Source organism: Aplidium turbinatum, chromosome 1 (assembly GCF_918807975.1).
Source record: "Aplidium turbinatum chromosome 1, kaAplTurb1.1, whole genome shotgun sequence".
NCBI classification, from domain to species: Eukaryota; Metazoa; Chordata; class Ascidiacea; order Aplousobranchia; family Polyclinidae; genus Aplidium; species Aplidium turbinatum.
Window position 1 is genome coordinate 7121898 of NC_137472.1, and position 60948 is coordinate 7182845.

Below are 60948 nucleotides of genomic sequence, written 5' to 3' on the forward strand. Positions count from 1 at the left end.
ATGTTTTGCATGCAGATGCAAATATATCTTTGGAATTACTTGTGATTTATGCCCCAGACGCATACTGAAGATCTCAGAACCTTTCGGACATTCTTTGCTCCATATCTTGTACTGCTGTACTATCGTACAGTATCATTCGCTTTGCCTTGTTGCGTTTATTGACATTCGTCTATCGTTTCAATGCGCGCATATCATCCAGGAGTTGTTGCAGTTAATTTTCAATTTGAATTAAGTTCACCTGTGTTTTTGTATTTACATTTTGGATTATGGCCAGTGTTCGAACCCTTTGATCTTTAAGCATATCTTCAAGTGTCTCGCCAGGACACTGCAACGTGCATTAGACTTGCGTTGCATCAAGGCCTTGTTGGACCCACCGAATGACTTCATTAAAAAGCACAACAGCCAGACTGTCTGAGTCAAACAAAATTGCAAGGATCACTTTACTTCTTGAATACTGTGTTTGAATGCTTTACCCCAAACACCAAATATCAACATTAGATATAAAATATAAGAACATTAAAACAGAATATTAGATATAATGACATTCACAATTTACATCTTCGATGACACATCCATGTGAATTGAAACAATCAAAACATAATTATTGTCCCCTTTTCAAAAGCGATTAATTCCTCATGTAAAAATTTCCAACGTTGTACTGTAAGACAGAGAGACACCTTGCTTTTTAATGGATCCTCTCACTTTTTTCAATTCTGTTATGTCCCTACACAATTTACTTGGACGATAATTGTTTACTTCAGTATTGATGTTAATTCGTATCAAGTTCATCTAAGTGTGCCTTGATCACAGACACTACAGTTAAAGCTAGCGCCTGGTTTCGAACTTAAAACCTTTCGATTGTCAATCCAACAACATTCAACAAACGTTGAGTTGATCGTCATAAATATTTGTATTTCAAGTATTGACGCTTTGTAAACAACTTTTCAATGATTGATCATTGTTTAGCCATGAAGTTGCTTTAGCCCAGGGGTTCTTAAACTGGGTTCCGTGGACCCCTAAGGGGTACGCGGACTAATTTGAGGGGGTCGATGAAGGCCCAATGGAAATCTTAGTGTATAATTAAAAAAATGGGATAAATTTTTCAAAAGAAAAAAGATTGAGTTCAAACAACGCTGATCATTTCTAATTTGGCCTTTCCAGATAATTGTCATCGCATTGTAGGCTACTGTTTTTTGTTACATACGCTTTATACGTCACTTTCCGTATTGTTGTTTTTGCTGCTATTTGAACATTGCAAAATTGTATCAGTTGCAGCTAAGCTAGACGTCAGCTAGGCTAGGTTAAGATTGTGAAAGGTTTATGCATATCCTCTTTTGGTAAAGAGAGCCATGGCTGTTATAATCCCTTTTGCGACTACATATTTATGTGAGTCAGGATTTTCATCCTTGATAACTGTCAAAACAAAGAGTCGAAACCGGTTGGATGCAAAGGATGACATGCGTGTTGCCTTATCAAAGACGAAGCCAAAATTTCATGTTCTTGTTGAAGACAAACAGCAGCATCCTTCACATTAATCAAATTAAATCGAAGATATTGAAAAAGAAGGATACCCTAAAAGGAGGATCATTAGAAAGTCCTTATTCAAACAGAAATAAGTTTTGTTAACAATTCATTTTAATTTTATTGCGTCATGTCCAATTCATTCTGATCAAAAAAGTTTCTCGGACTAAGCCACAAGGGGGTCCACTCAAACCCAAATTCTTTTTTAAGGAGTCCGAGTTAAAAAAAAGTTTAAGAACCCCTGCTTTAGCTAAAAACTGTCTCATAAAATTGAGAAATGTTATTTAAAATTTGTTTATGACTGTAAAAAAATGTAGCAATAATAAATGCATAAAATATGAAAAACAAAATAAAAAATATAGTATATGTATTTTTGCAGCTGATATAATCCATGATTTGTTGCTGTTTTATATAATTCTTTGAGAATATTTGTGAATTCTCCTTGAGATTACTTATGATTGCTATGTGATGATTGATAACCATTGTTTATCCTCTAATAGCTTCGCAGTGCAATCCTGTGAACCAATAAGAACACGGGGTGGTAAAAGGATAAACCCTCTGCTCCGGAGTTTCCAATAACAAAGATTGATAAATTGTTCACTTCTTGTTAAATATTTGTATTTCAAGTATTGACGCTTTGTAAGCAACTTTTCAATGATTGATCATTGTTTGGCTATGAAGTTGCTAACCAAAAACTGTCTCATAAAATTGAGAAATGATGTTTAAAATTTGTTTATGACTGTAAAAAAATGTAACAATAGTAAATATATAAAGAATGAAAAACAAAATAAAAAAAATATATTATATGAATTTTTGCCGCTGTTACAATTCATGATTTCGGCGGTCGATTACTCAAGTGGCAAGAATACGGTGCGATACTGATGAGCCCAGCCTCATGGGCGAAACACGTGTCTATCGCTGTCTATTCGATGCTACAATCGGCTGCCAAAATAACTTAAATTCATGATTTGTTGCTGTTTTATATATTTCGTTGAGAATATTTGTGAATTCCCTTTGAGATTACTTATGATTGCTATGTGATGATTGATAAACATTGTTTGCCCTCTAATAGCTTCGCAGTGCAATCCTGTGAACCAATAAGAACACGGGGTGGTAAAAGGATAAACCCTCGGCCCCGAGTCTCTGACAACAAAGATTGATAAATTGTTCACTTCTTTTTCTCGTATCTGGACTTATGCCTTATGAAGATGATGACTTATGATGCCCTCCCGATAGCTCATGTGGTTAAATGCCTAACTCAAGATCTAGTAACGCTGGTTCGAATCTCGGGGTGTGCGCTGGAACAATGCATTTCAAACACTGCTCTCCATTCAACGACACCTAGTGGATAGAACAATTTTCGTGCAAAAACACTTCAACAACAATCGGAACTTTACTTGACAATCTCGGTGACCAATCCTGCGTCGGTGGTTCAAAGCCTCTACAAGTATGCAAAACTATCAGGAATACGTTCTCAAAGAAACTTTCACAGTCCGAAGATAAAGTTTCCAACAAACAATGTAAATTGCAGAGGATGTGTGAGAGAAGATAATATTTTCTCAACTTTATAATTTATATTTTTTTCGTTTATTTCCAACTAATATTGGTTTGAAATAGTGCATGAGCTGCTTCGAACAATTTTTCAATGTTGCTTTGAAATACTTACAGTACTACTTGTTTATTATTGCCATTTATTTATTGATTAATTTGGGTAGGCTAACCTAAATCATAAACAATTTCAAACCATTCTGCTTAATTATTTAAAAAAAATTTCTGCTTAATAGCCTATATTTGTATAGGCCTATATTGATGCAATGAGTAAACATTGCATTCACTGTATGTTTTAATGAAGTTTGTGAGTGATGAAATTTGTAAACTTTGTTGGTAATGTCTCGAAACGAAACTAACAATAATAGAGCGCGGTATAAAATTTGAAATGCGTGATAATAATGATAACTATAATGATAATGACGACTATGGTGTAAATTACAGAGTATGTATAAAAGAAGATAAAAATTTTTGAACTTTTTTATATTATTGTTTTTTTTTTTTTTCTGCACCTAATAATGTTATGGGTTTAGGGGAGACCGGGGCAAGTTGAGCAGGTTTTTTTTTTCATCTAATTTTTTTTTTTACCAATTTTTTTGAAGACTCAAGTATTGCATTTTAAAAACATGCTAATAAGCCAAGTTTTAAGACAAAAACTGGTTGGTTTTATTTATGATTTGCACTGTATTCAAGTTTACGTAACGATTGCGCAACTTGCCCCGGATTATTTTTCCGGGGCAAGTTGTGCAACACCATGGTGGGCAAGCTGTGTAGTACCATGGGGTAAGTTGAGCAACATTAGTGCCAGGGGCAAGTTGAGCAACATATTACGATCATATTATAGTTGCACAACTTGCCCCGTCATCAATTGCACAACTTGCCCCATTCACACTTTTTTAAAGAACAAAAAATTTCAAGAAAACTAACAAATGTACAAAAAAAATTTACCTGCAAAAATACAACTACATCACATGTTTACTGACCCCTACTGCTAAAGTTTGACAAGTTCTATTGTGCATCCAAAAAATCAAAATTTCGTTTGCATCCGAATTTAGATCCTAAGACCAAAACACCTTACCGTATATCGTTGATCAAGCCTAACCTGCCCAAAAAAATGATAACTGCAATTCACGTGCTTCACAGGCATTATAGGTAAAATATAATAATGGAGTCAAAGATTCATTACGCTTTTTATTTCCTTTCAAACGGGGACTTGCACAACTTGCCCCTTTGCACAACTTGCCCCGGTCTCCCCTATTTGTTGTCGCTTTACAACAGTTATGGTCTTTTAGCGACAATAACACATTATTACACAATAACACAATCGGTACCGTTTTTAAAGTCTTCGATATGACCCGAACTGGAAACGATCTCAAATCTACCAGCTCCAGAGCCCAAGGCGATACCACTGGGCCAAAGAGTTGGTTTTATCTGCAGCTAATATATGTTTGAAATGGCACACAGCTGCTTCATGAGCGATTATGTTGAAATACTTCCTGTCTATAAATTTATTGATGCTTTCAAAGTTTAAACTAATCAACTTTGGCAACTTGGTAATTAAATGTAATTTAACTTGCCGTTCGATGATTGGTCAATAATTTAGTTCACCAAAAGTATGAACAATATAAAATCATTCGATATAAAATATGAAATGTTTGAATCTTGCGCCTTGTTTTCATTGTTTGCTTATTGTTGCTCAGGAGTGCTCAAAACTGGAAAACTTTATTTAGATATAAATTTTTCTTTTAGTTTCGTTTCGAACCCAGTCAAATTTTGTTTCGTTCACATAATATTTGTTCATACAGTACTTTGATAATTGTGAACACCCAGGGCAGCACTCCGACGCATGAGTTGTATGTTGTACGCCTGTGGTCCATGGGCTGTATGTTGTACGCCTGTGGTCCATGAGTTGTATGTTGTACGCCTGTGGTCCAATAGCTGTATGTTGTACGCCTGTGGTCCATGAGTTGTATGTTGTACGCCTGTGGTCCATGAGTTGTATGTTGTACTCCTGTGGTCCATGAGTTGTATGTTGTGCGCCTGTGGTCCATGAGTTGTGTGTTGTACGCCTGTGGCCCATGAGTTGTATGTTGTACGCCTGTGGTCCATGAGTTGTATGTTGTACGCCTGTGGTCCATGAGTTGTATGTTGTACTCCTGTGGTCCATGAGTTGTATGTTGTGCGCCTGTGGTCCAATAGCTGTATGTTGTACGCCTGTGGTCCATGAGTTGTATGTTGTACGCCTGTGGTCCATGAGTTGTATGTTGTACTCCTGTGGTCCATGAGTTGTATGTTGTGCGCCTGTGGTCCATGAGTTGTGTGTTGTACGCCTGTGGCCCATGAGTTGTATGTTGTACGCCTGTGGTCCATGAGTTGTATGTTGTACGCCTGTGGTCCATGAGTTGTATGTTGTACTCCTGTGATCCATGAGTTGTATGTTGTGCGCCTGTGGTCCATGAGTTGTGTGTTGTACGCCTGTGGCCCATGAGTTGTATGTTGTACGCCTGTGGTCCATGAGCTGTATGTTGTACGCCTGTGGTCCATGAGTTGTATGTTGTACGCCTGTGGTCCATGAGTTGTATGTTGTACGCCTGTGGTCCATGAGCTGTATGTTGTACGCCTGTGGTCCATGAGTTGTATGTTGTACGCCTGTGGTCCATGAGTTGTATGTTGTAGGCCTGTGGCCCATGAGTTGTATGTTGTACGCCTGTGGTCCATGAGCTGTATGTTGTACGCCTGTGGTCCATGAGTTGTATGTTGTACGCCTGTGGTCCATGAGTTGTATGTTGTACTCCTGTGGTCCATGAGTTGTATGTTGTGCGCCTGTGGTCCATGAGTTGTGTGTTGTACGCCTGTGGCCCATGAGTTGTATGTTGTACGCCTGTGGCCCATGAGTTGTATGTTGTACGCCTGTGGTCCATGAGCTTGATGTTGTACGCCTGTGGTCCATCAGTTGTATGTTGTACGCCTGTGGTCCATCAGTTGTATGTTGTACGCCTGTGGTCCATCAGTTGTATGTTGTGCGCTTGTGGTCCATAAGCTGTAGGCTATGTTGTACGCCTGTGGCTCATAATAGGCTACATAGTTGATTGAATGGTCTAATGACTATAGCGTGGAAACTACACCGTTATTGTTAGCGAATTACCATTGCTCGCAGTACTAGTGCACACTCAATCTTGTGTTGATAACCAGGATGGAGGCTACTTTTCCATAATTTTTTTTTCATTTTTATTGCGCAGTAGCCTGTAGAGTTGGCGATGGGATGGTGCAACGGATAAGGCGTTGGCTTTCCAATTTTGCAAACCTGGTTTGACTCCCGGCTTCTGCTAGTTGTTGAAAATGCCGCTCACCTCTGCCCAGGATGTAATAAATTGGGTAAGAGTAGTTGCTGAAGTAAAGGCGGCCGAGAGAAAGGAACTGGAAAGGAACCATGCTCTCCTTAGCGCCGAAAGCTTAGTACAACGAGAACCTTATCTTCTCATACCCGACACTTGAATCAAGTATGGGACACCCTTTATCTTTTTTAACCTGTAGAGTACAGCCGATTCAGAGCAAAAAGTATACGAGCTAGTGATAAACTTAAAACCAAAATGTGTCTTCGGTTTTGGTGATAAAAATATAGCAAGCTAAGCCGGCTATTCGACTAACTGATCACTGCAGATATGCTTTATTGTAGTTAGCAGTCCTATATACACTAAAACCGTCTGGTTATTATTGAAAAGTAGGCGCTTTTTAAAATCTGTTTTCATTTCGTTTCGAAAAGCATTTCGTGACTCTCACCTTAAAAAGATCCTGCGTACGCCATTGAGCAGAAGTATCCCACATTTTCCTCAAAATACATGTTGAATTGATTATCAACGCTTGCATTTACTTAATACATGTTATATAAAACAAAATGCATACACAAGCGTAACAAGTACAGTACATAAGTTACAAGCAATTATCTGATCCAAAATCGACATTTGGTTACGTTACTTTGCAGTCAAAATGTACTGCACTTAATCACAAAAATATGGATATCCATGTGACAGCTTCAATGCTCCGTTGGGAGTACTTTCTGCAAATAAAGTAAAAAAGATAAAATATCAGAAGCTGGAACACAATTGCGTTCTTGAATACAGTAGTCCCCTCTTATTAACCCCACCTCAGAACCAGAGGATTTAGGGTTTGTTAAGTGAGCTGGCCTATTAAGCTGGGCATGATTCTCCTCCATTGCTATACACTCAGTAATGCTGGACCTGATCAAATTGAGCTTGAACAGCGGGTGGGTCTTCGTAAGCTTAGTGAGACTGAGAGGGGACTACTGTTTTACAAATTACACTTGACCACTTTCAGCAAATGGTTTGTCAAGAACAGGAAAGGAATATGGCTAGTATGAAAATTCCAGACAATATGTTCACTTTCCTTATTATTTCCTCATTTCCAAAGTTTGGAACAGTGAATGGAGAGAAGTTGCGAGATCAACCCAATTTACAATCCTTTCCAATACCAACACCCCACCTGGAGCAGAACTACCTCAGAAGGAATGGGTGAAGCTCAATCGTTTGTGGACTGGAGTGGGCCGTTTCAATAGCAACATGTTCCAATGGGGCCTCGCCTATTCACCATCTTGTGCATGTGGCTCAGATTCTCAGACTGCACACCAGTCACATTATCTACCAAAACTACCATTACCCTGTATATCGACACCAGGAGAGATATGTGGACCTCACAACGCTCGATGAACACACAATCCATTGGATGTAACAACGTGATCTGTGCCGGCCTCAAACGCAAGAAAGATACTATCTCACTATATTTTAACTTGTAACAAAGTCATACTGCACAGTGCACATTGTACATTGTAAAATGAAGTGTTTGATGATGAACTTAGAGTTAGAAAATGGTAGTTACATCTACATACTCACACTAGCGAAGCTTTAATGAGTTTCCTCATCACTGTGCATTTTGCTTGTTTCTATTCATCAGATAGATCCACCACTAAAATAGAAAAATATTAATATAGGCTAATCAGTAGCGTCGACAGAGGTCAAGAAATATTTTAAGACCCAGACGCACGTATATTTTTAGGATCCGGAAACCTTTCAAGAGGCTCTTGAACTTGAAGAAAATATTATATATTCTTTTACTGTAGGTTATAGTACCTTTGAATTGTTGTTCTATCCGTTTTATTTTAAAGATAACTTCTGCTCTTTGGCGACAACTGCCACTTTCCTGGATAATTTTAGAGGTAGGGGAGACTGGGGTTTGTTGGAACATGGGGTTTGTTAGAACATTGCTTTTGTTTGCACCCCGGAAATATTTTACAGGAATTTTTTTTTATTTTACCACTGGAAACACTGAAGTGCTGCTGCTGTGATTTTCTTTGGCCAAACCTTCCAGGAGTTCTCACTAGAAAAGTGTTTGTTTGTTTTTGATGTCTAAAAGTAAATTTGGGTACCGCCTAAAAAGTTTGCCTACCTGAAGGAAAAAGGAAGATAATAAAAAAAAGTTTTTGTTTGTGTTTCCTACAAAGGTGGAGCTGTTGCAAAGTACAAAAAAAGTTTGCTTAATTGTGACCAGATTTGCAAATTTATCTTATTTATTTCAGTTTAGCTTATGGGGTTTGTTAGAACATCTCTCATGGGGTTAGTTAGAACATGTTCTAATAACCTCAATTAAGTGAAATTTGTGTTTGTGCATAAACTTGTCTTTTTCAATGACCAATGATTTTAATAATACATATCTAACAACTTATTTATTACAATATTATACTTTTTAGTTGTCAACAATTATAGAAAATTTCTTTCTTAAATTGATAATCAGTATGCATACTTATAAGCGAAAAACACAATGTGCTACAATGCCAAGAGATGTTATGGAAAGGGCGATGATGGAAGCATTAATCCAAAAAAGACTATGTCGAACTGTTGCAAAACAGTATATGATATTCCTCGTGTGACATTAAGGAGGGAAAGCATCGACTGAAATTACCATCTGCAAATAGTAATCCGGATGAAGTAAATTTACCTCATTATGGATGTTTCAATAACAGAAATGTTTTTACTGCTGTTCAAGAAGTTGAGTTACGGTAATGAATTATATTTTAAAAGCATCAGCTTTATATTATGGCTTGTGAACTAAAGAAGTTAAAAAGCTGGCATATGATTATGCCAAGGAGCTTGGCCTGAAGTTTCCAGGCTCTTGGGAGCAAGGCAAGTCAGCTGGATGTGACTGGTTGCAAGGATTTATGAAGAGGCATCCAAATCTATTGTTGCAAACACCAGAAAGTACATCATTTAAGCCGTGCAACCAGCTTTCATCTACAAAATGTGACAACATTTTTTAATAACCTCTCCTCTGTAATAGACAGGGATTCTTTCACACCTTACAAAATATGGAACCTGGATGAAACAGGTTGCACTACTGTGCAAAAGCCCTGTAAGGTTGTGGCTCCATCTGGTGTAAAACAAGTAGGTGCTATTGTTTCTGCAGAACGAGGAAAGCTTGTCACATTGTGTTGTGCAATAAGTGCAATTGGAAATTCAATTCCACCTAGGTTTATCTTTCCAAGAGTAAACTATCTGACATTCAAGAAGGAGAATTTGTTCTTGTCAAATTCAACACTTCGAAGCGTTTACAGCACTTTGTTGGGAAAATTATTGATGTTTTTGATGATAGTGATGTGACTATTCGATTCTTACGATGCTGTGGGCAATCCAAAATGCTTTCTCCTCGTCATATGACACACAACCGATTATTATTGCATACTTTGTATTCTTTTCATGTTTGTGTTTGTGACAAATAAATAAATGAACTGAACTGATGAATGTCCTGCATTTGTTCCAAAAATAGTGACAATTCTGATTTCACTCATCACCTTTGTGACATTGTCTTTAAGTTACCGAAACCTTCCAATCTAAAAGGCACTAAGCGTCGCCAAGAAAAATTTGTGTTTTCTGTGGATTTAGCTAGATATAATCTCCAATAAATTTGTTAAATTCAGTGTTGTTTGTGGTTGTGTACTAATGCTTGTGATATCATTTTCTTAGACCATCATCATAAACAAGCAATATTATTTTTTTTATTTCAAACAGTTTGGACTAAAAAAAATTTTTTGTTTGCAAAAGCCATGGTAATCCATCATTTTACATATACTATTCTACCTTAAGTGAAAACATAATAAACCTTTCCACGTTTTTTATTCAAAATACAATAATATACTGCTTTTTGTGAAATATTTGTAAAGAAAAAGTAATGTTCCAACAAACCCTGTGTGATGTTCCAACAAACCCCAGCACCGGGGTTTGTTGGAACATTTGACTGCTGTTGGTAAAATTAAATTTATGAGAAATGTTTTAATGTGTGGTGAATTTTTCTTTATTACAGTGTTAGACAACAGGTTAGTCAAGGTTATTGAGAAAATTTTACTTTGAATTGCAAAGGGTTCTTTTGTTACGTGGACTTTTCTAGAAAATGTTCCAACAAACCCCAGTCTCCCCTACTATATTAGTAATTTTCCTCTCATGAGAGGCACCTTTTTTGAGATGTTTTGTTTTAAGTTACTATTACAAAGGCTCACAGATTGATACTGGGGCCAAAAATAAAGTTGATTGTAAAGCGACATCTATAAAAAAACTAATATCCTTCGCGTACAAGATCATTCCTGGTGAGCACTCAGATACGTGCCAACTGCCTGTAGAGAAAGTAAAAGTTTAATTTCGTTAGTTTTATAATAACAGAAGGCAAACAGAGCAGTAACCTACACTGTTTAGCAAATTGTCGACCATAAATCATTTTAGAACACCATGCATTGCAATAGTTGCATATTACAGGTGGTTATGGTAAGTTGGTTGTTTAAATTTTCTTATGAAAAGCAGAGATGTGGAGTTGTGCAAAAAATATACGACTATAACTCCGACTCCACCTTCGACTCTGTGTTCAGTGTTGTCAAATCATCAGAGTTGCCAGATTTTTCTGAATATTTGTTCTTTTTCATTTTTATTAAAATTAATTTCACTTAAAAAACTGACAAGTACAAATACTTCTATTTGATGGAAAAGGTTACGAGCGCATCATGCAGAACAAGAAACAATGTTTTGAAAAAAGTTTGCAAACAAAAATTTTCTTGTTCATCGGTTTGTATCAAGCCGGAGTCAAAGTCACTGTTTTGATTGTTCAAAAGTTGTGATTGAAAGAATATCACATCGTAGCCTGCACAGAAGCAAACCTGTGCAAAATATACAGCATGCTGTCGACAAAGCCTTTGTTTATCAAATAAGGTCCGTTGCTGGATATCAATGTGATATTTGCTCAGTCTGAAATGCCTTTGCTGAGTTTGAAGTCTGCGACTGAGTGCTTTCTTTGCCAGTGAGTTTGGTTTACAGAAAAAGTTTATTGTTTTGAGATATAAAACGTTGAGATGACAAACAATCCCAAAAGTGCTGGTGTCACAAAAGAAAATTAAAAGGAATTAAAAGTTAGGCCATCAAACAATGCTAAAACGTCAACATTAATTTACCATGGGGGCTTTCATGGCTCTCTTTCCCGCAGGGGAAAATCCTTGAGACCAGTGTTGGCGTTTGCTTTCATCCAGTGTGGAAGCAACATCCTCTCCTGCTGTGCTTTCCATCTTTTTCCGCAGCATCCAAGCAAGCAGGTCTCTATGAGGAACATCTGTTAGAAGAGGAACTTCAAGTCCATCCTGAAAAAAAGAATACAAATCTTCCACAGTCTTTTGAATCTCAGAGTTTTCCTTCATTTTGTTTGTATCAAAACTCGATTCTTTTATCTGAGCTTCAAGACAAGATGCAGCTGCTATAGCAACAAATAAAACGGTCCCTTTGAACAACTTCATTTATTTCCAATTTTGTTTTTTGATTTTCGTAAATAGCTTTTGCGAAACTTGCCAATTGCTTAGCCCAAGAATCTCACGTGTTTAAATCAGAGATTTTGTTTCATCTGATGATCAAAGCCGGTCCCTCATGGTATATATAGCCTATACTCTTGGTACATTGATCGTTCATGTCAAATTTTTTTCGAAGTTCAATAAAGTGTAATTTTATTGATTTGTTCGGATCCGATCTAACAATCTTCTTTAATATGGAATAGCCGACAGGTTGACAAAATACTGATTGTCTTTAATTTAACTTGTCATTAAACTTAATTATTAATCTGAAGAGACTTCTTGGGATGACTACAACAGGAATATTGTGCAGCAATACATAGCATCGCAGATGCATCGGGAATTGTGGAGATATATACAGTAGGCTATGCTGTAACATCAAATTTATCAAAAACGTCATAACTTCAAAGATTGTAAATCGATGAATAGAAATATAATTATTCACAGCTCAATGTTTCCAATTTAGAAATCAAAGAATGTAATATAATGGTTGTCAAAATTTATGATTGCATTTGATATCAGTTTGATGAATTTTTTTTTATCTATCTCTCTAGTGGCAGCATTTAATCACCGCTATCGCTTTTGTGTCCACTGACTTTAAAATCAAAGTTGGATTAATTTGAACCTGTTAAAATTTCGTTCTTTTTTTGCTTCGACTAGAACTGTCTGTCAACATACTTCACTACCTTTGACGTGGTTGAAACGATAATCGCTCCTGCTTCTTTAATCAATCAGGTGTCTGATGAACTCATTATTTCTGTGCAGAATTATTTGAACCTGACGATTAAGACTAATTTGTGAGATACATTTGAAGAAGGAATCTCAAGCTGATTTGTAAGCGAAGATCTTATAGCTCCAATAACACTCTCTTCTGTAGGATGGTTGGTTAAGAATCTTTATAGCCTACTCGGAATGACAAAGCCTTCATTGGTTATTCCTGGTAGTTTCGCATACTTGTAGTAGAGGCTTTTGACAAAGGGCCGGTTACCAAGATTAACAGAGTGAAGTTTCCGATTGTTGAAGTGTTGTTGCCGGGAATTATTCCATCTATTAGTGCCGCTGAATAAAGAGCAGTCTTTAGAATGCGTTGCTCAAGCGCATACCCCGAGACTCGAACCGTCGCCGCTTGACCTTGAAGCTTTTTTCTTTACGAAGTCACGCGCTGACCAACTGAGCTATCGGTGCGAGCTTGCATACAGCCCCCTAAACCAAACCTTTGAAAACCAATTTCAATTGAGCTTGGGAGAGCTGACGTAATTACAAAACAAAACTGCACAATTTATCATAAAGTTATCAAAGCTACAGTATCATTTATTTGAAAACTATTATTGCTCAAACTTTAGTTAGTTAGGACTAAAAGCCTTTTTGTATTAAAAACAAAAATTATGGATTTCTTTAGTGTCTGCTTTTTAATGTTTTGGTGAAAAAGTTCCAGTTTAATTATTAGTCAGGATACCAGCTATTGTCTGCATGGCCACTGTCATAGCAACACAAAATTGGACTTGAAAGAGTGTACCCTATGCTTTGGTTGGTTAGATGTCCCAAACCTTTTTCTCTCGCGGACCAGTTTTAAAATGAAAACAGCCTCACGGACCAGTAAAAGGAAGAACAAAGTTTTACGTCTACTTATAGATCTAATTATTTTCTATAACGGTTTAAACACACTTTACTCTGAGATGTCTGCTGATTACGTAGGTTTTTAGAAACATGAAAACAACAGGTGAATATGAAACTACTGCCAGAAAAGAAACACAATATTGTTACACATAGTAGAATGAAAAGAAAACATTCAAAGTCATTAGCATACTTCAAATGCGGTTGGATGTCAGACAAGGAGACACATAGGGTGTTGGTTAATGTACGTTCAGTCACGTTTGATGACCATTTTTATGGATGTTTACATTTTTAAATAGCTTCAAACACACGCTTGATTTGCACAGTGGCACCTATCATATCACATCAGTTATTTTAATATGATCTGAACAACCATTGAGCAATCCAATGTGCTTCTCAATTTTGATTTAGTTGATAACATTGCTAAAAAAACAGTTTCATTGAGATATGAAATTGGGAAAGGCAGTAAACGCTTTATTACTACTACAGCTCCAATCCTTTGTTTGAAAGGTATGTCTGATGATAGCCACCTTGCTTCAGCATGCAATAAGAAGCATTTGTGTCCTGCTTTCATGTCTTCACAGAATTGCTACAAAAGACAGAAATTAAAAGCGTTGCGTTTATGTAATTGGTTACTTCAACAGCGTCGTTTGATTACCAAAAAGTTCTGGTAACATTTTAAAGCAAAGCCTGTTGCTTGTATTCTTACAAGCAACTTAAACTTTATAATATATAGCCTAGATACTGCTAATAAAACTAAAATAGTGCAAGTAAATTACCACCTGCTGAGTGCTGACATCAGACATGTCTTTCTAAACCATAAAGCAGCATCTTTGTTACATTGCAGTTTCTTGATTAGTATTTATCAAATGTGTTTTTGCTTGTAAACTCCAAAAATAACTTTGGCAATTTTTGCAGTATTTCAGTGTTGGTGATATTGACAGATAGCCTTTGATAGATTTAGTTGTCTCCCAATTCGATGGCGACGTTTTTGTGGCGTGGGGACTGTGGGTTGAGTACCCCTGAATTAGATTGCTTTATAGCGTATTAGATTAGGATAAAACATTGATGTTTTTTTCAAAGAAACACATTTCAAAGCACTTTTCTTGTGAAGTCGCAACCAACTCATCCATTCCATCTCATTCATTCCATCACCCACCAGGACAAGAAACAATAACTTAAACTGGATAATGGATATCAAACCTCAATCGTCTTAGGCTACTGTATGATGTGCAGTCTGACCATAGAAAGAGCTCAACACCTGCTTTTCTGGGCCACATCGAAATGGGCTTTTGCCTGAGGATTGGTTTCTCTTATGTCCGGTTTTCTTTCTCCATCCTATTATTATTATGACTGCTCATCCACATCAATATTGGAACTGGCAAATTCAATCCACAACACTTTTCATTAGGCTGTCATTCATTACTACATGTGTGCTTCTCTCTGTTTTTGTTCTATTTTTTGCTATTTGTTTTTTGGGTTTTGTGGCCGTGCTAACTACTGATATATATATGATATAGCCTACTACATAATTTATCATTCAGGCACGTTTTAAACCTTTCAAGGTTTTGCCACCTTTTCCCGTTCATTAACGTGCTGGTAGGTCTATATCGATTTTTGTAGTTAGTATCTTTTTCGTCCCGGACGCGTTAATGACGAAAAATAAAATGATTGATTGATTGAACTATTTCAGTTCCAGTAATCTACTTCTGTTCTTCTTCTACAACAGATTGATCATGTTTGATCAGCGCCGTGATCTCCCTGATGAACTGATCTCCCTGACGAATTAAATTATCGGCAGCAGTGGTCGAGTGGTTAGCATGTTGGGCTCGCAGTCGAGAGCCTGCATGTTCGACTCCAGTCACCAGCACTTACTGTTGTTTCTCTGGGCATGAAACTTTATGATAATTGCTTATACCCAGTGATCGATTTCAAGTAATGGGTAATACCAAATTTAAGTCATAAGTAGAGTAGACAACCGGAAACAGACATTGCCGTCGGCTGCAGCGTGGGTCAGGTGTACGTCGGAAGGCGTACACTGATGCATAGCGCTCAAGTCCGCTTTCCCGCAATGCAGGATAAAGATAATAAAACAAACAAACAAAACTGCCTCTTTTTGTTCTGTCTTTTGTTTTTACTAGTGCTTCCGGCATGCTTTTTATTCCTGTAATTTGCTTGAAATTGTCAAAATGTTTCATTTTTTGTCGTCCTTTTGTTCGTTTGCCTTTCACCATCCCAGTTAACATTGAATTTTCCAACGAGTTGCTTCTTGCTATGTGTCCGAAATATCTTAATTTTCTGAGGTTAATGTTGTTAATCAGACTTCTGTTACATCAGTCATATTGCCACTGACAGCTGACATTAAGACAATAAAAGACCAAAGGCTATGGTCAACAAATCGTTTGTCAGTCTTTAGACCAGTGGTTCCTAAACGTTTTTGAGCACAATCTAAATTTGAGTTTAGTGAATAGCCTATCTAACAACCCAAAACACAGACAACTAGTGATACACAACTTCAACATTCTACAATATTTTTGCTCTATAGCTGCTGTAGACAAGACATAGACAATCAGTTGCCATGCTATTTGTAAGTTCTTAACGAACAATTTAAAGCGCTTATTGGATTTTTACTGCACTGGTCAATTTGTTGAAATATTCAGCTCCAAAATAGTCAATCAACTAATCTTAATGGCTTGTAAACTATCAATTACTTTGTCATGGTTTATTTAAGGAAATAACCTGACTCCTGGCAAAAGTGATTGTGATACAATAATTCAGTTGAAGAAGATAAAACTAAAAGCAAATAATTGTATATATACATATATATAATTGTGAGCTTTTAAACCGACGGCATCCAAAGTGGCTCTCTTGTGACCTTTGTGCATTTTCAGTTGTGTATTTTTTCGTTGTTTTGTTTTGGATATGGACAACTTTGTCTGACGCAAATAAAATAATGTTAATGTAATATATATGATATACAATGCAATAATTTGAAGAGCTTGAATAGAAGAAAAATATATTAATTAATTTACACCAATCCCATATTTAGTTGATTTAGACTCCTTATACCACCAATTTTTGAATCCTTCTATCTTGAAACTTTGAAAGATCTGCTCCACATAAAAGAAGGAAATTGTTTAATTTAAACAGCTGATAGTTTAAAGCAAAGTAAAAGTATCACAGTATCAACAAAATATTACGCAAATAATGAAAGATTGTAACACAAAAGTATGATTATTCTCTCCTGATAAGGAAAAATATATTTAAGATATACGACATAGATAACGTTGCTCTAATTGTATGCTTCTCACATTTTTATTGAAGAAATATCTCACGGCTTGTTTATGGCTTTATGGTTTAAAACAGGGGTGTGCAACGTGCGGCCTGCAGGCCAAATGCGGCCCGCAAAGAAAAATTGTGTGGCCCGCGAAGATGTGCCAATTTTGAATTGTGCTCGGCCCGCGAAACGTGTTTATAATTTAGTTTAGTCTGGTAGGCCTACGTGTGAACAATTCATTGTGGAGTGGATTATTGTACTGTAGATTTAGCACTTTCTGTTAAGCATTTTAGAAATCTCCCACCGGCCACCGCAAATCCATTGTATTTAATCATTTGGAACGTAAAAATGTATGGTCACATAAAAGGCTTTATGAACATTGAACAAATTACTACTTTGGAAAGCTCATATACAAACAGAAAATCTTTTCCACTTTCTAACTTTGAGAGACTATGGAATGCATCCTGAGAAGAAAACTGCATTTGCTGACCAACTTGAAAAATTGTTGCATGAATTTTTGGCTCGTTTCAAGGACTTCAAATCTCATGAACATTTGTTTGATATATTGATTCTCTTCGCCATGCAACGCAGATATTGACAAAGCACCAGCTGATATCCAACATTAACTGATTGATCTTCAAGAGAAAACGGATTTAAAATCAAATTATTTAGAAATGAATCTTGGCGATTTTTATCGAAAACATCTCAACCAAGATGACTTTCCACATTTGAAAAAAATCATGGCTTCAAAAATGGCTTTTTTTGGCTCAACGTATTTGTGCGAACAATTTTTTTCTAAAATGGGCGTCATGAAATCTCCCTATCGGTCGATGCTGACAGACGAACACTTGGAATATGGACTTCGCATTGCGAGCACTTCCATTAAAGTAAATTGGGAAAAAGCAGTCGGGAAAAGAAGCCAGCTGCAAATTTCTCACTGAACTCGTTTAAAGTCGGTGTGATAATTAATTTGAATAGCAGTTTTCTTCAGAAATTTATACGTCTTAACTTATTATTTCTGCACAGAGATAACCCCTAATAATGCCATAAAAATAACATGAATAACAAAAAAAAATACTTTTTTTGTGCCTGCAACTACTAGAAATCATATGTTAAATAAACGTACGGCCCGCGGTTTCACCCAATTATTTATATCTGGCCCTCCTGTAATAAAGGTTGCACACCCCTGGTTTAAAAGACAAGATCATAGTCATTCAGTTTGTGGAAATTAGTTTAGCCACATAAGTGTGACACGTGTAACATCATCTACAATTTGAATTTAGATACCTAATGAAAAATGGTTACGCTACCGACTACCGTATATACTTAGAGGTCAGAGGATTAGCAGAAAGATTAAAAGATTGAAATTACTCATATTAAATTAGCTATGATAACACCAGAAGATTGTTATACAGCTACTGCATGGCTGGTAGAGATGTTTGATCAATGTTCCAAAGGTTTTTCAGTTTAATGCCTATCTTGAAAACACAGGTGTGTCCAGGCAAGGCTCATAATGTCAGACTGAAGTAGAAGCAGATGATTTTTTTCTGCTTTACTCCTGTTGTTCCTTGCACCTGCTGCTTTGTTATGGCATTATGTACTATATTTTAATTCTATATAGCAGATTGCTGCTTTATTCAGTCATAATAAAAAATGTAATTGTTGTTTTTACTTCAAAGTAAGGTGATGGTAATGAAGTATATATATATGTTTTTAGACTGATTTAGTGGTTTTTAAATTAATAATTTTTTTCAAAATTAAAATGAAATCTAAAGGCGGAGGCCAAGAATGGTATTATCATGCACCGGCCCCTTCCAGGAAAGGTGAGAAAATGTTGGCTCCTGCTGCATCACAGATTCCTGGGTTATCAGCAGATGACAAGGAAGCAATGGAAAGAGAAACTGGAACAAAGTAGGCTAATAACTAATTGTGGAAATTTTTGTCCTCAAACTGAGACGGTTTCTTCTTTCAGAGCTTGATTCTGGCAGTTTCGTATACTTGTAGAGACTTTGAACCACTGACACAAGCTTGGTCACCGAGGTTGACAGAGTGAAGTTTTTGATTGTTGAAGTGATTGTGAATTATTGCCTTCACTAGATACCGATGAATGGAGAGCACTCTTTAAAATGCAATCCTCAAGTGCACACCTTGAGCTGCTGAAGCAGCCTCACTTGATCTAGTGGTTTATTTGTGCACAAACTCAGGCACTTCATCTATTGGCTCATCAAAGCTGAAGAATTTTTGCAAACTTACTACTCTGCCATTAGGTTAAGGTTAGGCTACTGTTTAAAACAGTTAACCTTGAACATAAAGTTTCGATGAGCGATAAACTTTATTAAGAAAGAAATTGCAACAATAAACTAATATGTAATCACTAAATTATAAAATACTAAATAGAAACTATGTCATTTCCTGGTCAATAATTTCTTCAGGCACTTCAGCACAGCAATGGTTATTAGACGTAATAACTTCTTGCCGAATATTATTTGAATTGTCTTGGTAACTTTTTATTTTCAGTTTACCCTTTGATATGAATGCAGTAGAAATGTCAAACCATGTCAAAACTTGTTTGAAAATATTTTATTTCACTGAACTTTATGACTAAATAAATTGCTTTTTACTGCTGTCATGTACAGTGCCCAGTAGCATAGTTTGTATAGTAGCATAGTGTGGATGAGACGCTATACAAATGCTGTTATTGTTAGTCTATTATTATTTTACAAGACAAAACTTTGAATATTATTATACTAAATCGTGAAGGAATTGACTGTGGGATCTTCTTCTTGTTCTTTTTGACTACTAGCACTGCAACCTGACTTGAGAGTTACTAAAATTCAACAACTTGTTAAAAATTTCTTCTATTCAATAAAAAATGTATTTTCCAACCACAAGTCATGGTGATGGCCAATAGACGATTTCACATCAATCATTGTAATATATACTCAAGTTGCAGTTCTATTAATATTCACCGCTTCCTTTTTGGCGTGCTATGTGATGCATGTGGGTGTTTGCAGCAAACGAAGCTTTCATGCTAACGACACGGACTCGAAATATATTCAACTTGCCAAGATGGGGGGGAGAAAGAACTTGTTGTCATTCATGGGCTCAGAGGTAACTGAAGAATATAGTTAGTTACAAATAGTTGCTCATTTTCTAGCGCAATCATAATAATAATAGCAATTGCGTTTTAATTTGTACCATTTCAATTCAATTATTGTGACAACACACAGTATACTCTGAATGACACATGTAATGCAATAGACAATAAAGTAGTTGTCGAGTCAGCTGTCCTTTGTAAATATAAACCTTTACCCCATAATGTCCATGTTATAGCTAGCGACGAATAACAACTGCCGGTGAAAGATACTTTGTTAACACTTTTCCTGATTGATTAGACCCAGCAAGATGAAGGACCTCAGCCTTATGCGAGAGTGGATTGGTTTGACCATGAACCTATGACAACTGAAGACGAAAAGAAGCTGTACGTCATAGATTGAGTTTCTCTTTTAGCAGCATGATCGTTTCTAACTTTACTATGTAGATACTAACGGCCTGTTTTAGCCTGATACTGTGAGTTCGCTGTGGTAATAGCGAATTGCACTAGCTTTCGGAACACAGTTCCCTAGTCATGTGCTATGACGAAGCTGACTAGCACATGGCAAGGGAACTGTGTTTCGAAGACTAGTGCATATCGCTATTACCACAGCGAACTCGCAGCATCAGGCTAAAACACGTCGTAAGTATCTACAACATAGTGAAGTAACCTTACCTGTAAGTAGGATCATGTACATATAAATAAAGATAATAGTGGCATCAGTGCTTCTTTTTATCTACAAAGAATTGACAAAATAATTACACAAACATTTTTAGCGCAAGCACAAAGCGTCAGATCACTTTTGAGTTCATAAAATGACAGCATTAATATATACTGTATAAAAGTTGTTCGAACTGTTAGAGAGTGGAACGTAACGCCGCTGGGTCCATTTTTATCGCAGCATCTCATTATTTTCTTCCCAGCTTGGCAGAGAGGAGATGGAATCCTCCGGAGTACATGGTCCACGAGGCGTACAGTGAGGAAGAGCCACCAGAGGCTAAGCCGAACCTAAAAATTGATCTTGGAGAAGCTGTAAGGGAGAGGAAGAACATCCAGAGCAAATATGAAACAAGGAGACCACCATTTGACACCGATGACAAGTCTGTTTGGAGAAGGCAGCATGATGCCAATCATGTAAGATGCCATTCATGTGAGATGCCAATCATGTGAGACATCATTCATGTGGGATGCCATTTATGTGAGATGTTATTTATGTGAGATGACATTCATGTGAGATGCCAATTATGTGAGATGTCATTCATGTGAGGTGCCAATCATGTGAGATGTCATTCGTATGAGATGACATTCATGTGAGATGCTATTCATTTGAGATGCCAATCATGTGAGGTATCATTTATACGTGGTGCCATGTTATTCATGTGAGGTGCCAATCATGTGAGACATCATTCATGTGGGATGCCATTCACACAAGAATTTATTATTATTTCGCAAACAGAAGATCACTGCAGTATTAGCAAAGTAGTTAAACAACAACAAAATGCTGCTGTAAAAGACCTGATGTAACAACAATTTGTTATTCCGTAGTGTGTGACTTTATTGATAAAATATGTGACTTTATTGACTTTGTTAGTGACGTTTTTTCTGTAAAAAAATTGCAGACCCCTTAAAAAGATTAAGTAAAAATGTTTCAGGTCTCTCTTCAAGCGGAGCCGAACAAACTTCCCATGATCTCTGACAAGTGAGTCGTTGATCTCCCATGCTCGCCATGATGCACCAGTATGGTTGGACGCAAATTTCATTCAATTAAAACAAAACCTAGTTTCCAAATAGTTTTTTTTTGCCATGTTGTGATGCATTTCTCCCATAATCTCCATCAGGTTTTCTGACATGTAGCTTCGTGCTTGCAATGCATTCATTGATCCCCAAAGTTACAAGGGTGTGTATGTGCTTAGAGCAGAGGTTAACTGGGGGTAAACTTTACCCACCAAGAAGGCGAGTTTGTTCACTTAAGTTCTGATTCGAAATTTGCCGGTGGAGTGAATTGCTCTTTCGTAAGTCGACAAAGAAGAAAGTGAGCAGGTTGTACGACTTAAACTTACTTAACATTACCTTCCAGAGAGTCAGACACCAAACGAGAAGTAAACTTTAACAAACTCTTGAGCGGAGGATACGGACACGAGTGGATCAAGACACTGACGAGTCACCAGAAGAAGCAGATCAAAAAATGGGAAAGCCAAAACAAAGGAACCACCTCAGGTTTGTACCTCTGGATTCTAATCTCACTTATTTTGAAGCCCTAAGATGCGGCCAGCGTCTGGTTAAATGCAGTTACTGCAGCTGTTGTCTAGTATTCAAAGCGTTTGCTGTCCCAAAATGGCGTCAAACAAGACTAACTTTTTGATTTTGGGATCACAATTTGTGTGAGGTTTCATGGGCGTTTGGGAGATGAGAAACTCTCAAATAAGGAAGTGACTCGATGATATGAAAACTGTTCTTCACATGAACCTCGATGGCTGACGATTGTCGTTTTGCTACTTCATTCTTTCGGCTTTAACCCCACGGCGTTATTAAAGGGTTGCCGGAACGTATTCTCACGTTTAACAATGTATTCCATCGCTCGCATCCTCCTCTATCGATCCCACAATTTCCATGTACTCTGATACTGTGGTTCCCAACCGCCGATGCCGGTCCGTGTGATGTTTTTGCCGGTCTTCAAAGAATTTTACAATTTGCCAAGTTAATTTATGGATCATAGGCATACGAAGCCGAGCAACGTGATCAAGTTTAACATAATCACGTTGATCGGCTTCGTATGCCTATGGTTCAACAAGACAAACTTTCTACCGAAGCTCTAATTTATGGATGTATATAAAGATTGCAAAGTTGTTACCCTTGTCAAATTTATTGTTGTTACCCCTGTCAAACTTATTTTACTCTTGGCCCCGTCACAGCTGTACAACTGACGCATCTCGCCTTTAACTTTTTGATGATTTAAATTTTCTGCTGTTTTATTGTTTCGTCTTAAACTGCGTGTGTATTGTAACCTTCAAAGAGTTTTGGCGTGCGATGTTGATGAATGGGGAATTTTGTCCCTGATTTAAGAATTCAAAGTCGTTCGGAACAAAATTTGAAATGGGAAAGTTTTTTAGGAAAGCAGGAGCAAAGGTAAGAAGGGCTGCAGGCTAATGTAAATCTGAACAAAACAGAAGTTTGAGAGAACAAAATCTTTTTTTGAGGAAAGTGGTAGGAAAATTGTGTTTCGGAATAGGGTGGACATTCTTTTAGAGATAAGCTATGAGTTGGCAACTATGCTGGTGAAATGAAGTTGCAATTGGGAAAAAGTAAAAAACGTTTTTCAGTATTATAGGTCAACACTTGCAAGAGCTGGCCAACAATTTTGATAATGGTTTTGGGAGACATGAAGAACCCTTCACACGGGAACTTTTGTAGCAACAATCCATTTATCGCCTATATACTAAAATCTTGCGTTATAGCACACAAAGACAAATTTGGTAGGCAAAAGATTACCAATATATTGGCTATTCTATTTGCTACGATCTTTTGTTGAGACATTTATTTTTGATTTTGCCAGTCCCCCGGTGTTAAAAGGTCAAGAACCACTGCTCTAATACAGTTTCTCCATCTTCTTTTGAAACTTCTATTTATTCTTCTCCTACCATCATCCATCGTTGAACAGTTTATGGTCGACAGTTGATATGAAAATGTTTATTTGGCCCGAAGCATATTTGCAAGAACTTTAATAACGTTTATCAATATCGGTGTGACGTCTCGTTCGCGTACCATTCTCAACCTACACTCTCCACAGACAGGTACAACTTGACGGAATACCAGCAGAGCATCTCCAAGAAGGAATTCCCGACGAGAAAGCTGAAACCGATCAATCACACCCAACGGACGTCCAAGCTAATGTTGAAAGATGAAAGCAGCATCGGCAAGGAAGCATTCAAACTTAGCAGGTGAGTGGCTTGCAAAACGACCCTAACTTGACCTCATTTTAACTTAAAACAAATTAATTGACTTTGCTGCTGCTCCATCAATGGCATGAGGAAATGAATGCTCATGATGATGATGGGTGATGTCAATGAGGTGCTAGCGAGCACCGCGCTCACGTTCTCACCACTCGGCCGCCATGTCGATCGTGACGTCACAACTTGTTTCTTTTAACTAATTTTCAGATTCGCGAACGTCAAGTCAAAGATAGCCACCACGTCTGCCAGTGCGTCATAAACTCGCTTCTGTACTTATTTTCGTCATCTCGTCATCATACACTCCGTCATAGTCGGTGCATCGTAATGACGTCATCACTTTAGATTGTTAGCCTACCTATCTGACTGTGTGGTGTGAATTATTATTTTCTGGAATTTCTAGAAAAAACATTTGAAACTTCTTTTGAGCAAATGCATTTAACGCAATTCATCTGTGTTCTTATTGTTGATAACGACGTTGTCACGCTGCTTGTGGGTTCTGTGTTGACTGTGTCTCACTGTTCGACATTAGCTCTCATCTCATATCGATTTCTAAGCAACAAACAAATATGCATCTATGGAAACCTTTTCCGCTATGGTGACTTTATTCTGATGTGGTTTAAATAATTTTGTTTGCAGCTTCAAGTCATGAGGTTCATAGTTTTGATGACTTTTTTCAAACATGATAGTTTTCATTGCTTTACTGTTAATTTGCATAAGTTTTCCTGTGAAATAATTTGAACGGAAAATATCGCAACATTAGCCGACTCTTTGCTAACACATAACCTTTATTGCATCATAGCAAAAAAACTTATAAAGAGCGGCCTTGGGTCTTCCAACAGCAACATGCTGTTGATATTTACCCTTATTCAGCTCAACAGAACACATCAGCGCTTTTAAAGCTTATTTGTCACCCTAAAAACGATATTAACTCACTCTCAACTTTACTCTCAAGCATTTGAATCTGTGATACTTTCAGCGGAATTGTTGGTCTGAACTAACCTAAGCATGAAAAGCTGGGTGTTACTGTTAGATAGGTTACTCATGTAGGTCTTTTATTCTGTTCCGCAATAGCCACCGAACTTTGTCAACTACTCAACAGTGTAGCCTAAACACATTTACGTGGTGCGTGATTTTATGAATGCTTTTGATTTTTTTCTTTGCACACTCAGTTGCAAACGTGAGCTATTTATTTGTTGTAACGCCAGCCTGGCTCGCCACTACGCATTCGATACCGGTAGCAGGAGAGCAGTCTTGTGAACTTACAATTGGACAAAACACGTATTTAAAATCAGTTTGTCTGAATTCTTACCCGATCCGACATAGAAACTGCAAGATCAACCAACGCTGGTTCGATTTTTCAGGTGTGCACTAGCAACGCATTTTCAAGGGAGAACTATATAGAGAACTTACAGATAAAATGATTTACAGACCACAAGTGAAAACTGATCACTGTCTAACTCGGAGGGGTTATTTAGGCGAACTTTTGGGGGAGTCTTTCTCACAGATACCCTGCTTTCTCAGTGTGTTTTTCAATTTATATCTTAAAGTTTAAATGTTTTCGCGTAGCCAACTTTCGTGTTTGCATTTAATTAGACTTATCATCTACTGTTCAAATGTTATTTTGTTCTGTTAGGTGGCGCCATACATGTATTTTTGTATAAACCTTGTCGTGCTTTGTATCAACCAGAGAGAATTTTAAAGTGGCGGCTACTCCCCAGCCCAACAACAACCCTTTGTGGTGTCATAATAAAAAGAAGGTAGACAGTCAAAAACTGTCTTTTTGGAACAGTTTTTGCTTTCAGTAAGTTTGGTTAAGCGTGAGTTTGTAAAAAAACGTTTTATAGATGGAATATTGTGAGAACTGGTTGTTCAATCTGAAGTTTTCTGATTTTTTTGCTACTAGACGGCAGTTAAGAGATAATTTGGACCCGGTACATTCTTGGTCCCTCTAATCAAGACACTTCTAAGAAAAACTTGCTATATCCAAAGAATTCTCGGTAGTTTCTTTTGTTCCAGGGTTTTCTTTGTTCCAGGGTCCCCTTGTCAACACTACTGCCACTAGATTTCAAACTACTACTAGCCTACAAGTATCATAGCCGATGCGGCCTTTGATGCTCAGTTCGTAAATACTTCCAATGTTTCCTTTGTCGTGCAGTGTCCCAAAGTGTTCTTGGTTGCCTGATTGATGTATTTCGTTGAAAATTACAGTAGATACAAATGTTGTTCGTTGTCTGCCACGAGCATGTCTCCCGAGAAGGCTACCGCTTAGACAGAGATTTTCGAATTCTTCTCTGATGGAGAAATCTAAGTTACCGTATGTAGTTCAATAGTTCCTTTGTTTTAATGTACCTGGTTTAAAACTTTTGCATTTGTGATGTGATCAGTATATGAAATCCTGAGCATCCTTCTGTAAAACCACTTTTCAGCTGCTTCAATGTTACGCCTAGTGTCTGTGTGTTTCACAACCATACTGTGGAACAGACCACACCAACACTTTGAGATGTCGCAGCTTCAGAGGAATAGAATTAGGCTACGTTCAGTTTAAAACCTTGGTTGAAGACAGAATCAACCGATTAATTATCGACTGCTTTACCTACCGGTATGTTATTTCAACTTGATCGTAAAAGTGCGGTGGCCTATTTGGCGTTGAAACTGATTGCTAAATTTATTCACCCACCTTAATAATCCTAATATGCTACAGGCATATTAAATTACTTTTTTCTCCGTCATACTTGTAATTACATCGCAAAGCCATTGCATGCCTTGCCAAAGCTGAGCACCTCTTGCCTACTGCCGCTTTCAACCAAAAGGTGTAGCCTAGGTTCAAATTTTATACTAGTCATTAAATTTATTAGAATCGTTATAAGAAACAGCTGAGTGGATGATTTGACTGACCACACACCAAGGCACCATCACTGGTCTTAGATATCAAGAAATAAACTGTCTACTCTGCTGGTCTTTCACTGTATTATACGTGTGCAATTCGAACACACACCGACACCACGCGGGTGGCAAATTAAACCCACAGCCCAAACAATTAAAAAACACAGAAACAAATGTCACTGTTTGCAGCTTCCACCCAACATCAAACCACACTTAAGCTGTCGGGCAGAACTATACGACGCGTCGGCGTCGGTGATACTGGTCGACTGCGTCAAAATCTCTCCGACTCCACAGCCCTGCTGAGAGGAATGTGGCGACTTCATGGTTGATTATTCCAACTTCGAATAGGAAACTTATATTCTTTTGTGGTATTTATGTGGTTGTTGCCCTGACCGACAGCAACCATCCGGTGCAGCTACGACACCTCTCGAGTAGCTTTGTCAACATCGCCACCGTGTAGCGCCATTTAAAGACACTTCCTCGAAAGTTGTTTGCGAAGCAGCTGAAACGCGTGCTTGCTCTCGAAGGGCAATTCCCACCCAACCGACAGTCAAAGTTGGAACACGTTTGGATAAAGGCACATGAACGCAGTCAATGTGACGTCATAATGCATGAAACGAAGGTGACGCATATTACGGATTGGTCACACATCGCTCTACAAGACAATGTACAGCAATATGCGATGACGTCACATAGGCAAGGACGGGCAACGCAACACTGAAAATATATTAACTGTCCCAGACGGCAAATCAACCGGTTTTATACTGATTCAACGTCAGTGAACACGCCTGCAAACGTTGAATCAATGTAAAAAACGGTTGATTTTCTGTCTGGAGCAGAACCTGGCTTGGCGGCGTGAGGAAGCCAATCTTGGTGGTACAGTCAATATGCCGTGCTGTTGATTTTTTTTTGAAGTTGTTCTGGATGAAGTTGTTAATTTTTTTTACATTAACGCATCGCCATTGAACAAAAAATTAACATACCTGCAAGGTGGTGCTGTCGACCATGAGATGAGATAAAACTATTCGCCAAAGTTCAATTCCCAGACGAAGTATGTTGGGCAACACTTCTTTGTCAGATAACAAAAAATATGAGATCACGAGTTGATGGAGTGAGTTATGAGGCTTGTTTACTACAGACCTGAGCAGCGTATGAGTGAAATGCACTCACTGCAGGCTCAAGCTGTGCGGCTAACACATTGTTTGCAAAAACAACGCTCACTATGTACGTCATCAGGGTAATTACAACGAGGTAATTCATCATTACCGGTATTGTGAGAGCAGGAAGCTGTTGGCAGCATCATGTGAGCACTAAAGCACATATTGCGGAAACTAAGCAAGACATCTTGGTCTACTGGGGCGGCTGCATTTCGCCGTGATGAGGCCACATGCCGTTTTCAGTGAACACGTTTGTATCGAATCTTTAAACAGCCCGCCCTGGATAGACACCAAGACGGGACAGTAAGGAACCTACGAGTCGTTCGCGAGCATAACGCGATCTTTCGCAACACTCCCTACAAACGAACAGCTTCATTTGCGTCAACAACAATAGTCGTCAACAACAATAGTCGTCGTACGAGTGGCATTCAACAGAACGTTTCATGTATTCAACGTCAGACAGCAGCAAACAAGCGTAGGTGACAGACAATGAATTAATGTGCAGCATATTGCAACGCGCTAACGAACAATGGCGGTCGTCTTACGATAATTACACAATGCGTGCATTGTAAACGTAACGAGGTCCCAACCGGAAAATCAATTATTTTTGTAAAAAACGGAGCTGATTTATAGCTGGAGTATATTCAGTTATTCACAGCAAGCCAAGACAATTTTTAACAATTATCGGGGTTAACCTGCAGGCGTCAATAACATGACTTATAACAGGTTGCACACGCGACATCGTGTAAGCATAACCGAGAAAATAACATAAGAGTTGAAACTCTGGGCAGCAAACGTAATTATCTGCTCAAAAAGATTACATTAAAACATGTTCAATAAAACCGTCGTCGTCGTCTGAGCTTCTGGGGCCGAGGGTCTATCCTTTTACCACCCCAGATTCACGATGTTCCCGGACTACACTGGAAGGCTGCTAGAGAGCAGCCAGTCTTTAGTTTCATCATCCATGACGCGCAGACCTTCCACTCCGTTAGGTGGCTTGAAGATGGTACAGTCATTGATGATGTGGTCTGCGGTCTGTTCCTCGGCACCACATTCACAGGAGGAGGAAGAAGCCATTCCCCATTGGTGCATGGTTGAGCGGAAAAGACCGACGCCCGTACGGAGACGGTTGAGGCGCACCCACGCCTGTCTCTGTAGTGTCAGGCCGATTGGGCGTGTGTCGGCGTCGGGGATGAATGAATGGAGTCTGGTGGTGCTTGACCTCCATTCAGAATTCCATTTATGGTCCGCCCAAGTAGCCGCAGAGATGTCTTGTTCATCAGCTTCGTTGATCAGAAGTTGAGCGGCTGGCACGAATGGGTGTCTTGATTTCAGTCGGCGGGGGTGCCCGTTTGGGAAGGCAGAGATCTTGTGGTGGAGAAGATGATTAGGCTCCAGTGCCCGTCGACCGAGGGACAGAGTGGCTTCTTCGCGACGAAGCTCAGCAGGTTGGATGCCAGCGAGAATGGGGAGATTGTCCAATGGTGTGGGACGCAGGCATCCGGTCACTGTGCGCAGGGCGCTGTTTATGGCAGTGTCGATGTTGTGGCAGTGAGCACTGCGGCACCAGACAGGTGCACAGTACTCTGCTGAAGAGTAGACAAGGGCTAAGGCTGCTATTCGCAAAGTGTCAGCCCTCGCCCCCCAGCTAGAGCCTGCCAGGCGCTTCAGTAATGCAGCGCGGGATGTCAGTGTCGTTTCCCGCATAAACCCACAAGAACGTTCATCACAAACCGGTCGATGTGCCATCCATGTGCTGCTCAGGTCACATCGTAGCGACAGAACAAACGAGGCAAGGATCACGATGTTATATCCATCGATTTGTTACAAAACAAGTAAAAATAAACACATGGAACTTGGAAGTAGGTGAAGATTGAAGAAGTATGATTTGATCAAAACTATAGAACCGAGAAGTTTTTAAAGATATAAAAACAAGATTGAAAACACAACAAACCTCTTTAGTGAACTTGTAGAGGGTTTAAACCACTAACGAAGGCCCGATTACTACTTACAAGTCTTTTGTGTGCAAATTAATCTCTTCGTTGGCCACTCTGCTGAATGGTGAGAAGCATTTTAAATGTTTCATTCAACTGCAGAGACAACCACACAACCTGAATGAGATCGGTCGGTTCATCGGGATAACTTATTTATGGGTTGAAGATGAGTTGTATCCTTCTCAAACATAATCAGCTAACAGTTAAAAAAGCGACAATTGAATTTGTTTGTACATGCATCTACCCCATGGCGATCTATACTACTGGCCGTCCCAACGTGACAACAGCCAAATAATGTGGGGGCCTAGGGTGGCTCTTAAAATTGAGTTTTTGAATTTTGCTTGGGACACCCTTTCAAATGGTGAGGTTGTCAGAAAAAATAACTCTTGCAAATTTTTTTTTAATTTGAAGTTGATTTAGGGGTGGCCCTCCCCCCCTAAAGTTCTGTGCCCTCCCTCGAAATACCAAATCTGCGTATCTCGAAAACCACTTGAGCTAGAGATACGGTTTTTGTGTTAAAAGATGCAGAAAACATGGTTTTCTATCTGCTTTCTGAACATTGAATGCATCTATCTTGAGTAGAAAAGCAGTTATTTAGAAAAAAACGCATTTGACAAAATCTTGATTTTACAACCTTTTTTGTGACCACGAAACCGTCTATAAAATTTCGTTTTTTTTCTTAATTTTTGCACCTTAGAGGGAACACTGGTAACGATGTTCATTTCAAAATGTAATTCTGGTCAGTACTGCAAGAAGCGATATTATCGACAATATTTTACATATTGCCTTGCGTATTGTGACAGGATGTCTGCGACCTACACCATCGGACAATTTCCCTGTCCTTGCAGGCAACCAACCAGCTGAGTTTTGTCGCGAAGAAGCCATCCTGTCTCTTTCTCTGCACTACGAACCCCAACCACTTGCTCCACTCAAGTCTCTACAAGTCCGTGAGCGAGCAATCGAGCATCCTCGGCAACTGAAATCGAGACACCCATTTGTATGTGACGCACAACTCCTGATGAAAACCGCTGAAAACCAATCCATCAGCGCGGCTACCTGGGAGGACAACAAATGGAGCTCAGAGTAGAAGAAGAACTCCTCAAGGCTCTAAAGTTTTATCTCTGACACCAGCCCCCATCCAACCAGAATGCATAGTTTGCCAAGGAAGGCCTGGGTGTGGCACAACCGCCTGCGTACTAGGCTACTGGAGTGAGACTATTCCGTTCAAACATGCACAAATGGGGGATGGCTCCATCCACAATCTGTGAGTGCGGCATAGAGGAACAAACCACAGACCACACCATCTGTAACTGCGCCAAATGGTGTGCGTGGTCTGCTTGAACTGGATGACGAATCAATGCAATTGCTGCTCGACACCTGCTCAAGCATCTAAACCGCATCGGCACTGCCCAAGGGTGGTAAAAGACAGAGCCCCTTGACCCCTGGAGTAACAAAGAAGGTTTAAACGAAGAAGAATCGACAATATTGTTCTTGTTGGAATTTGGATTCAACAGTTTCCTGTGCTCAGTAACAACTTGCAAAAGAAACTGAAGTTGGTACTCATCATCAGTTGGGAGTTTGTTAAAATCCGGGATTAGACTTAGAGCAACTCCTCTCTCTGCTCTGTCATTGACTACTGAAAGTCCCTTCGCCATGTGTAAAGCTTGAATAAATGCACCATCTTCAGTTCAATGAGCAGGATCCTTTGAAAGTATAATTATTGCTTCATCTTCAGTTCTTCACCCAACAGCTGAAGCCATTTTGAATTAGAGGTGCAATACTGTTCTAGACCCTTGTTGCTAAGAAACGCATCTACAGTACTTTGATGCTTCGTCTCCATGGTGGACGTTCTGCTGTTTCATTTAACATGGTTGCCACCATTAGCTTTTTACTTTCCACAGACAATCGAGAGTCAAACAAGGCTAGTTCAACCATTTCTTCGGACAGATACCATAAATGCAGACCAAGCTTTTTGCATAAATCGCCTTCGCCATGCAACAAGTGCGATGCATAGCACCTGAAGCTTGAAAGCGGATTCTACGCTCAAGAGTTTCTCCAAGGAATATGACAAAAAACGGGCATTTTAGCTATGCATGAATGCATAAAAGTTTAGAAATACTTATTTCGTTTATTGCTTTACCAGTTTTACAGGTTAGTTTATGAACTTTGTTTATTGAATAGCTTGGGCCACAATACTTGTTTAGCACTGTTTTGTGCCAGAATACCGAAAACAGGTTTTTTCTAATAACTGCTTTTCTACTCAAGATAGACGCAATCACTGTTCAGAAAGCAGATAGGAAATCATGCTTTCTGCATCTTTTGACACAAAAACCGTATCTCTAGCTCAAGCAGTTTTTGAGATATGCAGATTTGGTATTTGGGAGGAGGGCGCAAAACTTTAGGGGGGGAGGGCCACCTCTAAATCAATTTCAAATTCAAAAATTTTTTGCAAGAGTTATTTTTTCTGACAACCTCACCTTTTCAAAGGGTGTCCCACACAAAATTCAAATTTTTTTCATTTTTTGCCAAATAAGAGCCACCCTAGTGGGGGCCTATACGAAAATTCAATTTACCAACTGAGAAAAGTGTTACAACATATAATCAGCAATTTCCATTGGTCAAGTAATGTTTTTAGCCTAAAAATTGTAAATACAGTGCCAAAACGTAATTAGATGTAATAGTATTAAATATATAAGTGGCAAGAAAGTAAGACAATAGCTACATGTTAAGAATACCATGAGAATCAAGATATCAACAGAATCAAGGTACACGAAATCAAGAGTGACCCAACTTTCAAAACACTCAGTATTTTAAAAAATTCGTTTTCTAATCCAGAAGTATTTGTTTGTTAGGAATAATTCATGCAAAGACGCCTTTTTGTGCGCCTAATACCTGTTAGTTGCCAAAACTTAATAGGCCCCCACATTATTTGGCTGTTGCCACGTTGGAAAGGCCAGTAGTTATAGATCGCCATGATCTACCCGCAAAGCATTAAACATCTTTGCGCAAATACTTCGCATCATACAACGAAGACAAGTAAGTTGTCAGATGAAAGGAATTGTAGAAGTTTACAGAATTGTGTACGAATGTATTACAAACGTGAGCATCTGGTTGCTGTGCGGTGTCGCCTATAGATGGCTATCAAACAAATGCGATTGTAAACACAAGCATGTGAAGTACAAACGGTGGCCATGGGTTCGGTTCCCCATTCAAGCGGTATCATAAGGCCTTGTGTGTTTCTTAAAGCCTAGTTAGTTAGAAAGAGCACTAACAACCCATAACTTCAACCAACCAAGATTACATCAATGATAAACATCTGAAAACTTTAAAGCCGATAAAAAAAAACAGTCATCACCATAATAACAAAATTTATCTTTTCTAGCATCAGCTTCCAGGCGTTCATGAAACAACCAACCAAACCAAGCGACATTTACATCACAATGATTTTGCATCTGTGGCGATAGGTTTGTGTGTTCTGGTTTTAATGGAATTCAAGAGTAAAGCCAATTCCAAACGATGGCATGTTCTTACAAGCCAGCCTTCAAGTTCGTCCGGGTTAGGAGCAAACAATCAAAGTGGAATCTGGATGCACCGAAGGAATTGTGCAAATAATCAAATAAAAAATAGGAAATAAGCAAAATATAACAAATCTTGAGAGAAATGGTTAATCGTGACATGTCGTCACTCATCATGACGTAATCGCTTGAAAAGTCGCCCACTCAAAAGTTTGCTCTATTTCTTTCATAAAAAACGATAAATTGCCAGACACGTAGAAAAACTTTCAAAACCTCAAGTTTTTTCGTTTGCTCGATCAAGCGTGTCGCCAACTGCGTCACAATGCTCAGGTTTGATTTGCATCCAGTAAAACTTGCAACAAAATCTTGATAAAAAATTCAAAAGTAACAAAAATAAAAAATATCCAGATACCTCCCAGAAATAAGTGAAAGCTTCTACGTCGGTTGATGACGACGATTACTACTTCGTCGTCATGTGACCGACAATGGCGACGTGCAGTTTGTGGGTATCGATGGAATCTCGGATTCCTGATCACCAAACCCTTTCATGACACAACACACCAACCATCCCTACCACAAACTGCCGAGTCAGCATTATTAACCGAGTCCAGTCCAAGCACTGCAAACGATTGGTCAGTGATTATCACGTCATTCTTCTCAGCCCGCCGTTTCTCTGCATGGTTAAGTGATTTCGAGTGATCGATCGTATCTATGGCAACCACAGCGGGAGGATCTTCGAGGGCGTTCGGTTTGAGTTTGATTGGGCTTAACGAGATCTCAGTGATGCTCAGGTCCCCAGTAGACTTGGTCATCGGCAAAGGAGTGATGTGATCATCGGGGAGCGGCACCTTGATGATGTCTTTGTCCACGTAATCCCCATTGCCCGACGGTTCCAACACATCCGGGAAGTTCTAAACGAAAGGGCGCGGTTAAACAAGGCAAAGGAATGCGGATAAATACTTGAACATATGATAAAACAATTAACTTTTCGAGGTAATGAGCAATGAGCATATCTGACTAGCAGTGGCGTAGCTAGGGGGGGGGGGACCGCCCCGGGCGGCACGTCTGGGGGCGGCACTTTCAGACTACGATTTTTGATTTTAATTAAATCTGATAAAAAACGCATTTCATTTTTACATGCTTTTTCTTGAAGGGGCGGCAAAATCTGAATCCGCCCCGGGCGGCACATTCCCTAGCAACGCCACTGCTGACTAGACGACTTAGTCTTCTTCCGGTAAACCGAATTGATTTCAGTTACAACCAAAACAAACAATTCCGTTTCGTCGTGAATTTAAAACAAAACTATTTGCCAAACATTCAGGTTTATGAGCGCTCAGCAACCAGCTCAGTGGCCGAGTGGTATCGCCTTCAGCTCCAGTGCTGGTAGATCTGTTCCAGGTCTGGTCGAATCAACGACTTTAAAAAAGCGGTACCGATTGTGTTCTTTCTTGCATAACGTAATGAAAATAAGTCGGATAATAATGTGATGACATCGCAAACCTGATTTAAAATCAAAACTGAGCCCCGTCTCTAAAATACCTTAGCTGTTGTAGAGCGATAATAAATAAAACCACAACATTATTATTACGAGCGCTTGTCGAAATTCATGTTGAATGTGCAGGAATCTGTGTAAGGGCAAAGAAAGCTCCCAGCTGAATTGTATCTGTCGTCACAGTGTACTCTATGTTGTCACAATGGAAGCAGAATGAAACCACTGATACTGTTTCGATCAATTCCTTTTGATCCCAGCATTGTGACAACAACCGTCAGTCGGGCAACGTAACAACAGCTTCAGTGAGATCATACAGTGTATCGTTGTTAACATCATGGTTGACTTGCCACGTCGTTCAGTGGTCAAACGGACAGTATCGCATAAAGCTTGAGCCTCGTCCATTTTATAAAGTGATGCAAAAAACGCGCCACTAGCTGGTAGCAAGCTATCTCACTGCGAACACATTATGCTCATAGCACCATACTCATAGAACATTACTGCCAGAAACCTACAACTATGCCAAGAACAAAGAGGCGTTTACATTGTAAGTCGCTACACTCATGCTGAGCCAGATGTGGGTGGAGCATGTTATGACGTTAGTGTTTTGTCGCTTCTACCTTTTTCTAGACCTCTGCAATGTTTCGCATATATTGTTGTTCCGGTGGTTCGATTGCCCTCTCTAGGGCTTGGAATTTGTGCCAACGTTGTTTTTTCGATATCTCGCATTGTTTTCTGTGACGTGGCCTGCCTGGGGGCCGCAGGCGTTTTACTCATAACTGCTTCTGCCGCAAGCCAAAGGCAGGTCAGCTTTCTTTGTGCTAAAACCAGTATTCGTTGGAATGAGCTGCTGCCGGATGGCTTTTCGTGGTATCATTTTAATGTGAATATATATGAAGTGAACTGCAGACGGGAGCCCAAGGTCTCCTACGAAAAAATAACATGTTTTCACCAAAACAGCCAGTAAATAGAAGTTATAATGTCGCTTATTTTATGATTTCAACCGGACAACACCAATAAACCACATAATATGTTGTTATTTCTTGGTTTGGCTCTGAGGTGAGGATAGTAGGATCACATCAAGCCCCCACTGAAATACGGAGCAAATAAGAAGATCTTTCTTTACCAATTGTTTTTGTTGTGATGGTCAGAATTAAAAAACAAAATGCACTGAACAATTACGAAGTCACACTGTCCTCGCGATGACGTCATAAACGCTTGAACCCCTCGTTCAGCACCTTCTAAATTGGATGAGGATGTCTCAACAATCACAAATATGAACAAAGCATGCTCGGGCCTCAAATAAGTTGGAACTGCAAACTGGGTTGGCTACATATAACAAGCCATCAATCATGTTATATAATATATTCACCAAAAATAATGATGCATTGCGATGTTTACAAAATTATGAGCAAGATTACAATATCCTATACAATACATGGTACACTACAGTGTTATAACAATTTCAATACAAAGTCTGGCACCTCTTACGTGATTGCGGTGTGTACCAACGATGAATTATACAAGAATCGGTATTGAGAAATTGCGGAAAGGACTTTGTGCAAAAGATACAGAAACGGGGGGATAACAAGTGAAAAAAACATCTGGGCCGAATCGCCGCCACTGCCCAAGGGTGGTAAAGAGCCCCTGAACCCTTGGAGTGGCGACAAAGGTTCAAACGAAAAAGAAAAAATTATATAGAAGAACCAAAAAGCTACCAATGTTGTGTTGCAAACGAATGGAGAGTCAACGATTTTGTCCCTGGGGCTCACGACGAATGCAAACAACGTGAATGTCCAGAAAGAAACTTTTAAATACTCCACCCATACATTGCTTACTGTACATTGCGAACTACGATATACATCACATATGTACAACTCCACGCAAAGCGTAAAATGTTAGCAGATATGCCACAACGAGCAGTGACCAACGGTATCAGCCTCAGGGGTCGCAGCAACTGCTTGTTATGCAAGAAAGTCGTTTACCAGATGTACTCGTCACAGTTCGGAATGGCCCGTTTCGGTGAGTCCAATTCGGTGATTTTTTCAATTTTTTTTTTTTAATCATCGGGTACCGTAGCCTAAGTATTATTGCCGTTTTAGGGTTAGGGTTAGGGGTTAGAGGTTAGGAACTCACCGAATCGGACTCACCGAATCCGACACAGAATAGTAGCACACCCTCACAGTTAGGCTACCCGTTAGATGTTGCCATAAGACGGATCAGCGGATGGAAGATTTAACCAACACTGTGCCAACAAATTTATAAGTCGTTTTACATCAGCACGCCTGCAGACGTTAAATCAATTCAAAATAACTGGTTTGTTAGCCTCAGCTGGAGCGTGGATTATTTCAACATTTGAAATAGCGGCACGATATTGAAGCAATCAGCAATCTCCATTTAAAAATCTTCAAATCTCATGTTATTATGGAAGTATTTACCAATCTTTATAATGACACCACAGGTTAAGTCGTAATCCAACAATTAATCTGCATGAGTGGACAGGCAATGATCTAAAAAACACTTATCTTGCGATAACGGAAAATTAAAAACCCAGACAGCAAAATTCGTCATTTTTACATGATACTTACATAGTTACTTTGATTCAATGTAAAAATACAAATTTTTCGGTCCTGGGGATTGAGTTTGAACTTTGATTAAACGTGAGAAATCAATTTGCTTTAAAACAATAAATAAGCCTCTTCGACAACCAATATTGAACGGTGAAGCCTTCCTCGTGTACGTAATATCATTTTGTGCAAGATATTGTTTATACAGACATTTGTTAGGCTGATGTTTTTCTTATGCGATGGACATGGAACGAAATGGAGAAAAAGCGGCAACGACAACCGTTACATTGGAAACAATCGGCCACATCCTCTGGATGGGACAAACAGAAATTGGATGATGATGATGATGTAGCTCTTGTCTCTTCAACAATGAGCCAAGTAAGAATACATATAAAACACCGCACAATGGATGCAACTACACGCATTTCATGACACAAATATATACAAAGACTCTGAAATAATCTTGACTTAGTGCATGGAGGCACCGTATTGAACTTTAATCTATCATATCTTGTCAGATACCAGGCGGCAACGACGACAACGCAATCCTACAAGTCTTAAACGTGTTCTTTTACGTCATACGGTATGTGACGTCATGGTAGGATATGATATCACACACAGCAGATCATTTTTAACAAATTGCTTCTCACATTTATTGAGTGCATCCAAGGAAAAAATCCTTAATCAGTGTATTGCATCCTATGATATCTCGTCAGATGTTCAACACGTCACGATATCGATATGAATGTATACAACACAGATAAGAATAAACCACAACAACATTGTTAACCGAATATGTACCTCGCAAACTTCACTATTACACCACTTGATTAGATTGTTACATGACAAAAACAACAGATTGCATCATGACATGGGAAGATTACAAAATCAAACTGGTGGCGTTGACCTAGCAACCGGGCATGCGCAGTGGGGGGTCACTGGTCAGCAAACATCGTTTGGCGCCATTTATGAAGTTGTTACAGCAAACGACTTCCCACCCAGACAGGTGCATGCAGTAGTACCATCTACTCATCACCCCATGAACAGATACAGCATAGGCACCTAACTATTTTTTTGGCCGTGGGGGCGAAAGCGTGTTTCATCAGCAGCAACGTAAATTCAGCGAAATGTCACGCAGATGGATGACGTAATTACAGTATGTCGTCACACTAGGATTGCTTTTATTGACACACTCGGAGTTATCGCTACGTTCGATCTACCGTTAATTATTATAAACAAAACTCGACCAAAACACATGCTATGCGTCTGCGTTGGCTAGCGGTTGATGGACTGCGACTCTTTAAGCTAAGCACAACATAAAGTTTAGCAACGAACTAGATTTATTAGCATGAAACAAGAGACGAAAAGGTTTACTAAAAGGTATATATACTGTAAATGGAATGAAAATACTAACTTGATCATACGATTGAAAATATACCTGTTGAAAGTAAAATCACTCATGTTTACATCAATTCAACAGCGAACAGCACGTCACCTTGAATAAATTTAAAAGTTTCTGACATCCGTAAACAACCCTTGAAAACTAGTTACGGAGAGACGTTTGACTAAGTTTTCGACTTGACATTGCTCCCTTTTCACTACAATATCGCAACTTATCATTGACCAGCTTTCAAGTTTCAATTGGCTGTAATACGCCCGTTTTCGTGTTGCAGATGAAACAAAAAATGCGCATATTTCCCGCCTTTGATCGGGTTTCTATGGCAACGGTCGTGTGTGCGCCATGCAGTTTGCGTGAGTCCGTTACTGCGTTGATTATGCCACGTGTGCGCAATGCGGTTTGTACCAGCCCTTGTTACGTTGGTTAGTGGTTACCTCGGGCCGAGACTTCAAGTTCATTTTCACAGCAAGCGATTCACTGCCGCGACAATTCTCTGCAGAGGTTTCGACTTTCGAAAGCGACATCGCGTCTGTTTGCAAGCGCATTAAGCTAAAGGCACGCTGCATCAACGTAGCAAATTATGTTGTTTTTGGGTGCATTCAACATGTGATGACATTGAATCGACCCAAAATAGTAGATTTTTGCTATGTCTCAGGCAGCAAAATCAGTCACTTTTACATTGATTTAACGTCTGCAGACGTTTTTTTTGTTTGTCGTATCCAGGCTTACACCTGGTGGTTGAAGATTTAGATTAAGTGGACGGGAAGGCAAGGAAGCCAATCTTCATGTCCACCTTCAGGCATGCCTTTAAGTGTCCTGCCAAAGACACAGCTGCATGCTCATGAGCGGTGTCGAACCGGCGCCCTTTCGATTGCCGTTCCATCGCTCTCACCACTCGGCAATGCAGCCGACTGCAGACGTTAAATCAATGTGAAAATGACAGATTTTTTTTGTCTGGGGTGGGATTGTAGCATCGCCACTCGTTCTAGTGATTACACTGGTCTTCAAAAAAAGAATTTTTTTTTTGCTCCATGAACTTTGATGACTGATTTAGAGTAATTTTGGGGTGCTGAATCCGAATCTGACCTCAGATTTATCCTATCACGTCAAGTTTGTGAAATATGATAACAACAAATTGCTACTTTCGTCAAAAGTGGAAGATTTGGCGTTGCGTTTACCACCAACATATGCAGTGCTGTAACGAAAGGTTAGTGTTAGACAGGCCAAAACAGTCTAAATATGGTTACTGAACAAGCATTGCCATAGACTTGCTTAAATCTTTGTGGTTTTATGCAAAACATTGACGGGGGGAGGGGGTCAGTTACACTTATAGCCTCCCTTTTAGCTTGTTATTACTGCCTTGTTAATAATGTTGCTTAGAAAACAAATTGGTATCAAAATTATAACTGGTAGGTGTATTTCAGCTACTTATGCACCACATGGCCTAGATTTCTGGATCTTGCACAATGTGTATGTGCAATAAACGCAACGTCAAATCTTCCACTTTTGACAAAAGTAACAATATGCTGTTATCATATCTCACAAACCTGACGTGATAGCATAAATCTGAGGTCATATTCGGATTCAGTACCCCAAAATTACTCTAAATCAGTTTTCAAAGTTCACAGAGCAAAAATCGTGTAGACCAGTGTTATTTATCGCGAAGCTGTTGCGGTTTGCATTTAAAAATGTTTTCTTGCTGCCGATCGCTAGTTCATCTATTGTTTTATGTATCAATGCAGCATAAAAAGTTGCTCCCACGCAGAAATATGCGTGGGGGCCTGGCCCCCACGGCTTAGGCGCCTATGAGATACAGGATACGTTCATACATAGTTTGAGTAATTATAACATATATATCAACGTTAAAACAAACACTTTTTCGTACACACAAACTATACAAATTACAAGCTACCACGAATAATGCGGCAAAGACATGCAGGAGAGAAAAACAAAACAGCAAAATCTGTCATTTTTAAATTGGTTCAATGTCTGCAGTCGTTGAATCAATCTAAAAACGACGGGTTTTGCTGTCTGGAAAGTTCCAAAAAGTAAAAACTTTCCCAAGGAACTCGACAATTTCAAATTCATTCATTTGTGTTTCATGGGATCTAAATAAAACTGGTTTGACTAAAGCTGACCACCGAACTTGAATGGGACGCGCAGACGGGATTGTTTTTGCAATTTGCAGTGTCATAGATTGCTCGAGGGCGGCGATGAATGCAATGAATGCTATTTGGTTAGAAGCGTAAAAGTAACTGTACCTATTCTTAGAGCAATCGAAGGTCCATTGAAATGCCTTGTCCAAGTGCAGAAGTGCGAAGGAATAAATAACATTTGACCTTAAAATTAAATCGGGTCACAAATCATTTAAATCATATTATTGTAACAACAAATACAATGGATGGTGTATATCAGAGGTGACGAACCTGCGGCCCGTCAAACAATTTTGTGCAGCGCAAAACAACTTGACAATCACTCATGCATTAAAGACAAAAGACATCTCAAAGCTGTTTTATACCTTCACTGGTATTCACCAACTTCACCTTGTATTTTTGGTCGATTCCAATCTATGACGTCACGATTAAAAAGTTGTGTGGCTCGTTAACTCAAGTGTAATTGACAAAGTGGCCCGCGACCGCAAAAAGGTTCGTCACCCCTGGTGTATATGAATGTTCAGTTTTGTACAGTGCAAGATGATCAAGCTACATTCAGCAAGTTACATAAATTTGGCAATCTTTCAACCATTCACGATAGTAAAGCAATGTAGGTCAGCTAGCATCGATGCGACAAGCGGTGGGCTTAGTTAAGAAGTAAGAACCAAGTGAATTTACAAAATCAGTGACACATGATACTGCCAAGTTCTTTCTCTTACTTTAAAGGATTCATATGATTAGATGAGGACTCAAAACACAACAATGCTATTGCTAAAGTAATAAGTTAATTATTATCATAAAACTGTAATTACAACATTATATATTATACAGAATATTTACACCAGTCTATAAATGATGTTTTCAAATGTGAGATAAAATTTGATTTTTAGCATGAAGCACACTCCTCTGAAAAGTTGTATAAAAATAATCAACAAAGAACGTTACAGAAAACGGTGTTTCCTAAATAAAAGACCTGCCAACAGTTTTTGCTCAGTTAAACCACACTGCTTCATTGGAATACCAAAACCTTGAAAGTCATTTTGGAACGAAAAATTTCGCTTCAATATTATATAACATTTAAAATCTTAAAGCGAGAAGAACAATTATAATGAAACAATTTCTACCCATTTCAAACAACAATAAAACTAGCAATAAAAGTTTATAAAGATTGCACAGCGAGATGGGGACGGGGGGATACGTGACGCGATATGGGAGGCTTATGCCGCGTGGAAGTTGACATCATATTATCACATCGATTGATGCTATTTAGCTTCCAGGACGTCATTGCCCAGTTCCTGGATAAGTGAAAAAAGAAAAATTAATATATACTCAAAAAGATCCTTTAAAACAAATTAATGTGAATTGTAGATGGATTTAGCCAACAAGTAACAACACCTCCTTCTATCAGTAAAAGGATTTTCAACGAAAAAGTAAGCAAGTAGCCTATCTCAATTACTTGTATTGCTAATGTGCCTTGCAACACACAGGTGAGCTAGATCAATGTAATTTCAATGTTCTTTTTCTAACAGTTACAACCACCACTATGTTAGGACAGCACAATGCCATACAATGGGGACCTTGGAAATGCCATATACACACGTTTTGGGATTTAAAGTGTTGATGAGATGCAAAAGTTGCATGCACTACAATCTAACATGATAAACATAAAGCCTATGCCACCAATGATGTAGCGAGCATCAAATCAACACAAGATGACGTCACCAACGCATTGCGATGATTGCAACTCGATGGCTGCGATTTTTTTTTCTTGTCAAACGACCAAAAATTCTGCGTTTGTTTGTCGAATAGTAGTATGACGCCACAACAGTCAGATAAGCGTTTGGCCGCGAATTACCACACAAGTTGTGTGGATGTACGTCAGAGTCAGTTCAGTTTTTATTCGCACGCTAGTTGAGTTATTGCAAAGAAGCATCAAGCGCAAATTTGTGTACCTACCGGATAATGGACATGTATAATTGTATATATATAATTGGTTTTGCTCCAGGAAGAGAACTGTTGAAAATGCGAAACTGAGGATTGCAAAACAAAAAGCCCTTAGGCTATACCGCTAGCGTAACCTACTGCGTGACAGAGATTTTTTTTCCTTTGGAATCTCACAAGTATCGCTTAGTACGTAAATGGTTATGCACGTACCATCCGATATCCCTTCTCAGTTTTTCTTTTAAAATATTGGTAGTACCCGCACGTAAACACAGTTAGGAGCGAAATATGCAAGTTACCAAGAAACACCGCAAAGATAAAGCAAAAAATGAACTGCAGATAAAACAAAACGGAACAATACTACGATAATACGAAACAACGGCGTAATGCTACAGCGTTTAAGGTGTGCCGAGATGGCAAACAAGCCTCTTTGTACAACATTGCAACAAACTAAATGCAATCACGTAAAGTAACACAAGAACAAATTAATTAATAACAGTGAAAGGAACGAACATTAGTAACAAGACGATGTCGCAAGGAAATTTGCGTAAGTCGGCACTATTATGATTGCATCACGTGATGTTCCCCCCCCTACCTCGATTGTTGCTCGCTCTGACTTGACGTCCTCTCTTAGTTTTTTCATAAGGCACAGCGTTTGACAAATAATGACGGCGCATGTCGAACGGCATTGCCGCCGAAAGACGCAAAAATCGCAGTCCTGATTGCAACCACAATGAGGTAGGGAACAACAAGTTCATTGCCGGTATGCCTCGGAATGTCATATCGCTGTGCCATCCCCTAAGCTAGCGACTGACTGGGAGTATGTGATCAGAAGGTGATGCTACAACGAACAAGTTACAAGGAAAATGACCAAGGGAAGATACTCATCTGCCATCAAACAATGACACATCCAATGTTAAACATCAACAAGTTTTCTGCAAATTCGATTGATTACCAGTTGAATCAAGTTTCACTGATGCAATTTATGCTGTTCAACATTAGTGCAGGCAATTGCATTCCCACCTCACAGGTACACAACAAACATTAAACAACGATATGCAAGGTATCCATACAAGAAGATGTTGACAACTACCGGAGAACATTCAACACTGCATAGAATAGGTCTATAAACTGAAAAATACGCTTCTCAACAGTTTATTCCTTATAGCAGCAGGGGTGTTCAAATGATTTCTGCCATGATCCAGTACAGCCAAACCTGACAACATGATGATCCACTAAATACGAATAGTAAACATAGTGGACATGTTTTAATTTTTATGGTGCTTTATTTATGTGAACACCTCTGTCTTAACATTTGAACACGAACATTTGAACACCCCTGTCTTACAGGAATCCAATCTCCACCGCTTTTCTTCCAGACGTAACACGAAAGCGTTACAAAAAATCTGAGTAGCAAATATATACAGAAAAAGTACAAACTACTTTTAAGAATATCGCAAGCAAGTTTGCACCCAACTTGCTGCTTAAGTCGAGCATTTAGCAGAAAATTAATTTTGCGGAAAAACGAGCAACTTTGTAAGAATATCTCTCAAATGTTGAGCGTTGATGACAAGAATGCACAAGGGGAAGTTCACAGGGTGAGATGTGAAGGTAACTAAACAACTCGCATCTCTGGCGGAAACACCGGATGTGAATAGTTTACGTTGCATCGGAGCAAACATACTCGCAATGACATCAGTTCACTTGAAGAATAAACCAAGATAATAAAACCCGCACCGAAACATTCACACAACTTTTGTTTGGGTTTTGCGAGCGACAAACATCCAACTTACAGCTTCCTATCCGAAAATGACTCACTGCACGCTCTAAACTTTACAAGGCTCTACCTTCCAACGCAGTTCACCTCTTTCGTTTCTGTCTGGTTAGTCTTCAACAGCCGCACAGCTCCAAACTTATTGGACAATTTCCATTCTGTCGTGTGCCATAACAGACGCGAGATTATATTTACTATTCAAAAGTGCAAATACCAATGCAATAGTGATAGGGAACAATACGTAATGGCTGAATCGAACATTGCCGCTTCCGACGTTCCGAATTGAAAGTTTGGTTCAGTCTTGCTAATTGCCGTTCACCGGCACCTGGCAACACTGGCAAACAATATGTCAAACGACATGCAGCAACTCGCATTTATTATAAATTCAATGATCCACTACCCCATTATCAGCACAGAGCACATAAATAAAAGCATGAAAGCAATCCCTGCTTTGTATGTTCGCATCACTCCGGATGCGCCTATCAAGTAGGCTAAAGCTTTTTTATCAGCAGGCATCTATCAACCGCCTTACATGACACGAACAATGCGGTGGTTGGTTTCAAATATTTGTGCCTAAAAGTGATGACGTCAGCTTACGTGGCAAGACGTGTGTAGACAAGAATGAGTGTTCACGCCGGCATTCGCTAAGACGGTTGTTGAAATTCAACAATAGCAGGATTGCTGCATCCAGCGATTAATTATGATCAGCATGAAAGACAAGTATGTGCAGAAACAGACTTAGCACATTCCGAGTGATCGAGAAGAACTTTTGACGAAAAGAGTACAATGAACGACGGGTCTAAAAAATTTACCACCACATCACAAAGTAGCAAGATGTTGCAATTATACCCAACGCATGCTATGGCGTAACTAGTAACTACGCGTGGTGCAATCCGTCGTGGGATGACTAAGTCTGACATGCTCCACTCAGACAGTGGTTGCAAAGCGTGGGATGCAATGTAAGCTTCCATTAAAGCAACAAATCACAAATCTTACTTTTAGCAAGAAGTCTTCCAACTGTTGGAACGCGCTTTGTAAATCGTCGTTCACTATTATGATGTCGTAAGCACCTGGGGTTTTGCCTGAAAGCAAATCAGCCAATGTCACTCAACAATTAAACATTGACTATGTTTAACAAGTGTCTGTCTGACATAATGGTTCTTCAACCATGAGTAGCGGAGCATTAGATTTGGTCACAAAGTCATTGGTTGCAAGAGAATGCAGGGACACTATGAACATGACAAGATCACAAGTGGACGGCGAAAGTCATTTTAGCAAACATTAAATTTATTTTCAGCAGTGGAAAAAATGGCACACACTGGCCAAAGATCACGGTAAATGAGGTGGAAAGAGTCTCAACTTTATCGGGTTCTGCTGTGGCGCTTCAAATATTTAGCAAAATAAAACTCAAAAAAAAGTTTGGTTGACTGACAATGAAGTCAGTTGGATTCATTGGCACAAGAGGCGGGTGCGAAAATGACCTTTGTGGCTGCTGATTTAGAGAGGGGTCAGATCACTTTGGTACCGTATGTAATCTCAACGTTATTTATACAATATTTGCATTTTTAAGGTTTGTCCTCTAACAAGTATATACAATTTGAATATCCGGACAATTGCCCCCCAGACAACTTCCGCCGGATAATGAATATCAAGAGAATAATAAAATTTAAGCATAACTTGGTGAGGTTTATTCATAGCGCGAAGACGTTTGGACGAAACATCGTTACTCATAGCGCGAAGACGCAACATCGAAGCGAAGATCGAAACATCGTTATTCATAGCGCGAAGACGCAACATCGTTACTCATTACACCGAACAAAGGAAAGGCAGGCGGAAGGATTCCAAGGCCAATATCAGGCAGATGCTGACTTTGCTCTGAAAATTTGTATGCTTCCAGAAGTTCCAGCTCTGGTCTTCATTCGACCAAATGACGTAGTTAGCGCGCTTAAAACACTTTAGGATACTATGCCAAAAGAAGCTGACTCGATCGTAGATTACTTTGAAGATGTCTTCATCGGAAGAAGGCTACGCATCAACAGACAATCACCCCGTTTTCCGATCAGCATGTGGAGCATGCATGATCGTGTAGTGGAAGATCTTCCCCGCACAAACAATTCTTTGAAAGGATGGCATATCCACCTTCAAGCTAACATTATTACATGTCATCTAAAGTTCTAAACGTATGAAAGTTTATGGACTCATTAAAGAGCGAGCAGGCTTTAGCAACGGTAACACTTAACCAAATGGTTGCAGGATTTCCTGCACCATCGCCCAAAAAACCCTATTAAAAATGTTTACTGTCCAGCTCGCATTGCAACCACTGTGGAAGACTATGAAAATCGCAATGTACTTGACTTTTTTAGAGGAATCGCTTATAATTTACATTTCTAGTGGCGATGTTTATATATCGTTCTGTCGCAAACAAGAATCAAACCATTAGCGCTAATAAAAAAAAAACTTTACTGCACTTTTTTATGGAATTGTCTGGGGGCAATTGTGCAGGAGGGCAGTTGTCCGGTGGGCAATTGTCCGCCTGGGTTTTTTTTTTTCGCTGAGACTTTTCGGTCATTTGTCCGAAATGACTTGAAAAAATTCGGTTATTTTTTATTTATTTCGGTCATTTTTAGTCATTTTTGGACATATATAGTCAATTGACTATAAATCAAATATAGTTATTACTATCTGAATCCTTATATTTTTTCGGACATTTTGACCAAATTGACTATATTTTTTTTCGGACATTTTGCTAAAAAATCGGTCGATGACCGATAAATGACCGAAAAAAAAAACAGTTTGTCCGGTGGGTAATTGTCCTAGAACCCACAATTTGAGATGGATGGAGAAATGTATCTCCCAAGCATGAAGAAATTTTCTGATGAGATTCTACTCAAGTAACTCACTATATTTAATGGCGGATACTGCAGTGTCCATGCGTCCTTTCATCGATTCTTCGTTTTCGGTCCCACGAGATAAGAGGCGTTCCTGTAACACCTGCAACAAAGTGTTTAGTAATTTAGCATTAAAAGTGTTTAGTGTTCCAGCAACTGCACATCATTAAATTTTAAGTAGTTGGTTGAACCTGGCACGACAATGAAAGCTGTCCCGTTCCAAAACTATTTTATAAAGACGTGACGTGTTGCGACCGGTTCTACCTTGTCGAATTTGTTTGAGCAAACTTGCTAGTGGTGTCTTAATATTATTGATTCAACATATTTGCATAAAAGACACGAAAACTTAACTTATAAAAATGCTTAATAACGAAACTTGTCTTTACAAGAGTATCAAAAAAAATGACAAACTTGTCTCAATGGAGTAAATTCTAAGTTTAGTGAAAGTTAGGACTCGCAGTGACACAATGACCAGTATTTAAGCTGGGAAATGCACAAAAGTGCATGGGCTTGATTTTCTCCTTCGGCATTTGTGGCTTAAAAACCTACGTGATTCCTTGTAAAGCATGATTGCCTTAAAAAAAATATGGAAAATTAAAAAAAATACCAGGTAATCTCAAAAAAATCTAGAGAAGGCAAATCAGTATTTTGGCATTGAAACGTCAAAGGGATGTGATATCATATTCACTACGGTGCACTAACTTGCTGTTTATTTTTATATAAATAGTTATAAAGTGACAGTAAACACAATACCTCAAGAGAAGGGGAAGTGATGAAAGCATACAATGGATTGATGTCGGTTTTTTTCATAAGTTTTACACCTTGTTCATCAATGTCCAACAAACAGATACGGTTGGACTTCAAAACCTCATTGACAGCCAACTTACTGGAAATATGGAAATCAAGCATTAAATGTTTGCCATGGCTTTCTTTTGGTGTTTGCTTTGCTTGTATCAAGGGTTCACCAGCTTTGGATTTCCTCCACATTTTCGTTGGATGCAACCTTGCTACCTTCAGACTTTAGTGAAGAGTATTCAAAAATTTCAAACAATGCTGCACTTTTGTTTGGCACACGTATTTTCATAAGCTTATCAATTAGAATGATACCAGTTGCTGTATCTCAAAAGGAAGGTTCATCTTATTGTTGAATATCATGCAGCAGTAATAGTCTCATTAGTTATGCATTTGCTAATTTTTATGGCAAATTTTGCCAATTTTGAAATTTTTGCTTTTTCTATTGTGAATGCAACCACTTTGACTGATAGCTTCACCAGAACTAAGGTTTATCAACATAGGCGCCGACTCCGGGGGGGGGGGGAGGGGCGGCGCCCCCCCGTGAATTTAGCTCGGAGTGGCTGCTCCCCGCAAATTATTTAAAAAAAAATCCTAAAGCAAATGTTTCTAAGTTCAAATGTGAGTTAGTTTGACCTTCATTGCGGATCGATCTCAATTAAAGGATCTACTTGTTGCAACAAGAGCGCTGCTCCTCAGATAACAAAAGAAACAGAAGTACGGTAGCTGACAAACGCCAGCATGGTGCCGCTGAAGCATTGTAACAATGATCAGGCCTGGAAAAAATGGGGAATCCGGGAATGACATTCCCGGGAAATTTGTCGGTTCGCGGGAAATTTTTACTGTAAGAATCACGTTACTAACGTCTTTCATTCACCGTCAACCGTCATCGTAATTTGCTGACACATTGCAGTTCCGACACTGATTCGTATCACTGCGTATTTACAATTTCCAACTTGTACATCAGAGCTGAACAAGTTCTTAGCAAAATTGCGCAAATATATTGCAGTAGTCCGCCCGAAAGCGTCGTAAAAAGCATGGGAAGTGTAATTGAAAAAAATTGAAATGTTTGTGGAGAAACAAAAACATCCACAAATAAAAAATAAATAAAGACATTAGCAACGACCTGCTCATTCACTGGAATGGGCCTCACAAAAGCAAGTGTAATAGCATCGTGAAACAGGCTCTTAACCTACATTTCAAAGGAAAACTATGGCATTTTAGTACTAATGATGTTCGCTTGAAAATGTACAAAGTGTCTGCTGTGGTAGATAGACCAAACAACAAGAAATCGTCACCATTTTTTATGTCCTGGTAATGTATTTGTAGTAATTTCGCATGGGCAAAACTTGCTTGCGGTTTCTTTGATTTACAAAAACAGCTGTTTTAGCGTCGTAATTTTGATTTTGTTGTCAAATTAATTAATGCGTTTCGTTATTCTTCGTGTAACCGACTGGTTGTTTTGTTGGTGACAAAAGTAATTTCCCAACGTCTTGTGTTCTCACTCAGCGATACTTGTGCATTCAGCCGTCTGGCCGTTTTTTGTGCTATATGCCTATATCGCTTAATAATTAGTTATGCTATTCATGCACATTGCACAAACTATCAACTCGTTCGAGCATGAAGCATACTGTCAACTTGTCAAGTACGTAACAAGCGGCTCGTGATGTCGTATTGTTTCATGATATTCACATGGTGGTCGGTGAGTCAGTGGATCTAATTTGTAAGCATGCGGCGTCTAATTTATTAAGCCTATTGTTGTTGGCCAATGTATTCCGATCAAAGCGGGCACATCAGGCACAAACAGTGCGCCATGCCTGCTTACGAATAGGATACCAAGATTCTTTATTGGAACTATGAAGCTACAGATGGCCGTCTATATTTTTTGCGTGAGGCTTTTCACCGAAAAACTGTACAATGTGTAATTATGACGTCATTATTGTGATCGTAAGCCGCGGGAAATTTTTTCGCTGAAAAACAGATTCCCGGGAAGCTAAACATTTTTTCCAGCCCTGAACAATGATTGAAAATCGTTTTTCTTGATTTCTTCCGCTTTGTTTTTTCTTGGGAGTGTCAATAACGAGGTGCGGTTTGCTCAGTTTAGTATCTACGCGTATTAAGAGCTAAAGTTTAAAGTGACCAGCATATAATTCGAAGTAGCCTACAGGCCTCGAAATTCGTTTTTGTTGGCGGACAAACGTGTCCGGTCTGAGCAGCTATCTCGGCGGACAAATCAAGTCTCACGGCAGACACGCCAGTTTTAGCCGTCAATCGTCATGCTTAATCACTTTATCTTGATTAATAATTCTTCGCCATTTCAGAACTATAACTACGGTTTTAGAAGGCTTTTTAAAAAATCAGTAAAGTCACTCTGAAAGGCTTTCATCAGACCAACGACTTGCGCTTGAAGAGTCAAAGCGCCGTGTAGCTGGTCAATACGTCACATAACTGATTAACTTCTCCCGAACGAGGTCGTGTGGCTTATTGCGTCACAATACTCTGGGCAGGAGCCGGAAAATTTCTATAATGACGCTACTATTTTCTAACTCTGAAACTCTGTGTGCAAACTCTGAAACTCTGCTGTGCAAAGTTTCACAGGCTTTTTTGTTTAAGTTTATTTTTGCGTGTCATGTGAGCGAAAGTGAATTTTCCTTGGGTCTTTTCTTTCTTACTGTAATACCAAAACTTAACAAATTTTGTTGCATCTTGCTGTAATAGCGTACTCGTATAATCTAATTTAGTAACCAACCTTGCCGTATCATTATTACTCGGAGATCAAAGCCAGATATTGTGACGTAAAACTTGAACTAAATTGCGCGTGATTAGTGTAGAAGTACCTGTACTCCTATCGATTCTTAGCGAAGAATTCACCTTTGTTACGCTGATTCAATGTCATCAATCGTTGAAGCAACGTAAAAATCGAAAGTTTTCCTCCTTAAATTGAAGCTAAGGGATACAGTATTCACATTTTCTAGATGCGCGCTAGAATGCGCTGGAAAATATATTATTGCAATAATTGTTCGTGCTATGCAATGACGATTTGTATCGCTAGTTCCTGTGTTGTTTCTCGGCGGACAAATATGACCGATCTAGATGGTACTTCCCGCGGACATCACATGCTGTGACAGCGGGCATGTCCGCCGTGAATTTCGAGGCGTGAGCCTACATTATAAAGCTTGGTGATATACAATGGCAGATAGACGCAAACAAACATCAATGCTGACAAACAAACATCAGCATTTTGAATGTAAGCAATCAGTCGGCTAGAAAGTTTGCCTTCCCGGCAATTTAAACATCAGCATTTTGAATGAAAGCAATCAGTCCTGGGTATGACGTTAAACTGCATCCTCAATATCAGGAGGAGAGGTAGCACCTTACTCCAGGTCTGGGCCCGTTGGCACCGGAACACGTCCCGCTGGTAGTTCTGGACCTCACTTCTGACATTGATGCCCGTGCCAGGCAGGTTGGCGGCGTAGGCGGATGATAGCTACATGCTACAACGGCTACAATGGCAACATCTTTCAAGAAGGAAAACTTAAGTCAAACCCGGGTTGGCCGAACTCGTTAGTTGTCGTGCAGAAGCATCCGGTCATCAAGACCACTCCGGTCTTTAAATGGAGGTTGGGGGTAAGCAAGGGCATGCTCCCTGTAGAAAAACATGCACCAAAAAATCCTAATGATGAGTGTCAAAAATAGAATGGCCCCCAGTCCCCGGCAGCCCTTAAATGGGCAGGGGGTGCGAAGAATCTCCGGGTTGTCTGACGTTTCTGTTAAAAATTCAGGGATACGACTGGGAAGTCTAAATGTTGGAAGTTTGCGTTGTAGAGGTACTGAGGTGAGTGAAGAGCTGAGAATGAGGAAGGTAGATGTTTGCTGTTTACAGGAAGTCCGATGGAGGAACAAAGGAGCCAGGTTTTTGGGTGTCAAAGGACGGAGATACAAGCTGTGGTGGTCGGGCAATGATATTGGGACCGGAGGAGTTGGGATTTTGGTAAAGGAAGAGCTATATGAAAATGTTGTTGAGGTTCGTAGACAGAGTGACAGAGTAATGGCGATAGTGATGGTGGTCGAGAATGTAGTGATGAGAATAATTTGTGCTTATGCACCACAAAGTGGAAGATCCGATGCAGAAAAAGAAAGGTTTTATGATGAAATGGCCTATGAATGGAGCACAAGAAGTGATCAGGAAATTGTATTGGGTCTTGGGGACTTTAATGGCCACGTTGGCCAACAAATTGATGGGTTTGAAGGTGTTCATGGAGGGTTTGGCGTGGGAGAAAGAAATCGCGATGGAAGGCGACTACTTGAGTTTTGTGATGAAAAGGACCTGTGTGTTGCAAATACCTGGTTTAAGAAAGAGGAAGGAAGAAAAGTGACTTTCAGTGCAGGTGGAAATGAAACCGAAATTGACTTTGGGTTGGTATGCAGGAAAAACAGAAAACTGATCAAAGATGTGAAAGCGATACCATGCGAACTTCAGCATAGGTTGGTGGTTATCGATTTGGACAAGAAAGGTCTGAAGAAAACTGTAAATAAAAAAAGGGTGATCAAAAGAAAAGTTTGGAAGTTAGAAGATGCCGACACAAGAGAAAGGTTTAAAAAGAGAGTTGAAAGTCTTGTTCACAACGATGTGAATGATGTATGGGGATCCTTCAAGAATGGAGTTTTGCAAGCTTGCGATGAAGTTTGTGGGAAAACAAAAGGCAGGATGGATCGAGGAGATACGTGGTGGTGGAATGAAGATGTGAGGGAAGTGATTGGGGAGAAAAAAGTCGCATACAAGGCTTGGTGCAGAAATAGATCAGAAGAAACTAAGCTCAAGTACAAGCAATTGAAAAATCGGGCAAAGAGAATAGTTGCAAAAGCTATGAAGAAAGAAGCTGAGCAGGAATTGACCAAATTAAAAAACAGTCCTAACGAAGTATATAAGTTTATGAAGGTTATGAAGCGGGATGGGAAAGATGTAGATGGTGGACGATGTATTAAAGGAAGGGATGGAAAACTTGGTTTCAGTGAGAAAGATCGTGGAAGAATTTGGAAAGAACATATGGAGATGATAATGAACGAGGAAAACGATTGGGATCAAAATGTGGAAGCCGACGTGGTAGCAGGTCCATTAAAGAGAGTTACTCGAGAGGAGGTAACGCAAGCAATGAAGAAAATGAAATCGGGGAAGGCTCCTGGACTATCTGAAGTCACTGTGGAAATGATACGCGCAAGTGGAGAGACAGGACTGAAAGCAATGCAGGAAATCAGTCAACGTGTGTTAGATGGAAAAGGAATGCCAAATGAATGGAAGATGAGTGTGGTAATACCCATCTTCAAGGGAAAGGGTGATGTAATGGATTGTGGGTCATATAGGGGAATAAAACTGTTGGAGCATGCAATGAAGGTAGTGGAAAGGGTGTTGGAGAATAGAATAAGATCTGTGGTGAAGCTGGACGAGATGCAGTGTGGATTTATGCCTGGGAAGGGAACGACAGATGCTATTTTTATTTTGAGAAGGTTGCAAGAGGAATATCGAGACAAGGGTAAAAACTTGTACATGTGTTTCGTGGACATGGAAAAGGCGTTTGATAGAGTTCCAAGAAGAGTGATGGAATGGGCAATGAGAAAAAAAGTAATGCCAGAAGCTCTCGTGCAAGCCGTAATGGGTCTTTACGACGGTGCAAGGACGAGAGTTCGCGTTGGATCTGCCCTCTCAGACGAGTTTTCGGTGAAGGTTGGTGTACACCAGGGTTCTGTCCTCTCTCCTCTAATCTTTGCCATTGTGATTGATGTGATTACCGAATGTGTAAGAGAAGATTCATTAATGGAGATACTGTACGCCGATGATTTGGTTTTGTTGAGTGACACAATGGAAGATCTGAGAGGGAAATTTGAGAAGTGGAAGGAGTCGTTTGAATGTAAAGGTATGCGTGTGAACATCAAAAAGACAAAGGTCGTAATAAGCGGAACGGAAGGGGAAATCACAATGAGCAAAATTGACCCATGTGGCGTCTGCGGAAGAAGAGTGATGGCAAATTCTGTTACATGTACGAAATGCAAGAAATGGGTGCATGGAAGATGTGCAAAGATGAAGAGAGTGACATGCAGATCTGGAGATGGTTTTGAATGTGAAAGATGCAAGAAGATTGAGGAAGGAATGATTGGTCCTGTTAAAAAGCTGAATGACGAAGTTGAATCAGTAAATGCCTTTTGCTATCTAGGAGATAGATTGAATGCCAGTGGTGGTTGTGAAGCGGCAGTGACTGCAAGAGGAAGGTTTGGTTGGGTGAAATTCAGAGAGTGTCGAGAGTTGTTATGTGGTAGAAGATTTCCGTTGAAAATGAGAGGAAGAATTTATATTAGTTGTGTGAGATCTGCAATGCTGTACGGAAGTGAGACATGGTGCTTACGGGAAAACGAATTGGCGATTTTAAAAAGAACTGAGAGAGCGATGGTGAGAGCAATGTGTGGTGTAAAGCTGATGGACAAAAGGAATACCGAAGAACTTATGAGCTTGCTTGGGTTGAATGAGAGTGTTGATAAGTTGGCAAAAGCGAATGGAGTGAGGTGGTATGGGCATGTTTTGAGAAGGGATGAAGATGATGTTTTGAGAAGAGCGCTGGAGTTGCGAGTGGAGGGTCGTAGAAAACAAGGAAGACCAAAGAAAACATGGAAAAAGCAAGTTGAGGAAGAAAGCAGCAAGGTGGGCTTGACAAGAGAGGACGCGCTAGACAGATCGATGTGGAGGCAGGGTGTGAAGACGATTGCGGCACTTGGAGGTGAATCCGGCCACCCTCGGTAACGGGGACATCGCCGGATTAAAACTGGACTACTACAGTCGGCTAGAAAGTTTGCCTCCCCGGCAATTTTCAAAACCCGGCGCCTATGTTTATCAATTATCATAATGAAGTTGATGCTGCTCTTACCAAGACACAATATAAAAACCAACTTTAGAATATTTAAACTGACAGAAGTAGAGTAGCATCAGAAAAGCTAATCTTCTATCACACAGCCCAAAAAATAAAATAAAAAAAATTGTGTCTGCAATGTAAGATGTGATTTGGGGTATATTGAGGCTGCTGAGTGCTCATTTAAAAATCACATCAGCTTTTTAATAATAATAATAATAACAATGTTTATATAGCGCCACATCCACAGTCAAACTATGCTCCTGTGCGCTGTACATGACAATGGTGATAATTAATACGGTACTTTCAGTCATAATGTTCATTGAAATAGAACGTTTTCAAGCGAGTTTTGAATTCATTTAAATTTTCAGCTTCTTTTACACAAACAGGCAAACAATTCCAGCAACTGGCAGCAACAACTGGGAAGGTGCGAATGCGATTTCCATATTGTGTCTTACATGAAGGGTTGCACAAGAGCAATTGATGTTGAGAACGCAAAGTTCTGGCAGGTTTATAATGAACAAGCAGTGTCCAGATAGTTCGGAGCAAAACCATGGAAAACTTTATAAATTAATAGACATATTTTGAAGCGAATACGATACATACAATACTGGAAGCCAATGCAGGGATTTTAGTATATATAGGAATGATATGCTCACGTTTACATGTTAAAGTAATTAGCCGAGCGGCAGCATTCTGAACTCTTTGAAGACGCAAAATAGTACAATGTGGAATGTTATTTAACAATGAATTTGAATAACCAAGCCTGGATGTTACAAGTGCATGAGTTAAAGTTTTACAAGCATCAACATTTATAAACTGTCTGATGGAACCATATTTCTAAGATGAAAAAAGCAGGATTTAAAAGTGGAACTGACAAAGTTTTCTAAACACAAATGTTGATTTATTGTTACACCAAGCAATTTAATGGAGTTAGAAGAAGAAAGATTGATATTACTGAAGGTAAGGGTCATGTCGTTAAACTTTGAAATACACTGTTTCGGAGAAAATACAATAAACTCACATTTTTCTTGACTCAATTTGAGATATCAACCATACATTTTTGGAATTTTGATTTACTGTAATACAACACAAGAGATTTTTGTATGATATTTTTTTTCATAATATTATATTGGCTTTTTGGCCGAATTTTTTCTTACTGTTACTGTTTTAAAAAGACCTTATGAGCCAATAGTGTTTGAAAATTTGTCATGAACATAGAAGTGATTTTATCTTGTAACATTTGGAAATGTATGACGACACCATGACCATTGGAGTGGCCGACCTATGTTCAGAAGGTACACTAGTCAGAAGGCCCCTTAGCAAGATGGTCCACTGGTCAAGAAAGTCACCTAGACCAGTGCTCTTCAACAGGGGTTCCATGAGTTTTAAGGGTTCCGCGAGGGTTCCCCGTTTATTTAGGGAAATTGATTTCTTGCTTCAGCATTTTGATGCATCATTCCGACTTCTTTAGATCACTGCACCGCATTCACACTCCAAGTAGGCCAGTTTGTTAAACAAGAAGTTGAATGCAGTTAACAACAGAATAAAACATTGATTTATTTATTGGGTCACTTGCTGTTTATTATATGCTGTTATAATATTCAGATCACAGAAGAACCTAAGACGATAGATCAATGGAAATCCAAAAGCCATTCACAACATTCACGAAAAGCATGCAAGCGAAAGTTTGTTCCAGAGTAACGTTTCCCAAATGTGCATGGGAATTTCCTTTTTTCTGTAGAATTGAATGTACTTTTAATTTTAAATCAAATATAGTTATTACTATTTGAAGCCTTTACAAATTGTTTCACCTAACGGATCATCAGAAGGTCTGAAAAAAAACATGTAAACAGTAAAGAATCGATAATTATGAAAAGATATTAAATATTACAACTGTAATTTAATCTGCCAAAAAAAATCTCTAAACCTGTACTTCCTGATAATATATTAAAACTGTAATTTAATTTGCAAAAAAAACCTCTAAACCTGAATTCCTGAAAAGATATTAAATATTGTAACCGTAATCCAAACTGCAGAAAAAAAACTCCAGAATTACTAAGGAAAGCCTCCATCCTCCACGAAAAAGTTTCAATCAATTTGTTCCAATGGAAACCAAGCAACATGATGGCAACATCTATGACATCACAAAGAAGCAAAATGCTCTTGTGATGATCGGCGCAACCTGTAGTAATCTGATCAGAATGAATAAAAATTGTTTTTAAACCTGTAAAAATTAAATGAGATTTATAACCTGTAAAAATCAAATGAAATTTAATTTTTTCAAAATTACACCCTGTAAAAATCCCAAGGAATTGTGATGATGTAACCTCAAGTGTCCTGAACAAATGAAATAAAATCTGTTTATAAACCTGTAAAAATTAAATGAGATTTATAGCCTGTAAAAATCAAATGAAATTTTTAAAAACCTGTGAAAATCAAAAGGAATTTATTTTATTTTGAAGTACTTGAGTTTAAATTTGTTTCTATGACGACATTTGCCGACCAGTTCCGAACGCTTGTTCAAAAGCTGGCCATTCTGAAGGCTGATAGTGGCCACCTTTTGAACAAGCGTTCGGAACTGGTCGGCAAATGTCGTCATAGAAACAAATTTAAACTCAAGTACTTCAAAATAAAATAAATTCCTTTTGATTTTCACAGGTTTTTAAAAATTTCATTTGATTTTTACAGGCTATAAATCTCATTTAATTTTTACAGGTTTATAAACAGATTTTATTTCATTTGTTCAGGACACTTCAGGTTACATCATCACAATTCCTTGGGATTTTTACAGGTTATAAATCTCATTTAATTTTTACAGGTTTAAAAACACTTTTTATTCATTCTGATCAGATTACTACAGGTTGCGCCGATCATCACAAGAGCATTTTGCTTCTTTGTGATGTCATAGATGTTGCCATCATGTTGCTTGGTTTCCATTGGAACAAATTGATTGAAACTTTTTCGTGGAGGATGGAGGCTTTCCTTAGTAATTCTGGAGTTTTTTTTCTGCAGTTTGGATTACGGTTACAATATTTAATATCTTTTCAGGAATTCAGGTTTAGAGGTTTTTTTTGCAAATTAAATTACAGTTTTAATATATTATCAGGAAGTACAGGTTTAGAGATTTTTTTTGGCAGATTAAATTACAGTTGTAATATTTAATATCTTTTCATAATTATCGATTCTTTACTGTTTACATGTTTTTTTTCAGACCTTCTGATGATCCGTTAGGTGAAACAATTTGTAAAGGCTTCAAATAGTAATAACTATATTTGATTTAATTTGCTCTGCTTTGCCTTTTTGCTTGGCATTGAGCACTTTTTGTAGTATTAATAGTTTTCATTGTTTTACTTTTAATTTTATGTGTCAATTCAATTTATTCAAAATGTGTGTTGGCTTGTGTTATCATCGAAGTGAATACAAAGATACTCTACAGTAGGGGGAGTGGGGGACACTCCCACCACTAAGGGGTGCAAGACATGCTTCCAGGGAGTGTGTAGATGATGAAGCATTTACAGCTGTGACTGGGTTACAGCACTTGGTGACTTGGAGAAATTGTGACTGATATCACAGTGGTGCCAACAAGAGGTTAAGAGCCACTGCTTTAAAGCAATCCAATAAGCACGGAATTTAAATATGTGCTTTGTTAACATGCAGATTGCCTATACTTATGTAGTAACTTCTTTTGTAAACAATATCTTGTGTCACTTGCCTTGTTCCATAACGGTTTCCAGAAAATTGCGCATGTTCAATAAATTTTCCTTCATTTATATCAGCTTCCATCTTTTCTATTGTAGTGAAGTAATAATGTTTTCCGTCCTCTTCTCCAGGTCTGGGCTTGCGGGTTGTGTCTGTGGAAATATTATAAAATGATTGTTGGTCCATATTGTGTTCATTTTGTTGTATGGACCTACATGCTTATGTCCGGTGAATGAAAATTTAGGTTAAGGAAACAGAAACAGGAAAACAAGTCAAAGACATATCGACATACTCAATTACTCATGAGTGATGTGGAATTAGAGGTTTCAGAGCATCATACCAGGACTTTTTCCACTCGCCAATGTTGGTCAAGTATATACTTACAGTTAACAAGCACAATCAAACTGTAATGAGACAGTGAAAACATTTTAAGGCTGTGATTGGTTAAGATGTATAGTAAAAACAATCTACCATGTATACCGACTTACGTGAAATGCTGAATCCAAATGTATTTGGATATTTCTTGAATAGCAAATTAACAAGAGTGCTCTTCCCGGCACCAGATGGCCCACTCAAAACGACAGGACGAAGTGTCATGATAAGTGTTATTCCTAATATTTCATACAATCTAAAGCTAAGGAATAACAGATTTTATACAAAAATAATTCATCTACAATGGTATCTGTATGTTCAGTTCAGTAAGTCTAGTGGACTGCCATTTAATCAACTGATAGCAATAAGTATAGTGATTCCCCTAAACACAAATTTTTGGTAAAATAACCCGAAACACGAATTTCAAATAAAACAGGCTAATGTTTGTTTAAACTCAAAAAACTGAAATGGACAGGTAAGAAGAGTGCTATTCCTATTTCTGCACTAAAAATTAGACCAAAACCGCTTTTCAGATTTCAGCAATCAGCAAATATTGAAAACAAATTGAAAACTTTCTGACTGTCTGCACTAACTTTGCTGTTAAATGTCTTCTGGTGAACCTAGAATTGCCATTGAAACATCAATAAAATCGGAAAATAATACTCTAGCGCCATGTGGCAAATAAAAGTTCAAACAGCAACCGCTAGATGGCGATAGCAAATATCGCGCATTTGAGCAATTTTACCATTGCGCAGCAGCGGCCATGCTTTTATTATATCCATTTTGATCTGGTCATGGAAAAGGTAAGAAAGTGTAATGAAGAGTTAGCCTTTGCCTAGGATGCAGATATAATTCAGATATACGGTATGCATTCGAAATTAGCGTCGGCAACTGCCGAGGTGATTGCCGACGCAGATGCATAAACGGCGCATTAGTGTCGGCAACAAAAATGCCAAAGCCACAGGAGCGCTTATAAAGACTACATGATTACAAAAAAAAAACTAATTTTTTTAGACTACAACAGACTAGAATGTTGATTCAATCTTATTATTGCTGGATGTTTTATTTGGGTTACTTCCTACTTCGCCGGCGCTTAGACATGTGCCCAGCTGGAAGAATTGAATCTTTTATAGAAATATCACCCTATTTGGATTGATTTAACGCTAGTAGACGTCAAATTATTGTAAGCATCTACTCCTTATTGCGCCTCGCTTTCCGTTATCTCGTCCAGCTGATACAGCATCTGATGATACCGATTCTGACTAGTTCTCTATCAAACAGACTTTGTGTTGCTCGCAGTGTTCCAATTGTGCCGAGATTATGTTAGCTTATACAATACATAAATCAAGGCAATCTTCTCGCAGGGAGCAATTAATTTGTTACCGGTACCTGGTTGAGCGGTTAACATTATTTTATAATTCAACGTCGCTAGATGTCGAAATAATGTAACACAAACGTAAATTTCTTATTGGGCATTGTTGTTATGCTATAACCCGCCGGGAAGATTAAATCGATTTGTGCTGACACGAACGTTGAAT

General features: G+C 38.9%; 2 protein-coding genes and 1 long non-coding RNA gene across 4 annotated transcripts; 1 reads left to right on the forward strand and 2 right to left on the reverse strand.

Annotated features, from left to right (window-relative positions):
• Positions 1-7036: 7036 nt before the first annotated feature.
• LOC145768672 (uncharacterized) lies at positions 7037-8520 on the reverse strand. The gene is made up of 3 exons (XR_014288967.1): positions 8214-8520; positions 7977-8049; positions 7037-7126 (listed from the first exon to the last, which is right to left on the reverse strand). It is a non-coding gene; the product is annotated as an uncharacterized LOC145768672 (long non-coding RNA).
• A 10045-nt stretch (positions 8521-18565) lies between these two features.
• On the forward strand, positions 18566-25600 carry LOC145771850 (uncharacterized protein C7orf57-like). The gene is made up of 8 exons (XM_082583594.1): positions 18566-18755; positions 19859-19955; positions 20240-20325; positions 20862-21072; positions 21591-21637; positions 22016-22155; positions 23726-23876; positions 24096-25600. The coding sequence occupies exons 1-8, from the start codon at positions 18607-18609 to the stop codon at positions 24145-24147; spliced, it is 933 nt and encodes a 310-aa protein (XP_082439720.1). The 5' UTR covers positions 18566-18606; the 3' UTR covers positions 24148-25600.
• A 7783-nt stretch (positions 25601-33383) lies between these two features.
• LOC145771817 (guanylate kinase-like) lies at positions 33384-59658 on the reverse strand. Of its 2 annotated transcripts, XR_014289260.1 has the most exons (7): positions 59527-59658; positions 59048-59190; positions 48402-48530; positions 47661-47751; positions 45757-45842; positions 40722-42340; positions 36944-38559 (listed from the first exon to the last, which is right to left on the reverse strand). XR_014289260.1 is itself a non-coding variant. In XM_082583553.1 (6 exons), exons 1-6 carry the CDS (start codon positions 59633-59635, stop codon positions 33983-33985), a joined length of 924 nt encoding a protein of 307 aa, XP_082439679.1. In that variant the 5' UTR covers positions 59636-59658; the 3' UTR covers positions 33384-33982. The 2 variants fall into 2 exon arrangements, 1 of the variants encoding a protein (XP_082439679.1); XM_082583553.1 differs by lacking the exons at positions 36944-38559; positions 40722-42340 and adding an exon at positions 33384-34348.
• Positions 59659-60948: the final 1290 nt, after the last annotated feature.

Excerpts from the sequence above, each read along its gene's own strand:
- LOC145771817 (XM_082583553.1), bottom strand. The coding sequence starts at position 59,635 with ATGACACTTCGTCCTGTCGTTTTGAGTGGGCCATCTGGTGCCGGGAAG. Across the intron at positions 47,752-48,401 it reads TCACTTCCCCTTCTCTTGAG|GTGTTACAGGAACGCCTCTT; the intron begins GTATTGTGTTTA and ends ACTTTGTTGCAG. Across the intron at positions 45,843-47,660 it reads AGTATCCGCCATTAAATATA|GCAAAACCCCAGGTGCTTAC; the intron begins GTGAGTTACTTG and ends ATTTGCTTTCAG.
- LOC145771850 (XM_082583594.1), top strand. The coding sequence starts at position 18,607 with ATGAAATCTAAAGGCGGAGGCCAAGAATGGTATTATCATGCACCGGCC. Across the intron at positions 21,073-21,590 it reads GGCAGCATGATGCCAATCAT|GTCTCTCTTCAAGCGGAGCC; the intron begins GTAAGATGCCAT and ends AAAATGTTTCAG. Across the intron at positions 21,638-22,015 it reads CTTCCCATGATCTCTGACAA|AGAGTCAGACACCAAACGAG; the intron begins GTGAGTCGTTGA and ends ATTACCTTCCAG.